Source organism: Erinaceus europaeus, chromosome 22, assembly GCF_950295315.1.
Source record: "Erinaceus europaeus chromosome 22, mEriEur2.1, whole genome shotgun sequence".
Classification (NCBI taxonomy): domain Eukaryota; kingdom Metazoa; phylum Chordata; class Mammalia; order Eulipotyphla; family Erinaceidae; genus Erinaceus; species Erinaceus europaeus.
In genome coordinates, this window is record NC_080183.1 from 8,424,950 (window position 1) to 8,489,230 (window position 64,281).

Here is a 64,281-nt window from a genome sequence, read left to right on the forward strand (position 1 = left end):
AGTCACCAAAGGTTCCAGGTTCAATCACCAGCAACACCCTAAGTTAGAGCTGAGCAGGGCTTTGGTGAAGGAAAAGACAAAAAGTCAAACTGTAATAGTGCAGAGAAAGAGAGGGAGGCGGGATGGGGGTGGGGGAATAGCCTGGAAGGCAATGCAGCAGGTATAGTGCCTAACTTGTAACCAAGAGGTTCTGAGTTCAATCCCCAGCATCACATCTGCTAGACTGATGCCACACACACACACACACACACACACACACACACACACACACACACACACACACTTCCTAGCCAGCAAGTAAATAAACAGACAAACATTTGAAGGGTCTAAAACATCAGAGGTGGGGGGGGGGGCAGAGCTCAGCTTTTGCAGGGCAGGACTTGCAGGCCTGTGGCTCCCAGCTTGATGTCAAGTCTGGCCTCCCGTGAACCAGAGCAGCAACTTGCCTTCTCTCTCTCATATGAAACTCTCCGTATCCCATATGAAATACATCTTTTAAAAAGTAGCTGACATCTGTGGTCTGGGAGGTGGCGCAATGGATAAAGCACTGGATTCTCAAGCATGAGGTTCCAAGTTCAATCCCCAGCAGCACATGTACAAGAGTGATATCTGGTTCTTTATCTCTCTCCTCCTATCTTTCTCATTAATAAATTAAAAAAATCTTTTCTTAAACAAGTAGCTGACATCACACAAAACAAAACACAAAAGTTCTTTAAAAACTAGGAGAGAAAAAAAAAAAAAAGGATGGGGCAACAAGATACCTCAAAGGAAAACGGCTTAATATTCTGCCCTGATTAGACTTAGACCTAGTGAGCTCGGCAAGCAAGTAGAAATGGGTCAGGCGGTTGTGCAATGGATGAAGCGCACATAGTACTAAGTACAAGGACTCATGCAAGGATCCGGGTTCCAGCCCCCGGCTCCCCATCTACAGGGGGGTCGCTTTACAAGCGGTGAAGTGGGTCTGCAGGTGTCTGTCTTTCTCTCCCTCTATCTTCCTCTCCCCTCTCAATTTCTCTCTGTCCTATCCAAAAAAGTTTGAAAAAATGGCCTGCAGGAGCAGTGGATTCATAGTGCATGCATGAACTGCCCCTGCGGCTCCAGACAGACTATGACCCACATAGTCAACGACTGCCACCTCTCCAGATTCAAAGGAGGTCTCGAAACTTGACATCAGGCTCAACCTGACGCTGTTGACTTGCTACGGAAGAAGGGCAAACGCCAGAAGAAGAAGAAGTGCATGCACTGAGCCCCAATGATAACCCTGCAGGCAAAAAAAGGAGGAGGAGGAGGAGGAAGGAGAAGGAGAAGGACACCATAAATAGTCTAATCAAATATTTACAACTTAGGCCTAGACATCCCCCTCTCCTACCCCTACTTCACTTCCTAAAACCACTCTACAAAAGACACAAAGGAAAGTATGTAAGATGTATCTCCTAGTCTCTCCCCACCGCATCAGCATTATTTGGAGAAAACAGAGAGAGAGAGAGAGAGAGAGAGAGAGAGACGCCTTGCAGACCTGCTTCAGTCCTCATGAAGCATCCTTGTGCAGGTGGGGATTTGAACCCGGGTCCTTGCACGTGGCATTATATGTGCTTAACTGGGTATACTACCACCCGAGCCCCCTCCACTTGTAATTTTTTAATATTTATTTATTTATTCCCTTTTGTTGCCCTTGTTGTTGTAGCCTTGTTGTGGTTATTACTGTCGTCATTGATGGATAGGACAGAGAGAAATGGAGAGAGGAGGGGGAGAAAAAGGGAGACACCTGCAGACCTCCTTCACCACCTGTGAAGCGACTCCCCTGCAGGTGGGGAGCAGGGGGATCCTTGTGCGGTTCCTTGCGCTTTGTGCCACCTGCGCTTAACCCGCTGCACTACCGCCTGACTCCCTCCACTTATAATTTTTTAGGTGACTCTGGAGAATGAACTCAGGGCCTTGAGCAAGTAAGCAGGTAAGAAGTGACTTCCCTGGCCCAGCCTTTAGTCTATATTTTGAGAGAGGAGATGGAGAGAGAGGTGGAGGGAGAGGAAGAAAAAAAAAATAGAACTGGGGGTCGGGCGGTAGCTCAGCAGTTAAGCACACGTGGCACAAAGTGCAAGGACTAGAGTAAGGATCCTGGTTCGAGCCCCCGGCTCCCCACTTGCAGGGGAGTCGCTTCACAGGCAGTGCAGCAGGCCTGCAGGTGTCTATCTTTCTCTCCCCCGTCTTCCCCTCCTCTCTCCATTTCTCTCTGTCCTATCCAACAACGACAACATCATCAACAACAACAATAATAACCACAACAAGGCTACAACAACAAGGGCAACAAAAGGGGGAAAAATACCCTCCAGGAGCAGTGGATTCATGGTGCAGGCACTGAGCCCCAACAATAACCCTGGAGGCAAAAAAAAAAAGGAAAGAAAAGAAAAGAAAAGAAAAAGAACACAGCCCAGTGCTATGTTCCATGGTGCCACTGGTGCTGTCCATGGTCAGAAGCTCCATTTCATTGAGGCTGGGAGAGTGATTTGAGGTGTCTAATACCTGACACCTGACATTGACATGACTTATCTCTGACAGCACACGGCATTATTATATATATATATGTATTTGGCTCCAGGGTTATCACTGGAGCTCAGTGCCTATGAATCTACTGCTCCTGGAGGCCATTTTCTTATTGTTGCCCTTGTTGTTATTGTTATTGTTGCCATTGCTGTTGTTGTTGGATAGGACAGAGAGGAACGGAGAGAGGAGGGGAAGACACAGAGGGGAAAGATAGACACCTGCAGACCTACTTCACTGCTTGTGAAGCGACCTCCCTGCAGGTGGGGAGCCGGGGGCTCGCACTGGGATCCTCGTGTGGGTCCTTAGGCTTCATACTATGTGCGTTTAATTCGGTGCCCTACGGCCAGGGCCCCTCTGCTCAGTTTTTGCTGGGGAATCGGGGGTAGAAATGCACATGTATCTCACCACCAGACGGCACCTTCCAGACTCCCGTTTTTTGCTGTTGCTTTACAATAAACCTGTCGTGTTGATGAAATGGCTGAGACCTTTGTTGCTTTTTGTCCACAACTGGTTTATGCTAAGAGACCGGCTCATGTGTGTGTGTAGCTGCCAACTTTTCTTTTCTTTATTTTTCTACAAATTTTTTTTTTAAGAAATGACCACATTTCTTTTTCTTTTTTAATATTTTATTTATTTATTTATTCCCTTTTGTTGCCCTTGTTGTTTTATTGTTGTAGTTATTGTTGTTATTGGTGTTGTCGTTGTTGGATAGGACAGAGAGAAATGGAGAGAGGAGGGGAAGACAGAGAGAGGGAGAGAAAGACAGACACCTGCAGACCTGCTTCACCGCCTGTGAAGCGACTCCCCTGCAGGTGGAGAGCCGGGGGCTCAAACCGGGGTCCCTACCCCGGTCCATTAATGCTTTGTGTCACATGCGTTTAACCTGCTGCGCTACCGCCCAGCTCCCATCTGCCAAGTTTTCTGTGTCTTGTGGGATGGAAGGACCTAAAGTCTTCACTTCTTTCTTTTATATATATATATATATATTTTTTTATACACATATTTTTAAAATCTTTATTTATTTATTTATTTATTGGATAGACACAGCCAGAAATTGAGAGGAAAGGGGGTGATAGACAGGGAGAGAGACAGAGAGACACCTGCAGCCCTGCTTCACCACTTGTGAAGCTTTCCCCCTGCAGGTGGGGACCAGAGGTCTTGAACCTGGGTCCTTGCGCACTATAACATATGTGCCACCTCCTGGCCCCCTTCCCTTCCTTCTGTGCAGCCACAAAGCAACAATAATTCCACTTCTTCCACTTTCATGAGCTGCTCGAGTGACTTGCCACGGGGACACTGCTGTCACATGAGCATGGTTGCCAGAAAACAGAGCTCCGCCAAGTGGCCGGCAGGTGGGACGTGTACACTGTGGGGAAGGAAGTTCAGCTCAGCTGTCTAGCATTGCTTGTGTTTTATGATCATCTTCTATTTTTAAAATTCTTTCATTTTCTTCCTGATTCAATTAACAAGTTTTTTTTTAGGGCCTGCTCTCTGTCCAGTGGTGTCCTGGGAATTCTAGGGAGATATAAAAAGTAGCTTTCCTGAGACCATTTTTAAAGTGGTTGTCATGTGTGAAGATCACTGTGGAATGGGGTGGAGGGAAGGTTGTCTCGGAAGCAGAGAGGTTGGATTCAAACTTGGGGAGGAGTGGAAGGTGGGCAGGAGGTGCTGTGGGCCAGGAAAGACAGCTGGGGGGCGGGGGAGAGCACTTGGAGAGCAGAGAGAAGGACGGGGTGACTGGAGAGGTTAAGTACCGTTTACAAAAGCCTGAAGGTCAGGCCCCAAAGGCTTAGCTCACAGGGGAAATAAATGTTAGCTCCAAGGACAGTAAGCCTAGGCCTAGCATTAAAAAAAAAAAATTAAAAAAAACAAACAAAAAAAAATTAAAACCATTACTATTATTTTTAATTTTTTATTATATTTTTTAATTTTCCCTTTTGCTGCCTTTGTTAGCTTCTTTTCTTTCTTTCTTTCTTTCTTTCTCTTTTCCCTTTTCTTGCCCTTGTTTTTTTTTTTAATTGTTGTTGTAGTTATTGATGTCATCATTGTTAGGACAGAGAGAAATGGAGAGAGGAGGGGAAGAGAGGGGGAGAGAAAGAGAGACACCTGCAGACCTGCTTCCCCTGCAGGTGGGGAGCCGGAGGCTCGAACCGGGATCCTTATGCCGGTCCTTGTGCTTTGCGCCATGTGCGCTTAACCACTGCTGTACTCCACCCCCCAAAAAAAATTTTTTTTAAAGAATACAAGGGACTTCTGTGTAACTGCATTCCTGGCCAAACTTGTTTATGGGAAGACCAGACAGTCTGATAGTCATCATCACTGAGGGTCTAGAGAAGTCATGACCTGCTCTCCCTTGAAGGCAGGACAAGTCCCCTTCCTTTGGGGTCAACCTCTGTTGAACTGTTCTGTTGTCAAATCTAATAAGGGAACAGACCCTGAATTTTACAAAGTGAAATATGCAATTTTGCAAAGTGAAATATGTATCCTTTTACTTAAAAAAAAAAGAAAGGAAAGAAAGAAAAAAAAAAGAAAAAAAAAGGCACAAAATCGCTGGGAAGATAGTGGACTATTTCTGCAAAAGACTTTCCTGCCTCAGGCTCTAAAGTCCCAGGTTCAATCCTCAGAACTACCATAAGCCAGAGTGGAGCATTGCTCTGGTCTTTTTCTTAGTCTTTCATTAATAATAATAAATAATAATAATAAATAGGTGGCCAGGTGGTGGCAATCCACCCAATTGGCAGTCCACACATGTTATAATGTGCAAGGACATGGGTTCAAGTCCCTGGGCTCCACTTGCAGGGAGGAGGCTTCATAAGTGGTGAAGTAGTGCTCCTGTATCTGCCTGTCTCTCTCTCTCTCTCCCTCTCTACCAAAGACAAAGATTCCTCTCTGTTTCTACCAAATATATATATATATATATATATATATATATATATATATATATATATATATATATATATATATATATATATATATATATATCAGAAGGATCGCCCTTTCACCAATATTCTGGGTGCCAGATGATGAGAATTCGAGTTCGGCTTATAGTGGCCGGAGGTGGGAAAGAGAGATAGATAGATAGATATTTGTTTTCGGGGAGGCTGAGCAGGATGCAGGGAGAAAAGAAAGCAAGGTGATAGGGGGGTGGGGGAGTGGGAGGGTTGGTAGTGCACTGGGTTGAGTGTACATAGTGTGAAGCCAAGGATTCTGGTCCAGGCCCCCGGCTCCCCACCTACAGGGGGGTTGCCCCACAAGCAGTGAAGCAGGTCTGCAGGTGTCTATCTTGCTCTCCCCCTCTCTGTCTTCCCCTCCTCTCTCCATTTCTCTCTGTCCTATCCAACAGCAACAACAACAATAACAAACAACAACAGAAAAAAGATGGCCACCAGGAGCAGTGGATTTATAGTACAGGCACTTCTTCTTCTAGCGTTTGCCCTTCTTCCGTAGCCAGTCAGCAGCGTCAGGTTGAGCCTGATGTCAAGTTTCGAGACCTCCTTTGAATCTGGAGAGGTGGCAGTCGTTGACTATGTGGGTCATAGTCTGTCTGGAGCTGCAGGGGCAGTTCGGGTCGTCTCTGGCTCCCCAGTGATGGGACATAGCGGCGCACCGGCCATGGCCTGTTTGATAGCGATTGAGGAGGGCCCGATCATAACATGCTAGGTCAAAGCCGGGTTGACGCTTGCAGGGGTCTGTGATGAGGTGTTTGTTCTTGACCTCAGCTGACTGCCAACTCTGTTTCCAAGAGTCTGGAACAGAGAAGTTCAGTGTAGGCGTAGGGGACCAGATTGGGTGACGAGAAGTCAAGCGTTGGACAGGGTGGGCGAAGATGAGCCCTAGCTATAATGCTGGAGGCAAAAAAAGAAGCAAAAACAAACAAACACATGGTGACAATTCAAGTCAGAACATTGCTTAGCTCTGAAATATTGTGTTGCTGGGGATTGAACCTGGAACCCAAGAACCTTGGACATGAAAGTTTCTTTGCATAACTAGTCCCAAGTTGTGTGTGTTTCTGTGAGTTTGAAGAGTCTATTTCTTCCACTGGATAGAAGCAGACGCAGGGGAGAGAGAGAAGTTAGAGCAGCACTCTGACATAAGTGGTGCTGAGGATGGAAGCTGGGAACTCACGCTTTCAAGTCCAAAGTTCTACCATTGCACCACCCCCTGGACTGCAAGAATGGGCACATTTCAAAGGGAGGAAATATCAGGTCTTGATATTTCAGGCCAGAGACACACGAGAAAGTGAGAAAGATTGCACGCAATTTACTTCTTCCAGTGTGGAAGACTGGGAAAGTGACTCCTTCTCACATCTCTTTCCTCACCTCACACACAGCTATCTCAGAGTGTTCTGTAGAACTAGCAATTATAAACAGAACTGATCTATGTTGCACATTAGAAAGACACATTATCGGGCGCTAGACTTCCGGAGGCGGAGCTACGAGCAGCAGATCGCTTTCTCTCCTCTCCTCTCCTCTCCCGGATCAACTAGGAATACCAAAGGAGACCACCCGGACCGAAACAAGACAGGACTAGAATGACCACAGAAACCCAGTAAATCACCCGTGAGTACAAACACGCGTGGCTGGTGACAGAGAGGAGAGAGGGGCCTAAGGAGAGATTAAGTGACTGCTAACAGTTCAGCAGTTTATCAGTTGAGACACCACCTCCAGTCTGCTCCACCAACAAGGGGACAGCTGAAGGGAGGAAAGGACTCCCCAGAGACTCACCAAGTACAACTCTGAGTCTCCATTGCTACTACCCTCAGAATCTGGAGCAGCAACAGGGAGGGACACCAGGGCACAGAGATCTAACCGGGAAACTCAGGAGAAGACCTATACCTCGGTGGCATAGCTGAAGGGCTGTGAAAGTCTCTTTGCATAACCACTGGATTATCTCTGCCACACCCTGCTTTATCTCTTGGTCAGGAGTCATTGATTAAGCCAAGAAGCCTATTGATAGTTTAAAAGCCCTCAGGCTACCATAGCCTACAGGGGAAAAAAAAAAAGGCTTTTACACCACTGAACTCCAACTCAGGGATTGAAAAACCTCTTAACTTATATAAAATGGTTAAAACAACAAGAAAAAATAATGGAGACTCGAACCAGGACAAGAGTCCAGCTAAAAGTCCTCCAGAGGGCAAAGCACAAAACAACGAGTTCAACATCCAAACATTAGCTAAGGAAATAATAACAGGAGTGAGTAAAGAATTTGAAAAAATTGTAATCAGAACTGCAGGAACAACAAATGAGAATATGGAAGAAAATTCTAATAATCTCATGGTTATTAGAGAGCTGAAAGCTGAAATTGCTGAGCTAAGAAGGCAACTAGCTGAACAAGCTAAAACAGTATCAGAGCAGGGCAACAAAATAGATGAACTCCAGAAAGCAGTAGAGGGCAGAGAGAATAGAATCAATGAGGCTGAAGACAGAATTAGCAAGATTGAGGATGAATTAGAGACAACTAAAGAAGAAGTAAGAGATCTCAAAAAGAGATTAAGAGATGCTGAAAACAACAACAGAGTCGTATGGGATGACTTCAAAAGAAACAATATACGCATTATTGGCTTACCAGAGGAAGAAAGAGAAGGGGAGGAAGAAAGCGTTCTCCAGGCCATAATAGCTGAAAATTTCTCTAGTCTAGACAACACCAAAGACATAAAGATTCAAGAAGCCCAGAGGGTCCCAAACAGAATTAACCCAGACCTAAAGACACCAAGACATGTCATACTTAGATTGGAAAGGAATAAGGATAAAGAAAGGATCCTCAAGGCTGCAAGAGAAAAACAAAGAGTCACCTACAAAGGAAAACCCATAAGATTAGCAGCAGACTTCTCCATACAAACACTACAGGCCAGAAGAGAATGGCAAGATATCTATCGAGTGCTCAATGAGAAAGGCTTTCAGCCAAGAATACTATATCCTGCTAGACTGTCATTCAGACTAGATGGAAGCATCAAAACCTTCTCAGACAAGCAACAGTTGAAGGAAGCAACCATCACCAAGCCTGCCTTGAAAGAAGTTCTGAAAGGTTTCCTATAAACAACCAGACCACCACAAATAGAACATATATCAAAACACTCTAAAACTCTACAAGAATGGCGTTAAAATATCTTCAATCTTTGATATCAATAAATGTGAATGGCCTGAATTCACCTATTAAAAGACACAGAGTAGGAAGATGGATCAGAAAACACAACCCAACAATATGTTGTCTACAGGAAACTCACCTAACGCAACAAGACAAACACAGACTTAAAGTGAAAGGATGGAAAACTATCATTCAAGCCAATGGCCCACAAAAAAGGGCAGGAACAGCTATTCTCATATCTGACATGATAGACTTTAAAATAGATAAGATTAAAAAAGATAGGAATGGACACTACTTAATGCTCAGAAGATCAGTCAATCAAGAGGACTTAACAATTATTAATATCTATGCACCCAATGAGAAGCCATCTAAATACATCAAACTTCTACTGAAAGAGCTACAGCAATATATTAACAGTAACACAATCATAGTAGGGGACTTCAACACCCCACTATCTCAACTTGACAGATCATCCAGGAAGAAAATCAGTAAAGACATAAGGGAGCTAAATGAAGAGATAGATAACCTAGAACTATTGGACATTTTCAGAGTCATTCAGAGCAAGTTGTGGTATATATACACAATGGAATACTACTCAGCTGTAAAAAATGGTGACTTCACCGTTTTCAGCCCATCTTGGATGGACCTTGAAAAAATCATGTTGAGTGAAATAAGTCAGAAACAGAAGGATGAATATGGGATGATCTCACTCTCAGGCCGAAGTTGAAAAACAAGATTAGAAAAGAAAACACAAGTCGAACCTGAAATGGAATTGGAGTATTACACCAAAGTAAAAGACTGTGGGGTGGGTGGGTGGGTGGGGAGAATACAGGTCCATGAAAAATGATGAATGAAATAGTGGGGGTTGTATTGCTAAATGGGAATCTGGGGAATGTTATGCATGTAAAAAAAAAAAAAGAAGTAGAAATGCAAAGCAGAAATTGACTGAGTTTGGAGTATGGCACCAAAGTAAGAAAGCAGAAGTATACTAGAGTTTGCAGTGAGTACCTCCCTAATACTTCCTCTCCACTTTTCCAAGCTTTGGGTCCATGATTGCTCAACAATTTGTTTGGCTTTGTATGTTAACTCTCTTTTCAGTCACCAGGTTCCAGGTATCATCAGGATGCCGGCCAGACTTCCCTGGATTGAAGACACCACCAATGTGTCCTGGAGCTCAGCTTCCCCAGAGACCCATCCTACTAGGGAAAGAGAGAGGCAGACTGGGAGTATGGACCGACCAGTCAACGCCCATGTTCAGCGAGGAAGCAATTACAGAAGCCAGACCTTCTACCTTCTGCAACCCTCAATGACACTGGGTCCATGCTCCCAGAGGGATAGAGAATGGGAAAGCTATTGGGGGAGGGGGTGGGATATGGAGATTGGGCGGTGGGAATTGTGTGGAGTTGTACCCCTCCTACCCTATAGTTTTGTTAATTAATCCTTTCTTAAATAAAAAAAAAAAGGGCAACAAAAGGGAATAAATAAATATTAAAAAGAAAAGAACACCGTTAACCAAATATAAAGAAGGATGCACCAAAATGTAGAAAATGATGACTTTTAAAGAATTCTCCAGCTCATATATGAGTGAGGCTTAAGGACAAGTTAAAGTTTAATTTCTGAATGTTAGGCTTACAAAGTATTATTGTCTACAACTGCTCTTTTGAATCCTCTCTATAAATCACAATAATTTGACTTACTGGACCATGGTTTGCTAAACCAAAAAAAAAAAAAAAAAGAAAGACACATTATCTTGTAAGATATAGGCCAACTTGCCACAGCTGTCATACTTCTAGGGTGCTATGCATCATGTAGACCTGTCTGGGCTGTGTATGTGCATGTGTTTATCATCCACTAGACCATAAATCTTCTATACTCAGGGACCCTAGCTTATGCTTAAGTCCTCGACAGGCATTTAGATGAATGCCCATGAAAATGAAATATCACATAAAAGACCCTTTCAGAAATAGCAGCATTCCCTGGTTCAATCCCTGGCACCCCCATTCGCCAGAGCTAAACAGTGCTTTGGTCTCTTTCTGTATCTTTTCCCCTGTACCTCTCATTATATTAAATAAAATAATAAGAAAAAACAAAAAAGAAAAAGAGAGGGCTGAGTGGTAGTGCACTGGGTTAAGTGCACATAGTACGAAACACAAGGATCCCAGGCAAGGAGCTCTCGGCTCCCAACCTGTATGGGTGATGAAGCAGGTCTGCAGGTGTCTATCTTTCTCTCCTCCTCTATAGCTTTCTCCCCTCCCTCAATTTGTCTCTGTCCTATTCAATAATAATTAAAAAAAAAAAAAAGGAAAAAATGGCCTTTGGGAGCAGTGGATTCGTACTGCAGGCACCCAGCCCCAGTGATAACCCTGGAAGGAAAAAAAAAAAAGAGAGAAAGAAAGAGAAGAAGAAGAAAAAGGAACAGCAGCATTAAAATGACAAAATCAGACAGAAGGGAAAACACACAGCAGAACTTGGACTGTAGTTGGTGTATTGCACCAAAGTAAGAGACTGTAGAGTAGAGGCGAGCGTTCAGGTCCTGGAACATGACGGCAGAGGAGAACCTGGAGGAGGGTTAGATTGTCATGTGGAAAACAGAAATATTACATACATACAAACTACTGTATTTTACTGTTGAGTGTAAACCATTAATCCCCCAATAAAGAAAAAAAAAGGAATAAAATTGCAAAATCACTAGCAAAGCAGAACCAAACTTCCTCTGCCCCCCAAACATTCAAACCACAACCCCTCTATGGTAAAGACGTGAGGGGCATACACTTGGATTCCAGGGCAGAAGCATTGGAACACGGCAGTACTCACAATGTTACCTTACACCATTCTGTATAACAAGCACAGCTAATATGGCCTGGCAGGAAATGAGATGCTTCCCGTGTATCTTACACATCTTACTGGCCAGGGAGCACTGCCATTCCCAGAGGGAGTAGGGAGAGACCAGTCAAGGCACTTGCAGAGTCACTCAGTCAGTGTGGGCACGGGCTCCCGGGCCTCAAATATCTATTCTGGAATGGGGTGATAGCATAATGGTTACACAACATAACTTTTAGGCCAGGCCTGATGCTCCTATGTCCCAGGTTTAATCCCCAGCACCACCATAAACCTGAGTTGAGGAGTTCTCTCATTAAAAGAAAATTTAAAACAAGCATACAAAAAATTTAAAGAGCTGAAGAGTTAGCATGATGGGCTATGCACATAGGATTTCAAGTCTGAGACACCAAAGGTCCCAGGTTCAATCCCCAGCACCACCATAAAGCAGAGCTGAGCAGTGCTCTGGTTTAAGGGAAAAAAAAAAGGGGGGTGAGGGCCGGGTGGCGGCGCGCCTGGTTGAGCGCACATGTTACAATGCAAGGACCCAGGTTCGAGTCCCTGGCCCCCACCTGCGGGGGAAAACTTCATGAGCGGTGAAGCAGTGCTGCAGGTGTCTCTCTGTCTCTGCCATCTCTACCACCCCCTTCCCTCTCGATTTCTGGCTGTCTCTATCCAATAAATAAATAACAAATAATAAAAAAAAATTTTTTTAAGTACATGGACGAAGAAAGTTAAAAAATGTATACGAAAGTCTATTCTGTATCGCATATGCATATATTTGAGTGAGCCGCACGTTATAGAAAGCATACCAGCTTGATTTTGGTGGTGGGGCGGGGTGGTGGGGAAGGTTAATTAGGCCTTTAAAGTCAGCAGTGAGTGCTTCCTTTTGTTTTTTAAATAAAGTCTATCATTAGACGTGAGCATGGACGAAAGGCAATCCTTGAACTGCGTTCAGAAATGTGCAAGAGGGGGAGTCGAGCTGTAGCGCAGCGGGTTAAGCGCAGGTGGCGCAAAGCACAAGGACCGGCATAAGGATCCCGGTTCGAACCCCGGCTCCCCACCTGCAGGGGAGTCGCTTCACAGGCGGTGAAGCAGGTCTGCAGGTGTCTGTCTTTCTCTCCCCGTCTCTCTCTTCCCCTCCTCTCTCCATTTCTCTCTCTCCTATCCAACAACGACAACAACAATAATAACTACAACAATAAAACAACAAGGGCAACAAAAGGGGATAAATAAATAAAATAAATATTAAAAAAAGAGTTGAATATCAGAAAAAAATACTTAAAAAAATGTGCAAGAGGAAGCGAATAACCCCGCAAAGTGATTGCATTTCACAGGAAAAGAAAACAAAATGCATTTAACAGAACGTCCCACGCCGACGCAGGAATGAAAACCTTGTGCCTGGCACCGGGCTAATGTCACTTTCCTTTGATTAAAAAAAAAAAAAAAAAAAATTCTGTATGTTTCCTTTCGCTGAAAAGCCGTGCTGGCTTCGGAGACTGAAAATAAGGGGTCATCTGATGGCCCCTCGCCGGCCCTCCCCGCGGCGGCCGGGCGCAGCTGTCCGCGCCCCGTCCCGCCTCCCCCGCGCCCGCGCCCGCCGCCCCGCATTCCAACTCTCTGAGGTCACGGGCCGCCGCCGCCTCCCCGGATCCGCCAGCCGCCCCGCCGGCCCAGGGGGAGGGACGCGGCCCGGCTGCTCCGCCGCTCCGGCTGCGGTCCCGCGCCCGCCCCGCGCCCGCCCCGCGCGCTCCCTTTGTGCGCGCTGCCCCCCGCGCCGCCCGCAGACCCCGGGGGCAGGGAGCCGCCGCGCGGGCCCGGGAGCGCGCCCCCGCGCGGGCAGGCGGCGGAGCCGGGCGCCGGGCCTGAGGATGCGGGAGCAGGTGAGCCCCGGGGCCGGGGCGGCGGGGAGTGTGCGCGCGGGGCAGCCCCGGGCGGGGGATCGGGGGCGCGGGGGCGCGGGGGCGCGGGGCTAGAGGGCTGGGGCGCCACAAAGACTCTAGCGCTCTCCCTCTCCCTCTCTTTCTCTCTCCCTTTCTTTCTCTCTCTCTCTCTCTCCTGTCTCTGTGTCTCTGACCTGCTGCAGTCAGGGATCGGGGGGATCTTGAACTTCTGGACTCCAGCCCTGGCTGAGCAGTTCGGGCTTCACTGTCTCTGGTTGCAAAAGTTGTCTTTGCGCCTGTCGAAATTTGCCAGATGCCTCTGGCGAGGGGGAAGGAATGCTCGGGGCTGATGGCTGCTTTGGGTGTCGGAGTAAAGAGTGTTTACTGGGGGAAGGGAAGGAGGGAGGAACAGGAATTCTTGGGGCTGCCAAAAAAAAAAAAAAAACCAAACAAAAAAACTTGGGACTGCAAATTCTGACTTCTGCAGATCCCGATTAGATTGGGCGCGCTTGGCACGCTCTTATTTTCTTTTTCGTTTTGCTGAGAAAGCCTTATAATAATAGCATGTGCTCGCAGACACATTCAGAATACTCCCAGTGCTCCGAGTGACAACCACTGAATGCCTAATACTTGTTGACTTTTTTTTTTTTTTTTTTTTTTTCCAGTTTGGGTTGGGATGTGACAGCAATTTTACTCGGGAAACCAGTTGTCTGATTTGTTTCTAGGGCGTCTGATTCTCAGCTATCTACGCATGAATGTTTTCTCCATGACAAACATGCGTTTGACCGAATGCCTCTATTACAGATAGAGCTCTGAACAGGCTTCCATCGGCTTTTTTTTTTCTTGTCCCCCCGTGATTATTTGACTTTGAAGCATCATTGCCAGAACACTCAGGGAGGATCTTAGCAGCAAGGGGGAAGCTCCAGGGTTTTAGAGTGAAGTTGGAAAAGGGGAGGAGTTCAGGAAGCATTTAACCATGGTGCCTGCATGTGGAAGACTTGAGCAGAATTGAATGTGTATCTGTTTCTGATTACGTAACAGCCAGCTTTGTAGAGAAAGTCTCTCCTAGCTTTCCATTTCAAGAGTTGATCTTGGATTGTCTTTTTAGTAACTGGATAATCTATGATTCCGGATACAATTACTTTGCAAATGACTGCATATTATTTTACAGTTGAAACAGTATTTTTTATTTCAACTCCTATTCAGATGTTTATCACTTTATTGACATAGTCTGACCTGGTAGCTAAGAATGTACAGACGTGAAAACGAAGATGTGTAAGGCATAATTTTGTAAATTATTAAGCACAGTACTTTAATAGGGTAGGCTTGATATACAACAGTCAAAGCAAGCATTATTTACTGAAATGCACGTAACAGACACAGCCTTCAACTTTTTCACTTCTAACAGGTACCAAAATCAGAAAGAGAAACCACCGACTTTTCTCTATTCCCGACATGTAAAATATTTTCAATCTCAGGGACAATTGAAAATTTTTACTCTGCCTTTGCTTAATTAGAGCTCCAGCTAATGACTAAGTTGTTTAGTGCAGTATTTACTGTCTTTAAGGAGTAGTTAGTTCTGTCTTAGTAGTGGGTTCTGCTTCAGTAGCCCTCATTCCTTTGGTGCATATATGCAATTTTTTTTTTTTTTGGTTTGTTTTCAGGTACGCTCATTTGTCTGGTTTCCTGATACCATAATTTGTAAATAAGCTAGAAATCCACTACTTTGTCACATTAAAGTGTACTTAAGACACACGTGTGTCATATGTAAATATAATCTTTAAAAAATGTATACAAACATTGTTGACTTATCAGCTTTCTTTTTTTCCCCCAAGTTTCTAATTTAAAGTTTATTATTTAAGATTCTCTTTACACCCTCGCCCCCGCCATTTTGCCACAACTGCCTTACTTGGTTTATACCATGGCATGCCGAGAGCACTGAGACCTATCCATGGAAACTATATATAGCTAAAAATAAAATAAAATAAAATTATATTCTCCTATCCTTAGCCTGGCATTTTTATATACAGAAGGGACTCAGCAAACACATTTAGTGAGCATAGTGCTTTAGGGAGTACAAGTTTCCCTTTTACCTCGCCCTTTTTTTTTTTTTTTTTTCTCTCTTCTTTCTGGCTGAAGGATAACCACAGCTGGGGAGGGGGGAAAGCCAAAACACAAATAACAAATAACAAAAACAAATCAAGCAAGCAGACAGAGAAACTGTTTGGGTCCTAATTAGAGATACAGGCCTATAATTATAGCAATCTTGTAATCTCCTTAAGGGCAGTGAAGGCTTAGAATTCGTCTTGGATTTCTCACAGTGCCTGCTCCACTGCCTTGGATGCAGACACGCAACCCATTTTTGTGGAATAAATGGACAACACGTTAAGTTTGGCAGTCTGGTGTCCTAGCTGAGCCCTAAATTCTAGTTCTGCTATCCTCTGGCCAGTAGCCATCACCCCTGGGGCTGAAAAGCAGCCAGAAAACATGAAGAGTGAATGAGGAATTGGGGATTGAGCCCCAGCTCAGGCCCTTCCAGTGTAAATCCGAGAAAGCCTCTTCTCCCCTTAGATCTTCTTCTTAGATTTATTTGCTTTATTGTTATTATTTTATGGGATCACCGCCCAGCTCTGGTTTATGGTGGTGCTGGAGATTGAACCTGGGGTCTTGTAGGCTTAGGCGGGAAAGCCTTTTTGCACAACTGTTATGCTATCTCTCCAGTCCTCAGATCTTTTGTTTTTAAATATTGTCTTCATATAACATATATGTATAATATACGTATGCAAGCTCCAAGTCTCCTTTCAAGCGATAAATCGAGGCAGGGGGTTTCCATCTCATTTGCAAATTAAGGTAACAGGAAAAAAAAAAAAAAAAGGACAGATGAGGAAGGTGGTGAAACAATGAAAAGGAGAATTGCATATATGCACAGGAAGGGTCTCCGAGGTGTCCCCCAGGTGGGAGTGCTGGGGAGGGGGTGCCCCTGCCCCCCCCCACCTTGGGGCTCCTGGCCCAGGTTCTGGGTGATGACGAGCAGTTCACGGCGGGGTGCGACCTCTGCTCGGAGGGAAACGGAGGTGGGGCCGCCCCGACAGTCACTGCATCTGATCAACCCGCTTGGTTGGGGGATCCCCCCCCCCAAATCTGGCCCATGTGGAAATGTCCAGCTGCTTCTCACCCCCCCGGTTTGCAACAGCTCGACCCCCCAGCCCCATTAGTGTGGTTCAGAACGCTGCCAGCAGCGCATTGGGTCGGGCCCGCGGCTCCAGCCCAGCCCAGCCCCGGGACCCCGGCGCCCATCTTGCCGGGCTCTTTAAAACTGCCCTCCTGGAGCCCCGGGGCACGGTCCTTCGCGAGGCGTCCGTCGGGAACCGCGCCCCGCACTTAAGGTTCCGGCCCTTCGCACTTACGGTTGGCATGGCAACGCCGCGGGCTCGGCTCCCTCCGCGCAGGCGCGGGCGCGGGGAGTGCGGCGGGCGGCCGCGCGTGCACAGCCCGCGGGCTTCCGATCGTTTCCATCGGCGGGGCTGCTGCCAGGTGGGGGTGCGGCGCTGCACCCCGCTAGATCCCGGCAGCTGCCACGTGTCGGGGGGGGTTATTCCTACTTCTGGGGCCCATGCTTTGGGGGACTCCACCTGGGCGCTGCTCTTCTGGACGTGTTTGCGGGCACCGTGACAGTCGATGGGGGAGCCAACCCCCCCAAAAAAAAAAAAAAAAAAAACCACAAGAAATGAAACCAACAAGCTCAGTTTACATCGAAACAGCCTCCCCCCCACCCCCCATCTTCACCTCCATGTAGACAGGGGTAGAACAGATGCTTTGCCATAACCAAAGCTCCGAGTTCCACCCATGAAGACATTCAAGTGAAATAGAAAAGATAGGGAGAGTTGGTAATCCTGGAACCACATTTGCCAGAGTGACACTCATTCTCTCAAAGGATATAATTTTATATAAAGTAAACTTAGGGACCAGGCGGTGGCACACCTGGTGGCACACCAGGCGGTGGCACACCTGGACCAGGCGGTAGCACACCTGATGGCACACCAGGCGGTGGCACACCTGGTGAACTTAGGGACCTGGCGGTGGCCTGGTGGCACACTATGTTGTGCAAGTACCTGGGTTCAAGCCCCTGGTCCCCACCTGCTGGGCAAAGCTTCATAAGTGGTGAAACAGGGCTACAGGTGTCTCTGTATCTGTCCCTCTCTATCTATCTCCTCCTTCCCTCTCAATTTCTCTGTCTCTATCTAATAACAAATAGATAAAATTAAAAAAAAATTAATTTATCTGGGCCAGAGGAGATAGCACCATGGTTAGGCAAAGAGTTCTCATGCGTAAAGCTCCAAGTCCCAGGTTCAAGCCCCTGCACCACTATAAGCTAGAGCTGGGCAGTGCTCTGGTTAAAAAAAAAAAAAAAGACAAAGCAATTTTATTTGTTTCCAGACCATTGCTCAGCTCTGGTTTATGTTAGTGCAGGGGCATGAACCTGGGACTTTGAAGCCTCAGGCATGCTAGCATACCAATCATATCTCCTGTCCTTATTTTATTTATTATTTACCAGAACACTGCTCACCTCTGGTTTATGGTGATGCTGGGGATTAAACTGGGACTTTGGAGTCTCAGGCGTGAAAGTTGTCTTTGCATAACCATTATGCTATCTCCCCCTCCCTATTTTACTTTTTTTTTTTTTAAAGAGAGGCAAAAAGTGAAAGACAACACAACACCCAGGTTTCCTTTAGTGTTCTGGGGGCCAGACTCAAACCTAGGTCTCTGTGCATGGCAAAGCATCATACTGTCCAAGTGAGCTATTCTGTCACCCCAGAAATAGTTCCTTTAAAAGGTAAAATTAGCGGGAGTCGGCGGTAGCGCAGCGAGTTAAGCGCACGTGGCGTGAAGCGGCTTAAGGATCGCAGTTCGAGCCCCCGGCTCCCCACCTGCAGGGGAGTCGCTTCACAGGAGGTGAAGCAGGTCTGCAGGTGTCTATCTTTCTCTCCCCCTCGCTGTCTTCCCCTCCTCTCTCCATTTCTCTCTGTCCTATCTAACAACGAACGATGACATAAATAACAACAATAATAACTACAACAATAAACAAGGGCAACAAAAGGAAAAAATAAATATAAAAAAATAATAAAATTAAAATAAAAGGTAAAATTAGCACCCAGGAAGTGACACACTCCCACCCCTCCACCCCCTTAATACTTGAATGCTGCCCTGCTTCTCTCCCTCTTCCCCCCCCCCCCACATAGACAGATATTAAGGGGAAAAAATTGAAAAAGTAAATCTTTTTTATTTATTTATTTGTTTACCAGAGCATTGCTCAGCTCTGGTTTATGGTGGTGTTGGGGATAGAACCTGGGATTTTGGAGCCTCAGGCATGACAGTCTCTTTGCATAACCATTATGCTATCCGAAAAAGTAAATCTTAAAAAAAAAAAAAAAAAAAAAAGGAGAAATTAAAAGGGTCAGGGTGCATAGTAGCCAGAGCTGAGCACTGCTATGGTCAAAACGAATGTAAGAAACAAAGAAAAACTAGAGGAGGGGACTGGCTGGTGGCACACCTGATTGAGTGCACATGTTACAGTGCGCAGGGACCCGAGTTCAAGCCCCTGGGCCCCACCTGTAGGGAGAAAGCTTTGGCCGTGGTGAAGCAGTGTTGCAGCTGTCTCTCTGTCTCTCTCCTCTGTAACCCCTTCTCTTGATTTCTGGCTGTCTATCCAATAAATAAATAAAGATAATAAAAAAATTGGGTGGGGGTAGATAGTATAATGGTTATGCAAAGAGACTCTCATTGAGGCTCCAAAGTGCCAGGTTCAATCCCCCGCACCACCATAAGCCAGAGCTGAGAAGTGCTCTGGTTTAATAATAATAATAATAATAGTAATAATAATAATAAATTTAAAAAAAGGAAAACTAGAGGAGAAGCACTAATACCAGGACCTAGTGACAGTGCGGGCCCAGAGACCCAGGTAGGATGGAGTGGGCGTGGAGTCTGGCCCCAGGCCTGACAGCTGTGGTGGTGAATCTCCCACTTGGTCCCTGCATTGCTGGGACCAAGAAGGCTTCCTCTTTGCAGGCATGCGCTTGGTCCTCGCCTGCAGAGGTGGGTGTAACCGAGCTCCTCTCTCCCCAGCACCCTTGCGGATGCTCCCTTGGCCCCGCTCTTCGCCCCTGAAAGGAGGAGAAGATGCCGCTGCCCTTCGGACTGAAGCTGAAACGCACCCGGCGCTACACGGTGTCCAGCAAGACCTGCCTGGTGGCCCGGATCCAGCTGCTCAACAACGACTTCGTGGAGTTCACGCTGTCGGTGGAGAGCACCGGCCAGGAGAGCCTGGAGGCCGTGGCCCAGAGGCTGGAGCTGCGCGAGGTAAGGGGTGCGGGTCCTGGCGGCTCCACTCTGCCTGGCTCTGGCCGGGATGCTCCCCTTGCACCCTCATGACGCCCTTTTCCCCGAGGAAGGACTGGAGTAGACCCAGAGGTCTCTCTTTGAAGTGTCTCATGAGCATTGCCTGCTTTTTTGAACGTGTTCCTTAGGACCTGCCAGGGGGCCCCTGGGGCTCGAACCCCAGGCTGGGTGGGTAGACGTGTACCTTTCTCATTGAGTTGACTCTTGTGCCTGCAATGAGCTGTTTAACCTTGGTGTGGAGACTTCACCTCTCTGGGTATGTTCCTCATCTGACCCACGAATTTGTTTCATTATGATGATGATAGAGACAGAGGCAGGCCGGTGGTGGCATGCCTGGTCGAGCGCACATTTTGCACTACACAAGACCTGGTCCCCATCTGCAAGGGGAAAGCTTCACAAGTGGAGAAACAGTGCTGGAATTCTTTCTTTCTTTCTTTCTCTCTCTTTTTTAAATGTTTATCCCTTTTGTTGCCCTTGTAGTTATTATTGTTGTTACTCATGTACAGACTTATGCTATTGATGAATTCTTAGCTACATATTCCAGCGATGTCATAGTTTGTATATGAAACAAACTTAAAAAAAAAAACAAACCATCCATCCAATCAATATATTTCCCCCCCCCCTTTTTTTTAACCAGAGTACTGATCAGCTCTGGCTTATGATGCTACAGGGGGGATTCAACCCAGGACCTTGGAGCCTCAGGCATGAGAGCTCTTTGCATAACCATATGCTATCTACCCCAATCAATATGGAAGATCTGTTAGTGCAAGTAAGGCAGCGAGCTCACCCTAGTGTGGATGCTGATAAGATTCCTGAGGGTGAGAGACTGGGAGCGGAGGGTGTCAGACAACAGGGAGGGGCAGCACAGGAAGACTTGCCCGGCACTCAGTGAAGTCAGAGTGGAATGAGACTGTCACACCTGAGGCTCCAAGGTCACGAGCTCAATCCACAACCATAACCTAGAGCCCAGTAGAGCTCTGATTCTCAACAAAGTGCTTTGGGCTGATCCTGAAGGCATTGGGGTTCTCACATGGATGTGGCGTGATTTGCTTGTGTGTTTGCTTTGTTGGTCCTGGGCTGGGAATGGAGGGTCCCCCCCCCCCCAATCTCAGGTGGTTCCGCTGCTGACCTTCCTTTTCTTGCCCTTGATAAGGTTTTTGTCTTTGCAAAGAGCCTTCTGGGAAATGATGAGAATAGAGTAGGTGTGAGGGGGTTCTGGTGAGGTGTGTGTGAGTTCCGGCTCAATGAGTCCTGAATCTGAGATGCATTTTTTGAATTATTTATTTTAAATACTTATTCTCTTTTGTTGCCCTTTTTTTTATTGTAGTTGTTGATATCATCGTTGCTGGATAGGACAGAGAGAAATGGAGAGAGGAGGGGAAGACAGAAGGGGGAGAGGAAGATAGATACCTGCAGACCTGCTTCACCGCCTGTGAAGTGACTCCCCTGCAGGTGGGGAGTTGGGGGCTCGAACCGGGATCCTTGCGTTTTGCGCCACCTGTGCTTAGCCTGTTGTGCCACCGCCCAATTCCCCTATTTATTATTTATTTATTTATTTTGCCTCCAGGGTTATTGCTGGCACTATGAATCTACTGCTCCTGGAGGCTATTTTCCCCCTTTCGTTGCCCTTGTTGTTTATCATTGTTGTTATTATTGTCGTTGTTGGATAGGACAGAGAGAAATCAAGAAAGGACAGGAAGACAGAGGAGGAAAGAAAGATACCTTCAGAGCTATTTGTTGAGCTGGGTGTCTGGGTACAATGTATTTGAAAATCATATGTATCTTTAGAAGGGGGAGCCGTACTGATTCAAGTGGGGAAGATAGCACAATGGTTATGCAAAGAGGCTCTTCTGCTCAAGGCTGGAAGTCCCAGGTTCAGTCCTCTGCACCACCATGAGCCTGAGATCTCTTGAGCAGTGTTCTGGTAGAATACAGGGGGGAAAAGGGGCAGAAGAGATAGTATAAAGGTTCTGCAAACAGACTCTCATGTGCCTGAGGGCCCCAGGTTCAATCCCCTGCATCATCACAATTCAGAGTTGAGCGGGCCTCTGGCTAAATAGCGAAATGAAGTGAAATGAAATGAGATTAAATGAAATAACTCACTGCAGGACTAGAGATGCTGCTTTGGAGTCTGGGGGCACTTTTTGGAGATTGTTTGAGGTAGGCACTAGCTCTGTCTTCTTTTTTTCTTTTTTTAAACCTTTCTTAAATTATCTTTATTTTTAAAATTTATTTATTGCGTAGAGACAGGTAAAAATTGAGAGGGAAGGGGTGATAGAGAGGAAGAGAGATACCTGCAGCCCTGCTTCACCACTCGTGAAGCTTTCCCCCTGCAGGTGGGGACCACAGGGTCGAACGTGGGTCCTTGTGCACTGTAAGACGTGTGCTCAGCCAGGTGCGCCACCACCCGGCCCCTACTAGCTCTGTCTTCTGAGACGCTGTTTAGCTGAGTGGCTGTGGCAGAGCAGCTAGGAGGCTCTGGTCCCCTTTCTTATGTCAATATCTTTAGGAAAACCGAAGGACACCCTTACAACACAAACATTCATGGCAGCTAGTGGTGATCAGACATTATTACCAGACTACCACAGTTTTAACATTCTGTTGTGATTTAGTGCTTGTGCCAGGGATTGAACCTGGGATATTTACCCTCACCTGAAAGTCTTTATGCTTTACCATTATACTATTTCCTTGATCAGAGTTATTTTTTTTTCCATATTTTTATTTATGTGTTAATGAGAGGGATAGAAGGAGAGAAAGAACTCTGGTGTGTGTGTGTGTGTGTGTGTGTGTGTGTGTGTGTGTGTGTGTGTGAGTGTGTGAGATCTACTGGGGATCAAACTCAGGGCCCTATGCTTCAGAGTCCAACCTCTTATCTATGGCACCACCTCCTGGACCACAGTTTTTTTTTTCTTTATTGGGGGGTTAATGGTTTACAGTCAACAATAAAATAGTTTTTATCGGTAACATTTTCTGTTTTCCACATAATGATCTAACCCCCTCCCCCAAGTTCCTTGTCTGATATTACCTCCAGGACCTGAACTCTCCCTGCCACCCCAGGGTGCAGTACACCAACTCCAGTCTAAGTTCTGTAATGCTTTTTTTTTTTCTTTCCTTTCTTTTTTTTTTATTGTATTAATATTGGTTTAAAAAGGCTGATATGTTATTTTATTTTATTTATTTATGTTTTGCCTCCAAGGTGATTGCTAGGGTTCAGTGCCTATACCATGAATCCACTGCTCCTGGAGGCCTTCCCCCCCCACTTCTGTTGTTGTTATTATTTTTATTTATTTATTTTTTTAAATTTATTTCTTTATTGGGGAATTAATGTTTTACATTCAACAGTAAATACAATAGTTTGTACATGCATAACATTCCCCAGTTTCCCATTTAACAATACAACCCCCACTGTGTCATTTATCATCCTTCATGGACCTGTATTCTCCCACCCACCCACCCACCCCAGATTCTTTTACTTTGGTGCAATGTTGTGGTTATTATTGTTCTTGTTGATGTCGTTGTTGGATAGGACAGAGAGAAATGGAGAGAGGAGGGGAAGACAGAGAGGGGGAGAGAAAGACAGACACTTGCAGACCTGCCTCACCACTGCCTGTGAAGCGACGCCCCTGCAGGTGGGGAGCCGGGGGCTTGAACCGGGATCCCTACACAGGTCCTTGCACTTTGTGCCACTTTTGCTTAACCTGTTGATACCCCCCACCCCCCCTTTTTTTTTCCTTTGAAACCAGAGCACCACTCAGCTCTGGTTTATGGTAGTGCAGGAGACTGAACCTGGGACTTCAGAGCCTCAGGCAGGAGAGTCTCTTTGCATAACCATTATGCTATCTATCCCCGCCCAGGAGTGCATTTTTTTTTTTTTAAATAATTTTTTAGAGTTTTCTTTATTTATTAATGAGAAACATAGGAGGAAAGAGAAAGAACCAGGTATCACCCTGGTACATGTGCCGCCGGGGATTGAACTCAGGACCTCATGCTTGAGTCCAGTGCTTTATCCACTGCGCCACCTCCCGGACCACACAAGGAGTGCATTTCTATACCATCCTCACTTCTTCTTGCTTGAGTCTATGCCATCTACTGGACCCCTCTTTGGGCCTCGGGATGTGGGGGCAAGGAAGATTCTCATTGTCTACAGACTTAAAGATGCTATTTATTAATATTATTTATTTATTTATTTATTTGGTTTCCAGGTTTATCCCTGGGGCTTGGTGCCAGACTACGAGTCCAATGCTCCTGGTGGCCATTTTTTTTAAAAAAATTTATTTTGTTATATTTATTCCCTTTTGTTGCCCTTGTTTTATTGTTGATGTCGTCAGTGTTGGATCTGGCGGCCATATTTTTTTCCATTTTTTAAAACTTGGATAGAACAGAGAGAAATTAAGAGAGGAGGGGGAGATAGAGAGGGAGAGCAAGACAGCGAGACACCTGTTTCACCGCTGCAGGTGGGGAGCCGGGAGCTCGAACTGGGATCCTTGTGCTTTATATTATGTATGCTTAACTCGGTGTGCTAACTCTGGGCCCTAGATTTACGAGTTTTTAAAATGATTTATTTATATATTCCCTTTTGTTGCCCTTGTTACTTATTGTTGTGGTTATTGTTGTTGATGGATAGGACAGAGAGAAATGGAGAGAGGAGGGGAAGACAGAGAGGGGGAAGGTGGGGAGCTGGGGGCTCGAACTGGTAGGTATCTCTACGCCGGTCTTGCATGTTGCACCACCTGTGCTGAACCCGTTGTGCTACGGCCCGACCCCCGATTTGCAAATTTTTATGAGCTAGAAAGAATGAGTCAGACCAGAGCACCACTCGCCTCTGATGTAAGGGTTGAACCTGGGACCTCTTGGGCTTCAGGCGCCCAATTCTGAGCTCTAACACTGAAATATCTCCCTGGAGACAACATTGGAGTTGAGAAAAAAAATGCTAAGTTGCCCCTAAAACGATCTCCAAAGCATTTTGTGGAATAAGATGAAAACCTATCTCAATTTACCGATAGACATTCTTGCTGTTGTCGCTTATTAAAAAATTCTCATGATAAGTTTTGGATAAAGTGAGTTAGCTCATCTTTAGAATATATTTTATTTTATTTCAGGTAGAGGGAGAGAGAGAGAGACAGACTACAGCACCAAAACTTCCTTCAGTGCAGAGAGGACTGGGCTCAAACTTAGATCAAGTACTTGGCAAAGTAGCTCACTATCTGACTGAGCTATTTCACCAGTCCAGGAAGCAGTTTAGTTTAAGTCAGCTGTACTCTGCCAGGCTTCATGTCCTGGATAGAACTGAACATTTACAGAGCCTTAGCTATAGATATAAAAGCACTTTTCTTTAAAAATTAAAAAAAAAAATTGGGGATAGGGTGGGCTTTCTGAACCAAACAGAATATGATCCTGTTTTAGAACAGTATGAGGTAACATTGCTATGTCAGGGGAGTGTCATTTTTTTTTTTTTTTGAACTTTGAACATAAATTCTTCTTACAGTGTTTTTCCGGTTGCTGGGGACATTTTTTGGCTAGTGGATTTATTGGAACAGAGAGGAAGCCAGAACAGCCAAATTACTGCCCTCAAGTGCAAGTTTAGAAAGTGCTCTTGGCCACCAGAAAGTTGTATTTTAAATTAGTGTCTTTGGTATTCTAAATATCCACTGACCTAATCTTGACTGTTATCTGAGTTGACCTCAAGAATTTCACGCGTATTTCCTTCTGCACAGGCTGTTTTCATCTGGAATCTAAAAATAGCTGAAATATGTAAGATAAGTTTTAATACCTGCAAATGTTTGAACCTTTTGGACTGAGTTACTGCTGTTTCATGTACGTATGTTACAAAGCAGATAAGATACAGGAGGGGACAAAGATCAGGAAATACTTTTAGTTCAATGTACTGGGTCTTCTGAAGCCATGTAAATCTTAGACTGGCCTTTCTACCCAGATAATAAAAGCCTTCCAAAAAAAAAAAAAAAAAAAGGGGAAAACTGACATTGACTGAGCAGAAGTGACTCTCTCTGCCTTTCAAAACTGGTGCATGTGGAGCCTGGCTAAGCACACTCCCTGGTTCAGTTTTTCAGCCTTTAGGTTTTTTTTTTTTTTTTTGAGAGAGAGGGAGTCAGAGGGGAGAGAAACCATAGCCCTGCTTCTTCACCCATAGGGCTCATTCCTTGCTGTTTGTGGTACTCTCATGCAGTGTCAGGGTTAGAACCCAGGGCCTCACCCACAGGAAACTGGGTAATCTACCTGGTGAGCTATGTCCCAGGCCCAAAAGTTTTCTTAAGATTAACTTAAGATTTTCTGTTACTTTTCTCATTTGGTCTAGATATTTAGCAGCTAGCATATAAATAAACTGAATATATATATATATATATATATATATATATATACATGCTGTGGACTTTAAAAATAAATAGTATCACTTAGTTATTAGATCATTTAGACTCATGCCTGAGGTTCCAAAGTCCCAGGTTCAATCCCCCGCACCACCATAAACCAGAGCTAAGCAGTGCTCTGGTAAAAAATAAATAAATAAAGTAGGAACTTGATTACTTAGTGGAGTGTGAGTGGACTTTACTTTTTCATTTCTTTTCTTTATTTTTTTTCTTTTAATTGCCACCAGGGTTATCACTGGGACTCAGTGCCTGCATGATGAATCCACCATTCCCAGGGGCCATTTTTTTTTCCTTTTTAATTTCTTTCTTTTTTTATTTGATAGGACTGAGAAAAATTGAGAGGGGGAGGGGGAGATAAAGAGAGACATCTTCAGCACTGTTTCACCATTCATGAATCTTCCTCCTTGCATGTGGGGAACGTGGACTTGAACCCGAGTCCCTGTGCATGGTAATGTATGCACTCAACTGTGTGCGCCACTGCCTGGCCTGACGGGCCCCTTCTAGTTTGGTTTCTGATAAATTGAAGACTGGCCTTCACAGTTGATTTCCTTCCAATACTGGGCTTTTGACCTGGAGATTTCAGTGATGTTCTTGAATCTGCTAGTGATAGGATGATGATCCAGTGCCCAGATGCTGTGAACAATTCATGTCCTTAAAATTTAAAGGAACTGACTGTATCAGCATACTGCCCTCTTGCCTTCCAGAGGCTCTTTCTGAATGACCTTTATCTTTAGGTTGCAGGAGAGGCCTGCAGGCTAGGGGTAGGGGCTGGGCCCAAGGGAAGGAAGGAGGGTTTGAGTGAGGAATTTCTCCATTGCACCTATCTCTCCTGCCAGCCAGACACCTTGGTGCCCCCCTAGGCAGGAGTTGTGTGCCAACTCCTGATGGAATGAATGGATGCCTTGACTTCCTTGATGCCTTAAATGTCATCAAAGACAATACCTCACTGGTGAAAGAAGTACTTATGTGTAGAATTTTCTGTGCTAAAGATGCAGTGTGAAATTTTCAACTGTTTAAGGGAACTGGAGACTCTGAAAAGACCCAATATTACTTGAGTATGTGAATGTTTTTCTAAGCATTTTAAATTTATTGTTTGACATATTTAAATTGTAGTAATATAGCTATGTGGTCCAGAAGGTGGCACAGTGCCTGAAGTGCTGGGCTCTCACGTAATACAAGGTCCTGAGGTTGGTCACTGGCATTCCATGTACCAGTGATGTCTGCTTTCCTTTCAGTAATGAATACATAAAATATTAAAAATAAAATCAACACAATTAAATTCCTTAGTATTTTCTTATAAAAATATTATTTATTTATTATTGGATAGAGACAGAAAGAAATTGAGAGGGGGGAGGTAGAAAGGAGAGAGACAGAGAAACACCCACAGTCCTGCTTCACCACTTGTGAAGCTTCACCCCTGCAAGTGGGGACCAGGGCCTTGAACCTGGGTCCTTGCACACTGCAATGTGAGTGCTTAACCAGGTATGCCCTGCCTGGCCCCCCTTATTATTATTATTTTTAATATTTTACTTATTTATTGGATATAGACAGAGAAATCTTAAGGGGAGGAGAATTTGAGGGGGGGAGAGAGAGGCTGCAATTTCATTCTCAAAGCTTTCCCCCTGCAGGTGGGGACTGGGGCCTTGAACCCAGGTCTTGTGCATTATAACAAGTGAGTACTCAAGTGAGTACACCACTGCCTAAATCTCTTATTTTGATCTTCACCAATCCTAGGGGAGAGCGCCCTATTGGACTCATCTCCATTTTACAGATGAGCAAATTATTGTTTTGCTTCAAGTATATTTTTGAAGTCAAACTAGGCAAAGAAAGTTGAGCCTGAGGAGGAAGAGAAATTTTTGTGAGTAGAAGAAGCCTGAGCTGCTGAGGGCAGAGCTGCTGTTAGCTAGGAAACCTTTCGTGAGTTGCTCCCTGGCAGAGTTGGAAGCCTTGGGCTGATGCAATACAGCCCAGGAGAATTCCCAGCTGAGACATTCTCCAAAGCAGTGTTGGGCTGCGCTGCTATGTGTGGATGTCTGGGGGCAGGGACCGCTGCTGGAGCCGAGTCTGCTTCTAAACAGAACGTGGTAGAACCAAGGAATCCCTTCCCGTGCTGCTGGTCTTTCCTGGGGAGCTGGATCATCATAATGTGGTGTCTGTGTGTACCGGGCATCCTTCCACCTGCGGCAACAGTTTACACCCCATTCAACCCTTTGTGAATGGTGGATGTGGGGACAGGGCCACTATACATGGCTACTCCGTTTAAAATTCTGCTGATTCTCTTTGCTTAACTTTCATCTCTTTCTCTCCCCCCCCCCCCCCACCTCCAAGTGCCTGCACTATGAATCCACTGCTTCTGGAGTCCATTTTCCCCCATTGTTGCTGCTGTTGTTGGATAGGACAAAGAGAAATTGAGAGGGAAGGGAAAGACAGAGAGGGGAAGAGAAAGACACCTGCAGACCTGCTTCACTGCTCATGAAGTGCGCACCCTGCAGACCCTGCAGGTGGGGAACGGGGGCTCAAACCGGGGTCCTTGTGCATGGTGATATATGCTCTCAACGAACGAGGTGTGCCACCACCAGGCTCCAGTTTAGGAATTTGTATTTGTTTAGGATTTTACTTGCCTTTTCAATTACCCATTTATTTTATTTTTTATTATTAAAAAATTAATACTTATTTATTTTCCCTCTTGTTGTTCTTTTTTTTTTTTTATTGTAGCTGTAGTTGTTATTGATGTCTTCGTTGTTAGGACAGAGAGAAATGGAGAGAGGAGGGGAAGACAGAGAGAGGGGAGAGTAAGATAGACACCTGCAGACCTGCTTCACCACCTGTGAAGTGACTCCCCTGCGGGTGGGGGGCCGGGGAGCTCGAACCGGGATCCTTAACGCCGGTCCTTGTGCTTTGCGTCATGTGCGCTTAACCCGCTGTGCTACCGCCGACTCCTTCATTTACCCATATATAAGAGAGGGAGAGAGAACCAGAACTCCTGCATTCTGGGAACTGAACTCAGGACCTCGTTAGAAGGTCCTACACGTGGTCCAGGAGGTGGCGCAGTGGATAAAACATCGGACTGTCAAGCATGAGGTCCTGAGTTCAATCCCCAGCAGTACAGGTACCAGATGTCTGGCTCTTTCTCTCTCCTCCTATGTTTCTCATTTTAATAAATAAATAAAATCTTTAAAAAAACAAAGAAGGTCCTATACTTTCAGGTTCCGGATGCTGGCGCACCTGGCTGAGCACACCCATTACAGTGCGCAAGGACTCGGGTTAGAGCCTCTGGTCCCCACCCACAGGGGGGAAAGCTTTGCAAGTGGTGAAGCATTGCTGCAGCTGTCTCTGTCTCTTTCCCTCTCTATCACCCCCTTCCCTTTTGATTTCTGGCTATCAAATAAAAATAAAGATAATAAAAAATTTTTTTTAAATGTCCTATACTTTCTCCATGGCGCCATATTCTGGGCTGTTTGCAGTTTGCTTGTTTTATGAAAGGGAGGGAGAGGGACAGAGCAGAGCAACCTGTAGGCCCCAAGCTGTGCCTGTCTTCTACTTTCCAGCTAACTCCCGGCCACTGATTTTAGGATTTGAACTCCTACAGTGTTGCTTGCTTCTCGGTTCAGTCATTCTCAAGTCGCTCATGGTAACGGTAACAGTAACATAAGAGCCGCGAGGCAGTTGGGGAGGGAGTTCCAAGAAGCCGCATGTTTGGTTCCTGGCATTGCACATATCTGCTCTGATCTCTTAGAAAATAAATAAATACAGGCTGGGGGTAGGGGGGGGGAGGGGAAGAAAGGAAGAACAGTAGAGTTGGTGTATTTTTAATTTTTTTCAAGACAGTGGAAAATGTATTGGGCAATATCTCTTCAGGCAATGAAATTTAACATTGACTAGATTCTTTGCTCACATGGATTAAGGCCCATATTCATTTGGAGTTCTAAAATCACATTTTTTTTTTTAATTTGTAGAACCACCGCCTTGCGTATTTGACTGCTTCTGGGGTGATATTTTCATCTAAGGAAGGAAATAGGAGTTCCCCCCCCAGTGCTGTGGCTTTCTCATGTGGTGCTGGGACTTCACCGTGGAGCACATACATGGCACGGCCCACATGCCACCTCTGAACTATTGATCTAGCCTGTTTTTTTTAAGCTTTGGACTCTTTTTTTTTTTAAATAATTTATTTCTTTATTGGGGAATTAATGCTTTACATTCAACAGTAAATACAATAGTTTGAACATGCATAACATTCCCCAGATTCCCATTTAACAATACAACCCCCACTATTTCATTCATCATTTTTCATGGACCTGTATTCTCCCCACCTACCCACCCACCCCAGAGTCTTTTACTTTGGTGTAATACTCCAATTCCATTTCAGGTTTGACTTGTGCTGGCCTGTTTTTAGACCCCTGGTTTACTTGATCTTTATGGTTATCTTTCCCCAAGTACCACAGTCATTTCTATATAATACACCACTACAATGTTAAAAATAACTTGATTTTCTCTTTTATTTATTTATTTATTTATTTTTTGACTAGAGACACAATTGAGGGTAGATAGAGAGGGAGACCGCTATACTTTTTGCCCTGCATATACCAGAGCACTGTTCAGCTCTGGTTTTTGGTCGTATAGGGGATTGAACCTGGGATCTTGGAGCCTCAGGCATGAGAGTCTCTTTGCATAACCACTATGCTATCTAACCCCACCCTTAAGTAACACATGGTGCATTTCACTGGCATGTGGGGTGTCAGGGATTGAACTTGGAACCTCCTGTTACTGCACTACCTTCTGGATATATACATGTATATATAGGCATCTCCTGAGCTTCACCAAGATAGGCTGATGTATTTTTCCCCATAGAACTAGACAGGGTGGGGGAGATAGTATAGTGATTATGTAAAGACTTTCATGCCAGGGGTGGTGCAGCTGGTTTAGCGCACATGCGCAAAGCGCAAAGACTAGCACAATGATCCTGGTTTGAGCCCCCGGCTCCCCTCCTACAGGGGAGGGGATCACTTCACAAGTGGTGTAGCAGGTCTGCAGGTGTCTATCTTTCTCTCCCCCTGTCTGTTTCCTCCTCTTCTCTCAATTTCTCTCTGTCCTATCCAACATCAGTGACAACAATAACAACAACAACAAGGGCAACAAAAGGGAAAAAAATGGCCTCAAGGAGCACCGAGCCCCAGCAATAACCCTGGAGGAAAAAAAAAAAAAAGACTTTCATGCCTGAGGCTCCAGAATCCCAGATTTAATACCCCACACCACTGTAAGGCAGAGTTGAGCAGTGCTCTGGTAGAAACAGACACACAGGGAGTTGGGCAGTAGCGAGCGAAGCAGGTTCAGCGCACGTGGTACAAAGTGCAAGGACCGGCATAAGGATCCTGGTTCGAGCCCCCGGCTCCCCACCTGCAGGTGGGTCCCTTCACAGACGGTGAAGCAGGTCTGCAGGTGTCTGTCTTTCTCTCCCCCTCTCTGTCTTCCCCTCCTCTCTCCATTTCTCTCTGTCCTATCCAACGACATCAGTAACAACAACAAGGGCAACAAAAGGGAAAATAAATAAAGAAATAACAAAGTTGAATGTTAAAAAAAAAAAAAAAAGAAAGAAACAGACACACACACACACAGACAGACAGACAGACAGATGCAAGGAGAAAGAAACTATAGCACCAAAGCTTCCTCCAGTGCAGCGAGGGCTGGTCTTGAATCTTGGTTGTGTGTGTGAAAAGCAGTGCATTATCTTAAGCTATTGCGCCAGCCCCGTGCAATTATAATTTTATGAGTTTTGAAAGTTTTGTTTTTTTTTTTAATTTTTATGAGAACTAGAGAGAAGCGAGAAACTCAGAGCAAGACTTTATCTGACACCGGAGATGGTGGCGTCAGACAAAGTCTGGCTGAGCTCAGGACTTCTTGTTTTTTTGAGAGTCCAGCACTTACCTACTTTGTTTATTTAAATATTTTATTCATTATATTCTATTGAGATACAGATGGAGTGACGCAGAGAGAGAAAGAAAGAGCACTGCTTAGCTCTAGGTTATGGAGATTGAACCTGGGACTTTGAAGCCTCAGACAAGAGAGCCTCTTTGCATAACCGCTATGCCATTTACTCCTGCCCGGTCTTTAGCAGAACCATTAAGCTGTTTCCCTGGCCAGAGTCTAGCATTCAGTTCTCTGCTGTTGCTCACTCCATTCACTATGGTGAGACAAGATGCATAACTATGACTTGAGTTCAGGAGATGATTACACAGCTTTCCTGTGACTTATCTCAGTGTGAAAACTGGAACGTGGGCCAGTTTCTTTCTTTTTTTAATATTTATTTATTCCCGTTTGTTTTATTGTTGTAGTTATTATTGTTGTTATTGATGTTGGCTTTCTGGGATAGGACAGAGAGAAATGGAGAGAGGAAGGGAAGAGAAAGATAGACACCTGTAGTGCTTCACTGCCTGTGAAGTGACCCCCCCCATGCAGGTGGGGAGCAAGGGGCTTGAACCGGGATCCTTACTCCGGTCCTTGCGCTTTGCGCCATGTGCGCTTAACCCACTGCGCTACAGCGAGACTCCCAACATGGATCAGTTTCATTAGACAAGCCATCTGTCTCAATTGAAAAAAAAGGGTGGGGGGCGCTGAGCAGTAGCGCAGCAGGTTAAGCGCACATGGCGCAAAGCAAAAGGATCGGTGTAAGGATCCCGGTTCGAGCTCTCAGCTTCCCACCTGCAGAGGGTCGCCTCACAAGCAGTGAAGCAGGTCTGCAGGTCTTTCTCTCCTCTTCTTTGTCTTCCCCTCCACTCTCGATTTCTGTCTGTCCTATCCAACAACAACAGTTATAACAACAGTAACAAAGGCAACAAAATGGAAAAATAGCCTCCAGGAGCAGTGGATTAGTAGTGCTGGTACCCAGCCCCAGTGATAACCCTGGAGGCAAGAAAAGAAAAAAAAAAAGCCAGTGTTTGTGAGTTAAAATAGTAAGTCATTTGTTGGAATGGGATACTAGAAATTCACTGTAGTGGTGTTCTGGGAGGTGGCACAGTGGATAAAGCACTGGGCTTTCAAGCATGAGGTCCTGAGTTCGAGCCCTGGCAGCACAGGTACCAGAGTGATGTCTGATTCTTTCTCTCTCCCATCTCATAAGTAAATAAATAATAATAAAAATAAATGCACTGTATAAATGTATTATTCCACACACATATTTTTCTTTTTTCTTTTAAAATATTTATTCCCTTTTGTTGCCCTTGTTTTTATTGTTATAGTTATTATTGTTGATATTGTTGTTGCTGGATAGGACAGAGAGAAATGGAGAGAGGAGGGGAAGACAGAGAGGGGGAGAGAAAGATAGGCACCTGCAGACCTGCTTCAGCGCCCGTGAAGTGACGCCCCTGCAGTTGCGGAGCTGGGGCTCAAACCGGGATCCTTATGCCGGTCCTTGTGCTTTGAGCCACGTGCGCTGAACCCGCTGCGCTAACACAGATTTTTTTCTTAATAATTTTTTACTTGATAGGTTGGAGAGAAATTGAGAGGGGAGGTAAAGACAGAGAAGGAAAGAGAAAGACACATGCAGGCCTGCTTCACGGCTTGTGAAGCCTCGCCTCCTGCAGGTGGGGAGCGGGGGCTCAAACCTGAGTCCTCGTGGTTGCTAACATATGCCCTTAACGGGGTGCACCACCACGCGACCCCCCCCTCCACACAAATATATTTTTACAAAATATTATTAGTGAGCAAGAGGGAGATAGAGAACCAGCGCATCACTGACTCATGTGGTGCTGGGGATTGAACTCTGAACCTCACACCCATGAGTGCGATGCTTTATCCCGTGCACCACCTCCAGGCTGCTAGAAATGCCCTAGCATAATCTGAAAACTGGTTAATTAAAATGGTTGTAGAGTCAAGGACTCAGTCTCAGCCTCAGTTTTCTGGGTCCCAAACAAAATAATCTGGGCCAGAGGAATAGTTTACCTGGTAGGGTGCCAGCCGTGCTGTACCTGAGGTCCAGGTCTTCTGGTCATATGGGTGAGTACCATGGAGAGACAGCTCTTGTATTATTGTCATCCTCGCTGCCTCTCCCTCCCTCTACCCCACTCCCGGTCTGTCTGTCCCTGAAAAAGCAACCTTGGGAGCAGTGAAATCATGCACGTGCTTGACCTCAATTCAGAAAAAATAAACACATTTGGGGGCTGGGCGGTAGCACAGCTGGTTGAGCTCACGTGGTGCAGAGTGCAAGGACCCGCATAGGGATCCCAGTTCGAGCCCCCTGCTCCCCACCTGCAGGGGAGTCGCTTCACAAGCGGTGAGGCAGGTGTCTATCATTCTCTCCCCCTCTCTGTCTTCCCCTCCCCTCCCGATTTCTCTCTGTCCTACCCAACAACAACAACAGCAATAATAGTAACAACAACACCGATAAACAACAAGGGCAACAAAAGGAGGAAAAAACAATGCCCCTCCGGGGGAGTCGGGTGGTAGCTCAGCAGGTTAAGCGCACGTGGCACAAAGTGCAAGGGCCGGCTTAAGGATCCTGGTTCGAGCCCCCGGCTCCCCACCTGCAGGGGAGTCACTTCACAGGTGGTGAAGCAGGTCTGCAGGTGTCTGTCTTTCTCTCCCTGTCTCTGTCTTCTCTTCCTCTCTCCATTTCTCTCTGTCCTCTCTGTCTTCCCCTCCTCTCTCCATTTCTCTCTCTCCTATCTAACAATGATGACATCAATAACAACAACAATAATTACAACAACAATGAAAAACAACAAGGGCAACAAAGGGGGAAATAAATAAATATTAAAACAACAACAACAACAAAAAAGCAATGGCCTCCGGGAGCAGTGGATTCGTAGCGCAGGCACCGAGCCCCAGCGATAACCCTGGAGGCAAAATAAATAAATAAATAATATTAAAATAAACATGTTTTCCATCGCAGTGCAAATCTCTTTCACCCTAACAGTAAACGTCACACCTGGTCTCTTGTCTTTTCTCCCTCTACTGGAACGTGAGCAACAGTGTTTGACGCATACTAGGAGTTCTTGAGAAGTGGATCCCTTGCAGATGGGGAGTGGGGGCTTGAACCGGTCCTTAAGCTTGGTAATATGTGCGCTTAATGGGGTGGGCCAGCGCCTGCCCCCCCCCCCCGAAGTCTAAAGAATGGCCTTAGTGTGTGTGTCTCTGGGTCATTGTATTCATAGCATCTTATTGTTCAGGCTAGGAAATAGTCAAGATATGAGTGAGCATATGCTTGGATAGTCATGCCAAATTATACTTTAGAATTTTTTTCAGTAATCCTTAAACTTGAATGCTACAACAGAAAGTCTGACCTTCTGAGGACTCAGTTATTTGAACTTCAATTTAATAATTTTTCAGTATAATTTGCTGATATGCTGATGATATTATCCTGAGGTGATATTGTATATTTTTTATCTCGTCTAAGAAAAAAAAAGCCTACTATATTAATGCAGATTAAAACCAAACCAAACACCCACAGGAAACGTAAAATAAACTTGCAGCAAGGTGACCACTGTACTTTCTGTTCAAAGGAAGGAGTCCTTTGCTTCACTGTTGATGGTGGGTTTGAATTAGGTTAATCCGCACTCAGGCCCCATGTTAGGTGAGCTCTGCCTGGGGTAGATTTTATCTAGCGCTCTCTCAGATCTCTTCCCTGATGAAAAGTCTTGTGGCAACTGCCTAGACTAAGAAAGGCATCAGGATAAAATTATTGTAATTTAACAGGGAATTAATTTTTATCAAACGCAAGGCATCAGTTGCTAAAATCCTCTGGCTGACTAATGTGTGTTTCCCTCTGAACTGCTTCACAAATAGCTTACCCAAAGAAACTCAAAATACTTAGGGAGTCGGGCTGCAGCACAGCGGGTTAAGCGCAGGTGGCGCAAAGCACAAGGACCGGCATAAGAATCCCGGTTCGAACCCCGGCTCCCCACCTGCAGGGGAGTCGCTTCACAGGCAGTGAAGCAGGTCTGCAGGTGTCTGTCTTTCTCTCCTCCTCTCTGTCTTCCCCTCCTCTCTCCATTTCTCTCTGTCCTATCCAACAATGACAACAACAATAATAACTACAACAGTAAAACAACAAGGGCAACAAAAGGGAATAAATAAATAAAATAAATATTACAAAAAAAAATAAAAAAAATACTTAGACAAGAAATGTCTAGGGGGTTAAGTACGGGTTGTGTCCTGAGGGGGTTTGGATCTGCTCCTCATGACTGGTGTCTGTTTAGATGACTGGTGACTTGGTACACTGCTCTCTGCTATACAAGCACAGAAACCTGTAAGCTAGCTTGTCCTGGGAACATAGAGCTTAATTACCAAAAAAAAAAAAAAAAGCAGGTCAATCATGTCTGAAAAGAGTCCAGATTACTTGTGTAATATTAGGGAAGTAGCAGCGAAAAATATAAGCAGCATCTAAGAAATCATTACATAGGGCTGGGGGATACCATCATAGTTCTGCAGAAGACTCTCATGCCTGGGACTCTGAGGTCTTAGGTTCAGTCCCCAGCATCACCATAAACCAGATATAAGCAGTGCTCTGGTCTCTTTCTCTGTATCTCATGAAAAAAAAAAGTTATATATATTTGAATCACATTATAAAAAATACTATATTTAGGACCGAAAAGAGGGTGAATGTAAAACTAGTTAACAATGAAAAAGTCTCGTGGAAAGCTATTGAAAATTGATGTAGGAGACCAGGCATATGCTACAATATGCAAGGACCCAGGCTCAAGCCCCTGGTCCCCACCTGAGGGGGAAACACTGCACAAGTAGTGAACTGGGTCTGTAAGTGTCTCTCTTGCCATCTACTTCCCTCTCCTCTCTCAGTTTCTGGCTGTCTCTAGCCAAGAAATAAATAAAGATAATTAAAAAGAAGAGAATTGATCTAAGGGATGCTGGAAGACTTAGTGACTTAGAGGCTTCTGTTGGGAGAGTCTCCATAGGTCAGATAGTAGATCTTCTTCTAGCGTTTGCCCTTCTTCCGTAGCCAGTTAATGGCTTTGAAAGTGACTGGGATCCATGTGGATTCAGTCAGCTAGGAAGGATCGTCAGTTTCCCCAATGAATGGGTACTCACGAGATGCACCACGGGAAGGTCGATCCAATGCATCCCAGATAGTAGATGAAGAGAAGCCACATGGAGGTGGTGTTTCCTCTGGGGAAGGATACTGGACAACGAGACAGGAGGGTGAGGAGCATGAACATAAAGCCAGTAATTCAGTTCTGGTCTATGGGGATTTTTTTCTTTCCCTCCAGGCTTATCACTGGGACTCAGTGCCAGCACTATGAATCCACTGCTCCTGAAGGCTATTGTTTTCCATTTTTTGGATAGGACAGAGAGAAATTGAGAGAAAGGTAGACCTGCAGACCTGCTTCACCACCTGTGAAGCGTCCTCCCTGTAGGTGGGGCGCTGGGGGGCTTCACCTGGGATCCTTGCTCGGGTCCTTGGGCTTCATACTAAGTGCACTTGACCTGGTGTGCCTCTGCCCGACCCTTTTTTTTTTTTTTGCCTCCAGGATTATTGCTGGGGCTTGGTGCCTGCACCATGAATCCACTACTCCTGAAGGCCATTTTTTTCTCCCCTTTTGTTGCCCTTGTTGTGGTTATTATTGTTGGTGTTGATGTCATTCATTGTTAGATAGGACAGAGAGAAATGGAGAGAGGAGGGCAAGACAGAGGGGGGAGAGAAAGACAGACACCTGCAGACCTGCTTTACCGCCTGTGAAGCGACTCCCCTGCAGGTGGGGAGCCTGGGGCTTGAACCGGGATTCTATTTATTTATTTATTTAAAAAAGGAGACATTAACAAAACCGTAGGATAGGAGGGTTACAACTCCACACAATTCCCACCACTAGATCTCTATATCCCATTCCCTCCCCTGATAGCTTTCCTATTCTTTATACCTCTGGGAGTATGGACCCAAGGTCATTGTGGGGTGCAGAAGGTGGAAGGTCTGGTTTCTGTAATTGCTTCCCCGCTGAACATGGGCATTGATTGGTCGATCCATACTCCCAGTCTGCCTCTCTCTTTCCCTAGTAGGGTGGGTCTCTGGGGAAGTGGAGCTCCATTGAACTGGGATTCTTAAGCCTGTCCTTGTGCTTTGGACCACTTGAGCTTAACCTGCTGCGCTACCGTCCGATCCCCCCCCCTTTTTTTTTTTATTAAAGCTGGAAGGTTGGTATCGAATGGAGCATATTATAATTCTGGGGAAAGAGATAAAAAATGGCCTCTGATAGTTGAAAGTTAAGGCACATAAGGTTTAAATTTCTTTTACAAAATAAACGGTTCTGCATATCCTAACATTAAAGGGAGAAGTTGGTTTTACTATTTGAACAGTCATCTATTCAAGGAAGGGACTAGTTTGAGTCCAATTCTGTTCTGTATTGTTTACCACCAGGGTTATCATGCTGGGCTGGGTGTCTACATGGTAATACCGGCACTCCTGGAGGCTGTTCTTCCTTTTCTGGAGAGGGAGAGAAAGGAAGTGAGACAGCATGGAGAGACCCCACAGCGCTGCTCCGCAGAGCCCTCCTTCCTGCAGGAGTTTCGGTGGCACTGTGTATGTTGCGTATGTGCGCTCTGAGCAGAGCTAATGAGGTTGCTTCTAAGGTTGTGTCTTTAGAGACACAATTATAACTTAGGCAGTTCCTCAGCCCAACTTTTTAAGGAAGGCAGAGTATTTTCCTTATGGGGAAAAAAATAAGATCAAAAACAGACTTAGTGGGGAAGTGACATGCTTAAGAATTGGGAGATGTGGGGAGTCTGGCGGTGGTGCAGCGGGTTAAGCGCATGTGGTGCAAAGCACAAGGACCGGCGTAAGGATCCCGGTTCGAGACCCCGGCTCCCCACGTAAAGGGGAGTCCCTTCACAAGCGGTGAAGCAGGTCTGCAGGTGTCTGTCTTTCTCTCCTCCTCTCTGTCTTCCCCTCCTCTCTCCATTTCTCTCTGTCCTATTCAATGATGACAACATCAGTAACAACAATAACTACAACAATAAAAAAACAATAAAGACAACAAAAGGGAATAAATAATTATTTAAAAAAATTTTTAAAAAGATTTGGGATTGGTGGGGTTGGGACTCAGTCCAGGCCTTTTCTGAGTTATTTGTTCATCTGATCAATGACAGGGTGCCTTGGTAATACTTATTTTATTTGCTTATTACTAGTATTCCATTTTTGTCAGAGCAGTGCTTAGATCTGACTGATGGTGGTGATGGGGATTGAACCTGGAACCTCAGAGCCTCAGGCATGACAGTCTTTTTGCAGAACCATCATGCTGTCTCCCTATCCTCTTATTTTATTTTATTCTCTTTATTAGATGGATACAGAGAAATCAAGAGGGGAGGGAGAGATACAGAAATCAGATAGATAGATTTAGTTAGACACAGACAGAATAACTGAAGCCCTGCTCCACTGTTCCTGAAGCTTCTCCCCTGCAGGTAGAGACTGGGGGGCTTGAACCTGAGTCCTTGTGCACTGTAACTTGTGTGTTCAACTGAGTGCACCATGGCCCAGCCCCCTTTTTCATTTTTTTAAAATGTGTCGCATGGTACACAGATAGCCTCTTGGGTCCTATTTATTTATTTTAATATATATTTTTTATTTATTTTAAAAAAGACATTAACAAAACCATAAGATAAGAGGGGTCCACACAATTCCCACCACCGCATCTCCGTATCCCGTCCCCTCCCCTGATAGCTTTCCTATTCTTTAACCCCCTGGGATATGGACCCAAGGTCATTGTGGGATGCAGAAGGTGGAAGGTCTGGCTTCTGTAATTGCTTCCCCGCTGAACATGGGCGTTGACAGGTCGATCCATACTTCCAGTCTCTCTCTTTCCCTAGTAGGGTGGGTCTCTAGGGAAGCTGAGCTCCAGGACACACTGGTGGGGTTGTCTGTCCAGGGAAGTCTGGTCAGCATCCTGCTAGCACCTGGAACCTGGTGGCTGAAAAGAGAGTTAACATACAAAGCCAAACAAATTGTTGACTAATCATGGACCTAAAGGCTGGAATAGTGCAGATGAAGTGTTGGGGGGGGTCCTCCATTTTGTAGATACTAGTAGGCATATTTTAGTTATATTTCAAAGGGCGTGTGCCTGGCTATACTAGTTTTTTTTTTTTTTCTTTTTTCTCCTGAGCCTGAAATCTGATATGCAGGTGGATCCAAGTTATTGTCTGGGGAGATGATGTCATGGCTGGAAAAGGGACAGAAATCTGGATCAGGGAAGAGAGTAGCTCCCTAATATGGGGAAGAGGTATAAATATTGTTGACTGTAAACCCCGTCGATTTGATGTGATCTGGGGCCCATATTCAGCTTAGGAGCTTCTGTGACCTCTGCATCCCTGTAGATCTGAGCTCACATTCTGTGGCTTATTTATTTATTTATTTATTGGTTGGCAAGAAAGGAAGACAAAGAGGAGAGACACCAGCACTGCTCCACCCTCAGTGCTCTCCATGGTGTCCCATGTGGCCTCAGGGCTTAACTGGAGAGCCTTGAGCATGGTAAGGCCTGCACTCTACCAGAGAGCTGTCTCCCAGCCCCAGTGTCTGCTCCATTCTGCTATCTAGGTTGTGAGTGAGTGAGGCATTTTTCTGTGTAGAGCTAGAGAAATGGCAGGCCTGGGAGTCGGGCTGTAGCGCAGCGGGTTAAGCGCAGGTGGCGCAAAGCACAAGGACCGGCATAAGGATCCCGGTTCGAGCCCGCGGCTCCCCACCTGCAGGGGAGTCGCTTCACAGGCGGTGAAGCAGGTCTGCAGGTGTCTGTCTTTCTCTCCTCCTCTCTGTCTTCCCCTTCTCTCTCCATTTCTCTCTGTCCTATCCAACAGCAACAATAATAACTACAACAATAAAACAACAAGGGCAACAAAAGGGAATAAATAAATAAAATAAATATTTAAAAAAAAAAGGAAAAAGAAATGGCGGGCCTGTCTATAACTATCTAGATAGGCCTGGCTTTCCCCCGCCCCCCTCCCTCTCTATCTTTCTTCCTCTCCAGGTTTTGCTCTTGTCTCTTTTTGAGAAAAGCCATAGAAAACTGCTGTCACTCCGTCCCAACTCACCGGCCCAAGTGGTCCTGAAATCCTGTGTGCCTCCCAGCTCCTTCAGTACCTTCTTTTTTTATCCCAGATCACCTACTTCAGCCTCTGGTACTACAATAAGCAGAATCAGCGCCGCTGGGTTGACTTGGAAAAACCTCTGAAGAAGCAGCTGGATAAACACGCGCTGGAACCGACCGTGTATTTCGGAGTGGTGTTCTACGTGTCCTCAGTGTCACAGCTGCAGCAGGAGATCACCAGGTGAGGTGGGACAGGCTGGCCGTCCTCAGGGAGTACTCTTGAGAGAGGTTGAGAAGGGAAACGAAGGTTGAAGTCAGGAGACAAAAAGTCAGCCTGGCCTTGCCACCACCGCTCAGTTGGAGTAACCCCGGTACAGGGAGGCTCTGGTACATGGCCTGCTGGTGTGTCTCTGCCTGTTGCAGGAATTATGGGTAGGCAGGTGTGCAGGGAGAAGTGTTGTTCTTACCCTGCCTGGACCTCTTCCTGTTCAGGTTTCACCTTAGCTGTTCCTGTCGATTTTCTGATGCATTGGTAATGGTGAAGGGGGTGAGGAGATGGGGGTGGGGAGATCGACTGCAAAAGTGAAGCATGTTCTTCAAGACAATGTCACAAGTGAGCTTTTGGTCCTCTGATTATTATTAACTATATTGTGTAACAAGTGGGCGAGGTGACAGGTGTGGGGAGAAGGAGCAGCAGGGTGGTTTAAGGGAAAAAATAAAAAAAAAAGATCAAGCCAATAAATGCACTTGAAAGGGGCAAAGGCTACGGGGAGGAGATACTCTGTGAAAGGCTGAAGTGGCGAGAGTGGAGACATAAGACAGACAGCAGCAAAAACCCAGGTAATGAAGTTTGGATTTTGGAGCCTGCCTTTCAAAAGCCTTTTAAAGTGTCAGAAGTCAACCATTACCTTGTATTTATTTACTTATTCTTTTTTTTTTAATTTATTTATTGGGGAATTAATGTTTTACATTCAACAGCAAATACAATAGTTTATACATGCATAACATTCCCCAGTTTCCCATATAACGATACAATCCCCACTATGTCCTCTGTCATCCTTCATGGACCTGTATTCTCCCCCCCACCCACCCCAGAGTCTTTTACTTTGGTGCGATACGCCAATTCCATTTCAGGTTCTACTTGTTTTTTTTTTTTTTTTCCTGATCTTGTTTTTCAACTTCTGCCTGAGAGTGAGATCATCCCATATTCATCCTTCTGCTTCTGACTTATTTCACTTAACATGAATTTTTCAAGGTCCATCCAAGATCGGCTGAAAACAGTGAAGTCACCATTTTTTACAGCTGAGTAGTATTCCATTGTGTATATAGACCACAACTTGCTCAGCCACTCATCTGTTGTTGGACACCTGGGTTGCTTCCAGGTTTTGGCTATTACAAATTGTGCTGCCAAGAACATATGTGTACACAGATCTTTTTGGATGGGTGTGTTGGGTTCCTTAGGATATATCCCCAGGAGAGGAATTGCAGGATCATAGGGCAGGTCCATTTCTAGCCTTCTGAGAGTTCTCCAAACTGTTCTCCACAGAGGTTGGACCAATTGACATTCCCACCAGCAGTGCAGGAGGGTTCCTTTGACCCCACAACCTCTCCAGCATTTGCTGCTGTTACCTTTTCTGATGTGTGACATTCTCACAGGAGTGAAGTGGTATCTCATTGTCTTTATTTGCATTTTTCTGACAATCAGAGACTTGGAGCATTTTTTCATGTGTTTCTCAGTCTTTTGGATCTCTTCTGTGGTGAATAGTCTGTCCATGTCCTCTCTCCATTTTTGAATGGGTTATTTGTTGTCTTGTTGAGTCTGGCAAGCTCTTTATATAAGTTGGTTATTAAACTCTTGTCTCATGTATGGCATGTAAAGATCTTCTCCCATTCTGTGAGGGGTCTCTTGGTTTGGGTAGTGGTTTCTTTTGCTCTGCAGAAGCTTTTTTTTTTTTTTAATATTTATTTTATTTATTTATTCCCTTTGTTGTCCTTGTTGCTTTATTGTTGTAGTTATTATTGTTGTCATTGTTGGATAGGACAGAGAGAAATGGAGAGAGGAGGGGAAGACAGAGAGGAGGAGAGAAAGATAGACACCTGCAGACCTGCTTCACCGCCTGTGAAGGGACTCTCCTGCAGGTGGGGAGTCGGGGCTCGAACCCGGATCCTTGTGCTTTGCGCCACCTGCGCTTAACCCGCTGCGCTACAGCCCGACTCCCGTGCAGAAGCTTTATAATTTGATGTAGTCCCATAGGTTTATACTTGCCTTAGTCTTCTTTGTAATTGGATTTGTTTCATTGAAGATGTCTTTAAAATTTAAGCGGAAAAGAGTTCTACCAATATTTTCTTCTAAGTATCTGATAGTTTGTGGTCTAACATCCAAGTCCACTTGGAATTTACTTTTGTATATGGTGAAATACAGTTCTTCTTCCTCTTCTTCTTCTTCTTCTTCTTCTTCTTCTCATTCTTCTTCTTCTTCTTCTTTTTCTTCTTCTTCTTCTTCTTCTTCTTCTTCTTCTTCTTCTTCTTCTTCTTCTCATTCTTCTTCTTCTTCTTCTTCTTCTTCTTCTTCTTCTTTTTCTTCTTCTTCTTCTTCTTCTTCTTCTTCTTCTTCTCATTCTTCTTCTTCTTCTTCTTTTTCTTCTTCTTCTTCTTCTTCTTCTTCTTCTTCTTCTTCTTCTTCTTCTTCTTCTTCTTCTTCTTTATCTTCTTCTTCTTCTTCTTCTTCTTCTAGCGTTTGCCCTTCTTCCGTAGCCAGTCAACAGCGTCAGGTTGAGCCTGATGTCAAGTTTCGAGACCTCCTTTCAGTTTCATTCTTCTGCATGTTTCAACCCATTGTTTCCAACACCATTAGTTGAAGAGATTCCGCTTTCCCCATTTAATAGTCTGAGCCCCTTTGTCAAAGATTAGATGTTCATAGGTGTGGGGCTCACTATTTACTTATTCTTAAAAAATCTTTTTTTTTTAATTTGGTAGGACAGAGAGAAATTGCTGGGGAGAGGGGGGGCGCTGTAGACCTGCTTCGCTGCTTGTGCAGAACTCCCTTTTACAGGCAGGGACTGTGAGCTTGAACCTGGTCCTTACATGCGGCCGTGTGTGCACGGAACCCTATTTAACCTTATTGAAACTTGGTTTTGAAACACCTTGGACTGAGACCTGACTGCCTTTTCTTCCTTCCTAGACATTTCTCTCACGCTGAGGGACCGAAATCTAGTTTGACCTCAGCAGGCCTCTCCTCCATGGGTCTCCACGACTCTCCAGGCTGGAGTGAGCTCCTGCCTTCATCTCTTCCCAGAACTTCCTTGTTTTAAGATGGCTGTTCTCTCAGCCTTTTATTAAAGCCACTCCTACACATATCTTATCTTTCTTAGATTTGCAGCCCGAGTTCTTTGCCTTTCCCACAATATCTAACGTGTCTGCAGATAGTGAGAACCTGCCCCTGCCCAGTTAAATACTGTCAGGTGTGAAGGCAGAGGGTTACGACTGGGTGATGGCAAAGCAGAGAAGCAGAGGGGTAAATGCACTCCGACTGCAGAAGGTGTCTGAGGCGTGCATGCTGAGGAGGAGGGGCCGAAACAGCTAATGACTGCTGTGATGCGTGATGCAGAGATTAACGAGCACTGCAGTGTGACAGGATCTGAGGACGGCACTGCTGTGCCGGAGCTGAACATCCAACATCCAAGGAATCGGCTTTGATCCCCGCCTGGAGGAGTCGTGCACAGCCCTGTGTAACTGGCAGTCTGTGTCAACAAAAAATTACATTAGATTGTGATAATAAAAGCTTTAATTAAAGCCCTGCATTCCTAGAGGTGGGGCCTTGGGAACATGAATGGGGAAGAGCTTAGATGTTGCTGGTCGGTGGTGGTTTGCCACTATGCTTCTCTCTGGATTTGGTGCCTACTAGACCCACGACTAGTTTCACACTCACTGTCTGCCCAGGTTCCAGCAAAAGATTTAAGTTAGAGAATTGAAATTTAACCTGTGTCTACTTCACCTCGTTTGCTGGTTACTAGTGCCCTTTATTTGAGAAGCTCTTTCTTTCTTTTTAAGTAAGTTGTTTAAAAATATCTCTTTTTAGGAGTTGGGCGGTAGTGCAGCCGGTTAAGTGCTGGTGGTGCAAAGTGCAAGGACCGGTATAAGGATCCGGGTCCAATCCCCTGGCTCCCCACCTGCAGGGGAGTCACTTCACAAGCAGTGAAGCAGGTCTGCCAGGTGTCTGTCTTTCTCTCCTCCTCTCTGTCTTCCCCTCCTCTCTCCATTTCTCTCTGCCCTATCCAACATTGACAACAGTAATAACTACAGCAATAAAAACAAGGGCAACAAAAGGGAATAAGTAAAAAAAAGTCTCTTCAAAAAATTACTACTACAACTGTTACTGCTATTATTACTATTACGGTACTGGGGATTGAACCTGGGGCATTGGAGTATCAGGCATGAAAGTCTTTTCACTTAACTGTTACGCTATAGCACCAGCCCTCCAATGATTAAAAAGATCTTTCTCTTTTTTGCTTGGGATTTATGTATTTATTTATAGAGAGCCAGCACACAATTTAGCTTTGATATAAGTGGGTGCTGGGATTGAACCTGGGTCCTAAGGTATGCATGTTGGTGCTCTCTCTCACAGGCTGAGTTATCTTCCTGGCCCATTAGTCAGTCCTGTTAAAGTCAAGACCGACTGTTTATTCTCTTTCGCCAACTGAAATGAGTAAAATGTAAGGGTTGTCTCATAAGGCATAATAAGAAAGACGACCAGTTGTGTCTTAGCTGCTTTTAGCTTGGAAATAAATCTTTAGGCGCTGGTGACTCTCTTAACTTGTGTTGTGTTTGTGTGTGTGAAGGTGTCCGTACCAAAAGGTCAAAGGCATTCTTGCCATTCTTTTAAATCATCTCAGTTCTATTGGACTCATTCAGGCTCCCTCTACCAAACTGTGTTCAGTTGAAGATTCTTTGGGATTGCTAACAACAACAAAAATTTATTGTAACAGGTATCAGTATTACCTGCAGCTGAAGAAAGATATCTTGGAAGGAGGCATTCCTTGTACATTAGAACAAGCTATTCACCTAGCAGGCCTAGCTGTTCAAGGTAAGTCCTGGCAACTGACAGTGAAGTGAATCAGATTAAAATGCTCATGGCCAACAGTCCGCAACAGAAGAGAGACACATGCAGCAGTTAATAGGCTCCATTTCTCTCATCCTAATAGTTTATTTGAGCTAGTTAACATATTAAGGGAGAAAGGTCAGTCAAATAGGGTTATAGGGTTATGGTAGAAGCATTTTTGCCTTTTTTTTTTTTTTTTTTAGTAGTAGTTGTCCTGCGTTATATACAGTGCCGTCAATCATAATAAAGTTTTACATTTCAGAAAGAAATGTTTGGTGCTGGGGAATCAGATCCAGGACCTTGTATCTGCACAGCCACCACTCCTCTGCTGAACCCTTGCCCCAGACATATTGCTCATATTGTTGCATTGTCTAACTCTGCCATTGCCACAGGCATATACTTGACTTGTTTCTTTATGTATTTCGGATGGAGACAGAAGTTGAGGGGAGGAGGAGATAGAGGTAACGGCAGCATAGCCTGCCCCTGTGGGCGAGGACCAGGGGCTTGAACCTGGGTCCCTGTGCATTGTAACGTGTGTGTGCTCAACCAAGTGCACCACTGCCTAGCCCCACATGCATATACTTTCAAATGGTAACATAAAAGGGGAAAAAAAAAAAGAAAAAACGTTGGGAACAGCTGTTTAACCAGAAAAGTCATTAGATAAAATGCCCTCGGGTCCTAGCTGGCTTGCAGACACACCAACACTGGAGGCGTATATGGAACAAGGTTCCTCTTCCGTGTCCTTTGAATCTGCTTCAGGACCATTTTTGGATTTCTCGGTTATATTCCCAGTGATTTGTCACGATCGCCCCTTGATCCTGAGACTCAAAATAATTTCCCATCTGCTAGGGTCTCCCCATCACTTTTATTAACTGATCATTGTTATTTATTTATTTTTTAAATTTAACCTTGGCTATAATACTGCAAGGCATGGAGGTCATACAAACAAGGCCTGTGTACTACTGTTGGGCACCCATGCTACCGGTTTGAGCCCCGGCTCCCCACCTGCAGGGAGGGTGCTTCATGAGTGGTGAAACAAGTCTGCAGGTCTCCTTCTTCCTTCCTCCCTCCTTCCTTCCCTCACTTTCCCACTCCCGCTCTTCCTTCCTTCTTGTCTTTCTCCCTTTTTATCTTCCCTATCCCCTCTCAGTTTCTCTCTGTGTTAGCAAAAATAAAAGAGAAAGGGACCCAGATGGTAGTGTACTTGGTCGTGTGCCTATGTTACTATGTGCAGTGTTACCCAGGCTCAAGCCTCGGGTCCCCACCTGCAAGGCAGAAGCTTCATAAGTGGTGAAGCAGTGCTGCAGTTGTCTCTGTTCTTCTCTCTCTGTCTCAGTTTCTTTCTGCCTCTAGCCAATAAATAAATGGGGGAGAGGGGGAACATGACTGCCAGAAGTAGATTTGTCGATCCAGTACCAAGCTCCAAGGATGACTCCAGTGACAATAAAAAAAATAATAATAACAAAAACAAAATTTCAAAACAAGAGAGGAGGATGTGGCAGTGGAGTGTTTGTATTGTAGGTGGGAAGAGTGGTCCTAGGCACCACTTGAGAACAAGAGGCGAGGCAGGTGGGGCTCCAAGGCTGGTGCGGCAGAGCTGTTTCCCCTCTCACACTCTGCCCCCTTCTCAGAAAAAGCAACCACAGACGTTGGTGCAGGGGCTCGGCGGTGGCACACCTGCCTGAGTGCACAGGTCTCTGTGTGCTTGGACTGAATGAAGTTCAAGGCATTGGTTCCCACTTGCACAGGGGAAGTTTCCCAGGTGGGGAGCCGGGGCTCAAACCGGTAGCATGGGTGCCCAACAGTAGTACACAGGTCTTGTTTGTATGACCTCCATGCCTTGCAGTATTATAGCCAAGGTTAATGCGCTCCCTCCCTCCCTCTCCTCTTTCTTTCTCCTTTGCCTTTTGATTTTCCTCTATCTCTGCCCAGTAAATAATGAACAAAGCATTAACAAAAATGTTGGTACAGGAAGAAGCCTTAGTGACGGAGCACATGCGTTGCGTGTGAGGCCCCCCGGGTCCAGTCCTCAGCACTGTGCTCAAATGCATTAATCAGTATGGGGCCATGAGATGCCCCGGGTCCAGTCCTCAGCACTGCACTCAAATGCATTAGTCAGTATGGGGCCATGAGATGCCCCGGGTCCAGTCCTCAGCACTGCACTCAAATGCATTAATCAGTATGGGGCCATGAGATGCCCCGGGTCCAGTCCTCAGCACTGCGCTCAAATGCATTAGTCAGTATGGGGCCATGAGATGCCCCGGGTCCAGTCCTCAGCACTGCACTCAAATGCATTAATCAGTATGGGGCCATGAGATGCCCCGGGTCCAGTCCTCAGCACTGCACTGCAAATGCATTAATCAGTGTGGGGCCATGAGATGCCCCGGGTCCAGTCCTCAGCACTGCACTCAAATGCATTAATCAGTATGGGGCCATGAGATGCCCCGGGTCCAGTCCTCAGCACTGCACTGCAAATGCATTAATCAGTACGGGGCCATGAGATGCCCCGGGTCCAGTCCTCAGCACTGCACTGCAAATGCATTAATCAGTACGGGGCCATGAGATGCCCCGGGTCCAGTCCTCAGCACTGCACTCAAATGCATTAATCAGTACGGGGCCATGAGATGCCCTGGGTCCAGTCCTCAGCACTGCACTGCAAATGCATTAATCAGTATGGGGCCATGAGATGCCCCGGGTCCAGTCCTCAGCACTGCACTCAAATGCATTAATCAGTACGGGGCCATGAGATGCCCTGGGTCCAGTCCTCAGCACTGCGCTCAAATGCATTAATCAGTGTGGGGCCCCGAGATGGCTCGCCTGGTAGAGACCACACCTTACCGTTTGAAAGGACCCAGCTTCAAGTCCCCGGCCACTACATGGGAACAAAGAGGAAACTCCACTTGAGGCGAAGCAGTGCTCTGGGACTCTTCGTCCTTCCCTCTGTCCCTGTTTCTCTCTGCCTTTATCCTCTACCCGGAAAATATATATCTGTTTTTTGGAAGCAGTGGAATCATGCAGGCAGGAAGCCAAGCCAAAGTGAAGCTCTGGTGGCAAGATAAATAGAAATAATTAAATAAAAAATTCAAAGCAGGGAGCCAGTGATAGCGCAGCGGGTTAAGCGCATGTGGTGCGAAACACAAGGACCAGCTTAAGGATCCCAGTTCAAGCCCCCGGCTCCCCACCTGCAGGGGGTCCCTTTACAGGTGGTGAAGCAGGTCTGCAGGTGTCTATCTTTCTTCCCCCCTCTCTGTCTTCCCCTCCTCTCTTCATTTCTCTCTGTTCTATAAAAATAAATAAGGAAATAAATCAATAAATCATTCAAAGCAAATATATCTTGATATGATCCCCTTCCATTCCCTAGATTAAATCAGTCTTGGTTTCTCCCTGATCCCCCCCCCATCCCCCGTGGTAAGATTGCATGCTCACTGGTGAGGTTTTTATTATTATTAAAATAAGATTGTATTATATATGATTTGTAATGCGTCTTTTCTCATTTTATTTGTAGACATTTCTGTCCAGACAAATGAACCTACCTAATTGCTGTTTATATATGTATTTTTAAGCACTTTGCAGTTGGAAAGCAAATGTGACTCATGAGTCATAGTAGTTTTATTTACTGCATATTGAGCTTGGTTGTGTTTTTTTTACTGCACAAGTTCAACATGTGAACATTTGTTGTTTTGTATAGCTGATTTTGGTGACTTTGATCAGTATGAATCCCAGGACTTTCTTCAGAAGTTTGCCTTACTTCCTGTGGTAAGATCTCTTGTGACATTATAATTTTCTGAAAATAGTTTATTCCCACACCCTTGATAACCTTAAAGTCTGTTAGTGAATCCAAAAGGCCTGGATAGTGCTAGAGAGTCGGGCGCCTCTTACAGCCCAAGTGGAAATGTCTCTCTCTAGAGACTCGGGCGCCTCTTACAGACAGCCCAAGTGGAAATGTCTCTCTCTCTTGCCAGCCTGGTTCTTGTAATCCCACAAAAACCAAGTGATCCGTGGTCACAGGGCTGTGACCATGAAGCCCAGGTTGTGTCTGGATGAGCTTATAGGGAGAGATTCAGATCTCTGATTTCTGATGATCCACAGAGACTTTACCCTGAAGACTCTAAATCCCTCTGTTATGTTGAAATGAATTTACTTGTCATCAATAGTTAAAACAGGTGACAAAAAGACTTTTTTAAAAAGTGCCTTGTGGTGGACACATCAGCAAAACTGTACAGTGGGGCAAGTGAGGGAAGTCTGTGTCCACACAGCTGACTGCGCACACTTGAGACATTATTTTGTAGGCTTCTGAACTGGTTGATTGACAAGAACAACTCAGAGACTTCCTTTGGGATGAGTTGAAAAAGCAAAGGGAAGCATCTGGCTTCTGAGCAGAAGCCACGTAACTCCACAGAAATATCACGATTATATATTTCATGCAGAAAAACTCCCACACAGTACACCTTTCATTGGCCTGATCACACCAAGAGTCAGTAACTGTCACAGCGACTTTTTGTTTTTCTTCAGAAATTTGGGGTGACGTGTTAGCGCACTGACTGCTGTGTTTTCTTCAGGGGTGGTTACAAGATGAAAAAGTACTGGAAGAAGCAACGCAGAAAGTGGCCCTACTACACCAGAAATACAGGTAATGCTGCGGGCAGTGGGGGTGTCCTGGGAGGTGTGCAGTGGGCTCAGAGGTAGTTCACCTTTGACCTCGTAGCCATGAGTAGCCCACACTGACGCAGCACATGCTGGATGCTGACGTGCTTCTAAGCCTACAGGAGCTCATCGACTCTCTGGGCGTTACCAGTGAGGAGATAAATACACTCAAACACAGCAGGGCCTTGAAGACTCCAATTTTTCATTCCATATTCAGGAGTTTGGTGGGGACCTAGGCCACCAAATATAGGTGATCATTACAAACTTAGGGGGCCAGGCATCTGTACTCCTGGTTTAGTGCACATATCACCATGCAGAAGGCCCAGGGTTCAAGTCCTCCCCATCTGTAGGGGGGACACTTCACGAGAGGTGAAGCAAAATACTGAAGGTGTCTCTCTCCCTCTCTGACTCTCCCTCCCTGCCCCCCTCAATTTCCCTTTGTCTTTTGTAATAGAGAAAGGAACACAAAATGGCTGCCAGGAGTGGTGGGTTGCTTGTGTGGGCACTGAGCCCCGGTGATAACACTGGTGGCAAAACCCTCCAGAGTTTGGGAGATAGGCTATTTATTTGTTAAGAGTTAAGAAGTTAAGAGGGGAGTGGGTGATAGAGAGGGAAAGAGATGATACCTGCAGCCTTGCTTCACCACTCGTGAAGTTTTCCCCCTGCAGGTAGGGAACAGGGGCATGAACCTGGGTCCTTATGCACTGTAATGTGTGTGCTTAATCAGGTGTGCCACCACCTGGCCCCATAAATTTATTATTGTTATTGTTATTACTTGCCTCCAGTGTTATTGCTGGGGCAAATCCACTGCTCCTGGAGGCTATTTTTCCTATTTTGTTGCCCTTGTTGTTGTGCTTGTTGTAGTTGTTATTATTGTTGGATAGGATAGAGAGAGACAGAGAGGAGGAGAGGAAGATAAAGACACCTGCAGACCTGCTTCACCACTTGCGAAGTGACCCCCCTGCAGGTGGGGAGCTGGGGGCTAGAACCGGGATCCTTACGCCTGCCCTTGTGCTTTGCACCATATGCACTCACCCCCATTATTATTTTTTTAAAGTTTCTTTGTTTATTGAGTAGAAACAGAAATAGAGAGGGAAGGAGGAGATAGAGAAGGAGAGAGACACCTGCAGCACTGCTTCACCACTTGTAAAGCTTTCCCCCTGCAGGTGGGGACTGGGGGCTCAAACTGAGGTCCTTGTGCATTGTAACATGTGCGCTCAACCAGGTGCGGGAGATAGGTTTTCTCTTTCTTTCTTTCTCCCTTTTTTTTAACCAGAGCACTGATCAACTCTGGTTTATGGTGGTCCAGGGGATTGAACCTGAGACTTTGGACTGCAGGCATCAGTCTCTTTGCATAGCCACTGTGCTATCTACCCCTAGGTTTTCTTACTCCACTTGCAGAAACTTTATTCTCCAGGGAAATTCACTGAGCCATGGTGCCTCTAAATTGGGCCCAGGCTTCTATATGTTTATACCCTGATGACTGTCATCTGTCTTCGATAATAAAATCTCTGTGTGTTATCTGTCAGAAAAACTATACTGAATACCACACTGTTTCAAGAACTGGGTATATCAGTACATTCTTTTATCTGCTCTTTTAAAATTATGTTTATTTATTTATTAAATAGATAGCCAGAAATCAAGAGGGAAGAGGGAGACAGAGAAGGAGAGAGACAGCTGTAGCTCTGCTTCACCACTTGCAGCAAAGCTGTCCCCCTGCAGGTAGGGAACGGGGGCTCGAACCTGGGTCCTTGTGCATTGTAACATGTGTGTTCAACCAGGTGTGCCACTACCCGGCCCCCTTTTATCTGCTGTTTAAGATCAATATTATCATCTCCTTACAGACTGAGCAAAGCCAGCTCAGAAAGACTAAATAACTTGCCCAAAGTTAAATGTGGTAGAGGTGGGATTTGAATCCAGGTCTGTCTCTTTATAAACTATTCTTCATCCTCCCCTTTTTACCTTTATTTCCCCCACTCAGTAGCATACACTTGCTCAAAAAAGATTAATCTTCCCAAAGCATCGCTGTCCTCCTGTCTCCTCTTCACGCTTCTTGCTGTCCAGCAGCCTGGGCTCAGTGCCCCTGGCATTAAAGGCCTCTCTCGTGTGCTCAGTCCTGCCTCTCCAGCTCTGCCTTCTGCTGTTCTAATGACCCAACATAGTCCCTCAGGCATGCTTTGCCCTCCATGTGGACATTCAAGAGAGCTTAACTTTTTAAAATTTTATGATATTTATTTATTTATTGGATAGAGGCAGCCAGAAATTGAGAGGGAAGGGGGTGATAGAAAGGGAGAGAGACAGAGAGGCACTGGTTCACCACTTGTAAAGTTTTCCCTCTATAGGTGGGAACCGGAGGCTCAAACCCAGATCCTTAAGTATTGTAACATGTATACTCAACCATGTGCACCACCACCTGGCCCCAAAGAGAGCTTAGTTGGGGCCATGCAGTGGTTCATCTGGCTGAGCGCACACATTACAGTGTGCAAGAACCTTGGCTCAAGCCCCTGGTCCCCACCGATGGGAGGAAGCTTCAGGAGAGGTGAAGCAGGGCTGCAGGTGTCTTTCCCTCTCTATCTCCCCCTCCCATCTCAAAATCTCTCTGTCTTTATCCAATAATAAATAAATCAAATCAGATAAAAAGACATGTGAGAGGGAGACCCAGAACCAGGAAGGAGCCTGTGAGAGTCGAGGCCCTAGCGTGAGGTGTGTGACGGAGCACCTGACCAGGCAGGAGAGACAAGTCTCCTCGAATTGAGAGCCTCCTTTACCCAAACAGCCCCCTCCTCTTCCTTGTCCTCCTCACTGGAGCTAAGAAGGCTGCGTGCCCTGTAACCCTGTTTCCTGCAGAGTGTTTGGCGCTCACCACATGATGCTCACTGTTGCCTGCTGTTCTCGGCTAGTTAGCAGTTGCTCTGTAGTTTAGAGAGAATCCTGGCCTTTACTGGAAAAAAAAAAAAAAAGTTTCCCCCTTTAATGTGCCATGACCTTCACACATGCTCAGTGACATCTGTGGCCTTTTTTTTTTTTTCTTTTTCATTCTGGATTCTTCGAGAGATAGAGACAGATAAAGACAGGGAGGGCAGAGAGGGAGAGACACCAATAAACCGTTTGGAGTTGCCAGTGTGCTCCCATGTGTTACCTAGGATCAAACCCGGGGCCTTGTGGGTGGCAAGGCATGCATTCTACTCACTGAACCATCTCTTAGCTCCTCACTGACGTTTTTTCAGGGGGGTGTGTGTGTGTGGGAGGGGGAGAGCTGTTGCCTGCCTAAAATACATAGGATAAGCTTTATTTTTCTTTTTGCCTCCAGGGTCATTGCTGGGACTTTGATGCCTGAACTTGGAATTCACTGCTCCTGTGGCTTTTTTTTTTTTTTTTTTTTGATAGGACAGAGAAATTGAGAGGGGAGGGAGAGAGAAAGATAGGCACCTGCAGACCTGCTTCACCACTTGTGAAGCCACCCTACTGCAGGTGGGGAGCTCGAGCTGGGATCCTTGCGCCGGTCCTTGCGCTTCGTACTATGTGCGCTTAACCCGCTGTGCCACCGCCTGGCCTGCTGGGATGAGCTCTAAGTGATTAACGTACTCAGCATTTAGCACTGCCTCAGCATGGACTTCATTCTGAGCGCCCATCCAAAGGCGCTTGGCAGCCTGGTGCTTTTAGAATGCCTTCTGCCAGATTCTTATGTAGGTGTGATGAGAGCCCATGAGCTTGGGAAATCATCTCACTAACACCTTTTGGGTTGCAGAGGGCTGGCAGCCCCAGATGCAGAGATGTTGTTCATGCAGGAGGTAGAGAGAATGGACGGCTACGGGGAAGAGAGCTACCCAGCCAAGGTAGGCGTGGCCCGACTGCTTGGGCTCTCTCCAGACTCCATCTCTGAACAGGCAGACTGGGCGAGGTGGAAAGACACGCAGACTTCTGGAAACGCCAGAGCTAAGCTCCCTTGTGTCCAAAAGGTTACAAAATAATGCATCGCAGTTTTGTAGTTCTGTGTTCCATTAAGGAGCCCAGACACTAGTTTTCGCCTCTGTCTTTCCAAAGCTATGCATTTAGGCCTTTCAGACCCCCCGCTCCCCCGTCTTTTCTTTTGTCACCAGGGTTACCGTGGGGCTCAGTGCATGCACTGTGAACTCACTGGTCCTGGTGGCATTTTTTTCATATTTTATTGCATAGGACAGAGAGACATTAAGGGGGGTGAGTAGATAGCATAATGGTTATGCAAAGAGACACTCATGCCTGAGGCTCCAAGGTCCCAGGTTTAATTCCCCAGCACCATCATAGAGCTGAGCAATGCTCTGGTAAACAAACAGACAAACAAAATGGGGGGAAGGGATGATAGAATGAGAAAGAGAGACACCTGCAGACCTGCTTCACTGCTTGTGAAGCATCCTCTTGTAGGTAGGGAGTTGGGGCTTGAACCCCTGGTCCCTGTGCATGGTTAAGTGTGCCACCTCCCGACCTTGAATTTTTTTTTCCCCTTTAGTCTGTGTGTCTTTCCACCTGGGCAGCGAGTTTAGAGAACCAGGTGTGGTTCCCTACACACTGTAGGTGTGTGTCCTGAGTGTTTCTTATTCTGCTTTCTCCCTCCAGGATAGCCAAGGCAGTGACATATCCATTGGAGCCTGTCTTGAAGGTATCTTTGTGAAGCACAAGAATGGAAGGCCTCCTGTGATATTTAGGTAATTTTTCTCTCATCTTTCTGTGTACTGTCTGTGGATCCTAGTGGTGGTATGTTTGTTTATACCAGTCACTTTTTTTTTTCTTTTCTCATTAAGTATCTCCCAGAATCTTGCTGGGTAATGGAAATATGTTCTTCCTAGAATAAAATATCAGCTGGGTGTAGTGGGTCCTTGTATTTATTTATTTATTTATTTTAATTTTTATTTATAAAAAGGAAACACTGACAAAAACCATAGGATAAGAGGGGTACAACTCCACACAATTCCCACCACCAGAACTCTGTATCCCATCCCCTCCCCTGATAGCTTTCCTATTCTTTATCCCTCTGGGAGCATGGACCCAGGGTCATTATGGGATGCAGAAGGTAGAAGGTCTGGCTTCTGTAATTGCTTCTCCGCTGAACAACATGGGTGTTGGCAGGTTAATCCATATTCCGAGGTATTATTTATTTTTTTAACTTTATAATATAATGTCTTCAAAACCAAACATGCAGAAAACAGTGCTTCTGAGAAGGGCTGAGTGGTGGCACACCTGGCTGAGTGCACATGTTACAATGAGCAAGGACCAGGGTTCGGGCCTCTGGTCCCCACCTGCAGGAGGAAAGCTTTACAAGTGGTGAAGTAGGGCTGCAGGTGTCTCTCTGTCTCTCTCCCTCTCTGTCTCACCCTTCCTTCTCAATTTTTGGCTGTCTCTATCCAATATATAAATAAAGATAATTAAAAAAAAAAAAAAGAAAATAGTGCTTCTCGTGATCGCTGCATACAGAATGCCTGACGCTTTTCTGGCTGAATCGTGGTCATCTTGACTTTGGTGTGAACTCCCCATTTGAGCTCTGGTTTCTAGGGCTATATCTTTGGAGAAATCTATCAAGGTCCTTTCTCTGTGGTCCGGGAGGTAAAGATAAGGCATTGGACTCTCAGGCATGAGGCCCTGAGTTCGATCCCCAGCAGCACATGTACCAGAGTGATGTCTGGTTCTTTCTCTCTCTTTCTTCCTATCTTTCTCATCAATAAATAAATAAATAAAATCTTTTTTTCTTTTTTATTTAAGAAAGGATTAATTAACAAAACCATAGGGTAGGAGGGGTACAATTCCACACAATTCCCACCACCCAATCTCCATATCCCACCCCTTCCCCTGATAGCTTTCCCATTCTCTATCCCTCTGGGAGCATGGACCCAGGGTCATTGGGGCTCTAGTTACTGTGTCATAATGCCTGCCTACTGTATCTAAGGAAATTTCAATTATTTTGTACTGTTGAGCCCCCCTCACCTAAATGTGATGCTATTCATTTGTGGAAATCCTAAAAGTATAGAGAAGGTGCTAGAGAATGTGTGTGACTCAGGCTCGAGCCTGCCACCTTCTCTCTCTGTGTCTCTCTTCTTCCTTTATCCCTCTCTCTCCCTTCTCCCTCTCCCTCTTCCACACTTTTTCCCTCCCTTTCCTTCCCTCCATTCTTCTATCAGAAAAAGTTAACTGGTGTGGTGAAGATTTAGAGCAAAGTGCTAAGAGTCACCAGCCCTGGCAGTGAGGTGCAGGTGAGGGCTGAGAAGATGGCCCAGTGCTAGTACATTTGAGACACTCCAGCTTCTAGCTGCCGCCAATAACCAGACCTGAGCGGTGCTCTCAGACTGGGAGACAGCATCATGGCTGTGCAAAGAGACTGTCTGGCCTGAGGCTCCAAAGTCTCAGGTTCAGTCACCTGCTCCACCATAAGCCAGAGCTGAGCAGTGCTCTGGTAGAAAATAATTATGATGCTAATAATTACTGAACTTAACAAGTAAATACTGAGTCCTTGCAAACTCCTTATTTATTCAAATGTCATTTTCAGAAATTGGTATAGTATTTATGTAAGGATAAAGAAGCATACATTTTCCATACAGATCTATTTTTCTCTTTCATGAAGAGATTTTATGTCACAGTTGCATAAATATGGTAAAATACAAGTACAGGAGTTTGATTCTTGATGAACTTACCTAGAGTAGTTCACTCTTTGAGTTCTGAACATTTGAACTTTATTTATGTATTTATTGCCTCCAGGATTATCACTGGGGCCTGGTCACTGCACCATGAATCCACTGCTCCTGGAGGCCATTTCCCCCCATTTTTTGTTGCCCTTGTTATTCTTCCTATTGTTGTTGTTGGATAGGACAGAGAGAAATCAAGAGAGGAGGGGAAGACAGAAGACAAAAACAGGCACCTGCAGACCTGCTTCACCACCTGTGAAGTGACTCCCCCCCTCCCCCCCTTACAGGTGGGGAGCTGTAGCTCCAGCTGGGGTCCTTATGCCAGTCCATGTGCTTCCCGCCAAGCGCACTTAACCCTCTGCGCTACCGCCGGCCCCCTTTAGATGTTTGTTTTGTTTTAACTTTATTTATTTAGTTTTTTGATAGAACAGAGAGAAATGAGGCAGACTGGGAGTATGGACCGACCAGTCAACGCCCATGTTCAGCGGGGAAGCAATTACAGAAGCCAGACCTTCTGCCTTCTGCAACCCACAATGACCCTGGGTCCATGCTCCCAGAGGGATAGAGAATGGGAAAGCTATCGGGGGAGGGGGTGGGATATGGAGATTGGGTGGTGGGAATTGTGTGGAGTTGTACCCCTCCTACCCTATGGTTTTGTTAATTAATCCTTTCTTAAATAAAAAATAATAATAATTAAAAAAAAAAAGAACCGAGAGAAATTGGGGGGGAGAGATAGAGACGGAGAGAGACACTTGCAGCCTTGCTTCACCACTTACGGTGCTATCCCCCAGCTGGTAGGGACTGGGGACTTGAACCAAGGTCCTTGTGCATAGTCGTATGTGCACTTAACCAGGTGCGCCACCACCTGGCTTCTAAACTTCTATTTTCCAAGCCCTCGTGCTTTTCAGACTTTGCACTTGTTCCGCTTTGTGAACCTTCCTTTACTTTGTATATCTGCAAAGCATAGAGTTACTTACTCACTTCTCTACTCTCTTTCATCTCCACCTTCTGACTGTGCCCCTTTGATTGAACCTTATTGCTTTGAGCCTTCCTGGGACCCAGCACAATTTCTGATGCTATTACTGAGGGTATTCTGTACCCAGGACGTTTGTTGAGGGGTCTGCTTGTATAGATCTGAGTGCCCAGTCTTCTGTTTTCTGTGTTCCAGGTGGCATGACATCGCTAACATGTCCCACAATAAGTCCTTTTTTGCGTTAGAGCTGGCAAATAAGGAAGAGGCCATTCAGTTTCAAACTGTGAGTAAAGCTGGGGGATCTGTATGGCATGTTTTCCTTAAAAGCCAACATGTTGCAGGGATGGAATTTTAATTTTAAGGGATGCCGTTAAAACCTTTCATACTTTTATAAGATATGTGAGTTTATGCTGTTTCTATCATTTGGAATAACAGTGCTTAGCCAAAAGTAGTCGTTCCCTGTGTAATGAATGAATGAGCCCTTGGTTGGATAAATACCATTTGGTAAAGGTTGAGCAGTGATCTGGTTAAGAATAAAAAAGTCCTAGATAAAGTGACCGAGTAGGAGGAATAGCTAACTGTCATTTTAATTCTCACTGGCAAGTGGGGATCTCTGTACAACTGTCATGTCTTTATTTGCCTTCACTTTCTTCAGCAAGGCAACACTGACGGAGTCAAGTGTTTTAGGCAAAACTCCCTATAGGAGCTAGATGATAGTTTACCTGACAGAGAATATGCCTTGCTGTGTGTAAGATCCTGGTTCTGGGGGTTGGGCAGTGAAGCACCTTGTTGAGGGCACAAGTCACCATGTACAAGCACCCGGATTCAAGAACCTAGTCCCCACCTGCAGGGATGAAGCAGTGCTGAAGGCGTCTCGGTGGTGGGTGGTGCTGCGGACTAAGTGTCAGACTCGTAAGAATGGGGTTCAGAGTTTGATCCCAGGCAAAGCAATTGTCAGAGTGACTCTCTGGACCTTTCCCAAAATAAGTAAGTAAATAGATTTTGGTTCGAACTCCAGCGCCACATAAGAGCATCATGGACAGCGCCAGGGAAACTCTTCAAATGGTGAAGTGATGCTGTGGACTCAGCCTCTCCCTCCCAAAAAAAGGAGAGAAAAAAAAGTTAAAACGTCTGCTTGGGGCGACTTGGAATTGTACATGATTGAGCCCTGCACACCCCCCAAAACCTAAAGACTAAGAACCTACTTTTTGCTAGCAATTCAGAACATTAAACACTGTGATATTTACTTTATTTATTTTATTTATTTATTCCCTTTCGTTGCCCTTGTTGTTTTATTGTTGTAGTTATTGTTGTTGTTGTTATTGATGTCATCGTTGTTGGATAGGACAGAGAGAAATGGAGAGAGGAGGGGAAGACAGAGAGGGGGAGAGAAAGACAGACACCTGCAGACCTGCTTCACCGCCTGTGAAGCGACTCCCCTGCAGGTGGGGAGCCGGGGGCTCGAATTGGGATCCTTATGCTGGTCCATAAACGCTTTGCGCCATGTGTGCTTAACACGCTGCGCTACCGCCCAACTCCCCTACCTTAAACACTTTGAAACTGATTAGGAATACCGCTGCTCAAATGAGATCTCTTTGACCCCTCTGTCTTCAACACTGACTGTAGCTTCCACATGATATGGTTCAGCATTAAAAAAAATAAAATAAAAAGAATCGCAGTACCTTGAAGGTACCTTGACATAAAGCCATCACCCAGTGATGTCTGCACTGAAACGGCTGGTTATTATCCAGGTGTCTTGAGCTTACTTGATGTGTGCCTTGCTCCCCAGGAAGACATGGAAACAGCAAAATATGTTTGGAGACTCTGCGTTGCAAGGCACAAGTTTTACAGACTGAATCAGTGTACCCTGTAAGTATGCACAGCTTACTGGAACCGTGGAGATAACCAATGTAGAAGTTATTGTTTTGCGCTTACAGGTATTGTCTAGAAAGCTAAATTCTCTCTCTCCCTTTCTCTTTTTGAGTTTTTCATTCTGGTATTGTCCTATTTTTTTAAAAAATATTTATTTATTTACTTATTCCCTCTTGTTGCCCTTGTTTTTATTTTTTTATTGTTGTAGCTATTATTGTTGTCATTGATGTCTTCACTGTTGGATAAAACAGAGAGAAATGGAGTGAGGAGGGGAAGATAGAGAGGGGGAGAGAAAGACAGACACCTGCAGACCTGCTTCACTGCCTGGGAAGCGACTCCCCTGCAGGTGGGGAGCCAGGTGCTCGAACTGGGATCCTTACACTGGTCCTTCGCTTTGCACCATGTGTGCTTAACCCGCCGCGCTCTTGCCCGACTCCCTGTCCTTTATTTATTTATTTATTTATTTATTTATTTATTTATTTATTTATTTTTTACCTCTAGGATTATCGCTGGGGCTTAGTACCAGCACCACAAATCCACTGCTGCTGGCAGCCATTTTTCCCCCCTGTTTTATTGGATGGGGCAGAGAGAAATTGAGAGGGGAGGGGGAGATTGAGAGAGAGAGAGAGAGAGAGAGAGACACCTGCAGACCTGCTTCACCATTTGTGAAGTGACCTCCCTGCAGGTGGGGAGCCGGGATTCGAATCAGGATTCTGACACGGGTCGTTGCATTTCTTACTATATGCACTCAACCCAGCACACTACTGCCCGACTCCTTTGCCTTATTGTTTTACTAGTGATTTACAAAATTATAAGATAATAGGGTTATAATTCCACAGAAAGGTAGATTTTCTAAGGACGGTAGTTGTGATACTTCCTTAATCACAATACCTTTGTTAAAAATGATGTTTCTTAAAATTGTCCCCCCCCCCATCAAGCTTCTAACAACTATAGATAAATACAAAAACTTCTTTGAAGTAGAGTCATCCTAATTCTTTTTTAAATCTTTGTGCGGTACTAGGAATGGATTGAGGATGTGACTATACCTAGTGGCCTCCATGGATCAATTTTCTTTCTTTCTCTTTCTTTCTTTCTTTTTTTTTTTGCCAGAACACGGCTCAGCTCTGGCTTATAGTAGTGTGGGGGGATTGAACCTGGGACCTGGGAGCCTCAGGCATGAGAGTCTCTTTGCGTAACCATTATGCTATTTTAAAAGCCCTGGTTACTTGGGGGCCGGGGGAGGGAGAGGAGAGAGACGGAGACACCACAGCACTGCTCCACCATTCACGCTGCTGTCCATGGAGCTTGGGATTGAACTCAGGACCTCACCCGCTAACCAGTGACTAAACTGGTGTGTGCTTTACCATTGAGCTATCTCCTACCCCTTAAAAGCATCCTCATTCTTTTATTCTTTTAATCAGTGGCCCGGTCAGACGTTTGAGTGATTAGGGGTAACTTAACTTTTCATTTCATGTCAAGTATTCCTTCCCCTCCCCTCTACAGAGTTCTGTTCAGCTCTGGCTTATGGTGGTGTGGGGATTGAACCTAAGACCTTGGAGCCTCAGGCATGACAGTCTGCATAACCATTATGCTGTCTCCTCTGTCTCCATGTGAAGTATTTATGTCTCTTGTATTTATGCCTGGTGTACATTTTTCTCAGACTCCACCAGTTTTTATTTATTTTTTATTTTCAAGCTCTGGCTTTTATTCCTCACAGACTTGTTGCTTCTTGGTTCTCCTGCTCCTCTTGTCTCCCCAACTATTTTTTTTTTTTTGCCTCCAGGGTTATTGCTGGGGCTCATCAGGAATCCACTGCTCCTGAAGGCTATTTTTTTCCCTTTTGTTGACCTTGTTTTATCATTGTTATTGATGTCATTGTTTTTGAATAAGACAGAGAGAATGCAGAAAGGAGGGGAAGACAGAGAGGGGGAGAGAAAGACAGACATCTACAGACCTGCTTCATGGCTTGTGAAGCGACACCCTCTGCAGGTGGGGAGCCGGGGGGGCTCGAACTGAGATCCGTATGCTGGTCCTTGCGCTTTGCACCACCTGCACTTAACCCTCTGCGCTGCCGTCCCTCCACCCCAAACTATTTTTATCAAGGTATCACCACTGGCCTGGGCGAACGGGGTTTGGGAAAAGCACTGAGTGGCTAGGAGGAGGGACCCTGTTTTTCTCTGTGGGTGTGGGAAGCCTTTTCTCTTGGCTGCCCTGCCCTGCCCTGGCTGCACTGGTAACGCCGCAGTGTGCCCCCTGCTGGATGGAGTCAGTAGTGCTGCTAACCCAGGAGAGTTCATTTGGGGTTCCCTGGGTGGAATTATTTCTGTGTGCAAGTGTGCTCAGAGAGTCAAGCAGGAGATAAGCACTCTGTTGGAATACAACCTAAATTTTGCAAATGCTTAGCAAGAGCAACTTCAGTCCTTCCTTGTCCATGCCATTCATTCGTTGAGCAAAACATTCCAGGGCTTCCAGGGCTCACAGGTCCGCAGGGGGTGGGGACAAGTGCTCAGGGAGGCACAGCTTAGGAATCTGCCAGACCTGCCTGTTTCCAGTGACGGTTCTGTGGCTCCTTCCCCATGTGATCAGGCGCAATCACTGCATCTTGGAGCCAGGATAATAACTGGCTTCTCTTGTGGGCTTGTTCAGACTCCATGAGTTAACCATGCCCGGTAAGGAATGGTTATTCTGTGTGGCCTGTTTTTTTTTTTTTTTTTTAATTTTTTTTTTTTTTAACTTCAGTCTGCATCTGCTGGTGGCTTTTTTTCCTGAGTTTAGAGCTGTTCATTTTTCAGCAGCTCCCATCAGCATAGTCACCACCCAGGATGTCTGGAATCCAACATTTTCCAGTTTCTCTCTCTCTCTCCCTCTCTCCTTTAAACTTATTTATTATTTACTTATTTAAACATTTTTTTATTATCTTTACTTATTTATTGGATAGAGATAGCCAGAAATCAAGAAAAAGGGGAGATAGAAAGTGAGAGAGGGGCATGGAGCCAAGATGGCGGCTTGGAGCCAACACCTGGCGTGAGTTCTGCAAGGAGGCTGCTTTCAACCTGGGAATTTCAGCCCCCAGGTTCCAGATGCTACCATGATGCCAAATAGACTTCCCTGAGCAGACGACCCCACTGTGTGTCCTGGAGCCCCACCTCACCAGAACCCTGCCCCACCAGGGAAAGAGAGAGATAGGTTGGGAGTATGGTTCAACCTGCCAGCACTCATGTTCAGCAAGGAAGCAGTTACAGAAGCCAGACCTTCCATCTTCTGCACCCCATAATGACCCTGGGTCCATACTCCCAGAGGGACAAAGAATTATTTTGGACAGAGACCAAGAAATTGAGGGTGAAGGGCAGAGGGAGAGAGAGAAGGAGAGACTTGCCTCACTGCTTCACCACTTGTGAAGCTTCCTCCTCCTCCTGCAAGTGGGGGTAGGGACCTTGAACCCTGGTTGTTTTTTTTTTTTTAATTTTTAAAAAAATATTTGTTTATTTTCCCTTTTGTTGCCCTTGTTTTATTGTAGTTATTATTCTTGTTCTTGATGTCATCATTGTTGGATAGGACAGAGAGAAATGGAGAGAGGAGGGGAAGACAGAGGGGGAGAGAAAGACAGACACCTGCAGACCTGCTTCACCACCTGTGAAGCGACTCCCCTGCAGGTGGGGAGCCAGGGTTCGAACCGGGATCCTTACGCCGGTCCTTGCGCTTTGTGCCACGTACGCTTAACTCGCTACTGCCCAACTCCCGAGCACTGTTTTTTAAAAATGTTTTTATTTATTTATTATTGGATAGAGACATTGAGAAATTGATAGGGCCCTGCGGTTCCGAAGTCCCAGGTTCAATCCCCCGCACCACCATGAGCCAGAGCTGGTTAAAAAAAAAAAAATGATAGAGGAAGGGGAGACAGAAAGGGAGAGAGACACCTGTAGCCA

At 45.5% G+C, this 64,281-nt stretch overlaps 1 protein-coding gene across 1 annotated transcript; it reads left to right on the forward strand.

The window, feature by feature from the left end:
- Window positions 1-12,428: 12,428 nt before the first annotated feature.
- Window positions 12,429-60,479, forward strand: PTPN21 (protein tyrosine phosphatase non-receptor type 21). The gene is made up of 10 exons (XM_060181215.1): window positions 12,429-13,325; window positions 19,449-19,682; window positions 41,190-41,359; window positions 46,104-46,201; window positions 49,905-49,972; window positions 50,776-50,846; window positions 54,609-54,696; window positions 55,454-55,542; window positions 58,679-58,766; window positions 60,273-60,479. Exons 2-10 carry the CDS (start codon window positions 19,503-19,505, stop codon window positions 60,354-60,356), a joined length of 936 nt encoding a protein of 311 aa, XP_060037198.1. The 5' UTR covers window positions 12,429-13,325; window positions 19,449-19,502; the 3' UTR covers window positions 60,357-60,479.
- Window positions 60,480-64,281: the final 3,802 nt, after the last annotated feature.

Bases quoted from the DNA above. Each gene is read 5' to 3' on its own strand.
- PTPN21 (XM_060181215.1), top strand. From the start codon at position 19,503: ATGCCGCTGCCCTTCGGACTGAAGCTGAAACGCACCCGGCGCTACACG. The intron at 54,697-55,453 runs GTAGGCGTGGCC...TTCTCCCTCCAG, and splicing joins AAGAGAGCTACCCAGCCAAG to GATAGCCAAGGCAGTGACAT. The intron at 55,543-58,678 runs GTAATTTTTCTC...TCTGTGTTCCAG, and splicing joins AGGCCTCCTGTGATATTTAG to GTGGCATGACATCGCTAACA.